Source organism: Squalius cephalus (genome assembly GCF_949319135.1).
Source record: "Squalius cephalus genome assembly, chromosome: 2".
Taxonomy (NCBI): Eukaryota; Metazoa; Chordata; class Actinopteri; order Cypriniformes; family Leuciscidae; genus Squalius; species Squalius cephalus.
In genome coordinates this window covers 57,857,392-57,929,480 of record NC_137123.1, presented here as the reverse complement: position 1 = coordinate 57,929,480, position 72,089 = coordinate 57,857,392, and the positions used below count along the sequence as shown (strand labels likewise).

Below are 72,089 nucleotides of genomic sequence, written 5' to 3'. Positions count from 1 at the left end.
AGTCAAAGTATAGCGGGAAGGCAAAACACAAGCTGTGAAAAGCATTTATTAACTTTCACTCCCTAGACGCTTGGAGCCTGCACTTGTGACAGTGAAATGTTTTGTTAACCCCTTTTTGCAAACGAAACAGTCTGAAACGATTTTTGCGACTTATAATTATATATATTTTACAGATATACACCAGCCATTTTTCTCTGACATGTTGAGAATGTCCCCCATACAAAATATACATTCTGTGTGATTAAATTGGAACCTTCTGGACTATGAAACGGTCCCCTCACGGCAGGCCTGGAAATCCATTTACGTGCACAGCTCACTATGTACAATTGCCACACAAGTGGAAAAAAGGTATTTAAGTGCAAGTGCAATGCACAGGGAGACTTTAGGGAAGTCAAAACTTGAGTCCTGCTCACTGCATACTGCCCTGTGGAGGTACTGTATCCTATACTATTTATTTTTAAACACTATGTGGTATAAATATGTAATGTTAAAGGTTTCAAGCAGAAGTATGCTACATTATTTGCCATATGACCTCATTACTGTTTAATTCAGTGAGTGGCATATAGCGCAGTCAAAAACATATTTTGCATTTTTAATCCAGTTTTATCTAAAATGTCTTGCCTGATTAAAAACGAATTAAAAAAAGATGTTAAAATCACTTCCAGGTCACTCCTGTCACAAGTCAAGTCCAATGCATCACTGTGCGTTACATACAGTTTGCGCTCCATTTTACATTTACACATTTTTTCACAATTTACATATTGCATACTGCAAATAAAGTACAAGTAGTAATGAAGCACATCACATTTTGTACTAAAGTCTATAAAACCTTTATGAGCCAATTATGGGTATATAGGTGTTTTAAAAGGAACATTTCATAAATTCAAAATTTGAACAAAATGTTTTGCTTTCATTTTAACATCTATATGATTTAATAAACTGTCTACATCCGTGTTGGGAAGTAGCTAACTAAGTCGCCCTGCTTCTTTAAAAACAATGTAGATTTTACAGTAACAAGCTATCTTCAACAATAATGCATGCTTTCCCTGTTTTCAACTTAGGTATAAAGATTGGAGTGTTTTGCCACTTTTATTAGTTGTTTAGTGTACATTCAGTGCTAACTCAGCTTACAGGGAATGTTCTCAGGACTTTGGCTAACATTCTGGCAAGGTTCTCTCAAAATTATGAGCATACATACATACATACATATACATACATTTGGTTTGTTTGTTTGCAAGAAAACTTTTTGGAGGATGTGTGATTACTTTTCTTAATTGTAATTTATAGGACTATCTATCTATCTATCTATCTATCTATCTATCTATCTATCTGCAAAGATAATAGTTATATATTAAAAATGAAAATTATAAATTTTACATTAAAAAGAAAATTATACTCTATTGAGCTGTATTTATTTGGTACAAAAAACAAGGATCTCCATTAATGACCCAGCAAAAAAAAAAAAAAAAATCTTAGGAAGTTTTACTAACATTCCCTTTAAGTTAGGAAAAAGTTACGTCCAAAAGGTCCAGTTTTTTAAAACATTTTGCAAACAGTACAGGGACATTACTTTTTAATGTTTTCTGAATGTTCTCAAACAAGTAGTAACCCAGCAAACACAGAACGTTCCCCTAATGTACCCAAATGGTCCCCATTTGGTTATTTTTTGGAAACCAAATAAGAACGTTCTCTGTAAGTTCTCTTTTTTTTTTTTTTTTTACTTAAGAGAACCTTTGAACGTTCCCTGTACAAACGTTCCCCTAACAAACATAAACATGTTTTGGAACAAAACTAGCGTTCACAGAACGTTCTGGGAACCAACAATCGGTAGCTGGGAACGTTTAAAAAACGTTAGATGAACATCCAACTAAAATGTTTCAAAAAGAAAAACTATTTTGTGAACGATAAATACATTTTAATGATAACATGTTGAGAACATTATTAAAGACCAGATAACTCTGAACAAACATTCTATTACTCTTTTTCAAAATGTAAAACTTTAATTGTGAGTAGCTTGTAGCTTGATAAGTTAAAAGTAACTTCTCAACGCTGATGTGCATGTATATAAGTCAGTAATATAGTAAGAGAACCACTGCCGTGGCATGATGTCAGCCTTGGTACAACGACTCTTCCCTTCCCCCGCACTGGAAAAGCCAGTCACAGGAAATTATGTTTTTTTTACACTGAATATTTTCCAGGCTCTTTCTCTTTGTTTCTTTTACTCTCGCTGTCTTTTTCCCTTTCTCATGTTCTCTTTACTTCTCTAATTTCTCTCTTGCTGTCTCACGTTCATTCACAAATGACTTGCCTTCAGCTGTCACTGTGTGTTTGCAGGTATTCACAGGGTGCATGTGTTGCACCTTAAAGTTGCTGCTAGCTATGGACTCATTTAGCACATATATTTTAGCTTTCTGCTGCTGGCTAGCTTGGCCAGATCTGTTGATTTAAAGCCTCTCCAGTACCAGAACTATTGCTGAGTCTCCACACTGTGTGTTTTGCAGCCTTCAGGGAAGCCTAACGGGATCTTGAAGCAGCATGGGCTTCAGAAATGCACCCATGCAAGTACACTGTTGCGTGGACACACCCTGCCAGCAATCAACCTTTGGCCCACTGCCTTCTGGGTAAGTCTAGAAAGACAAAGCTTTGTGAGCACACACACATAGTGGGAGAAAAAAACAACAAATTTTGGGTGATCCAGTAGCACATGTGAAGGCCTCAGTTTGGAGAAGCATATTTGGTGGATTAAAGGAGAACTCCGGTCAATTTTAACATTGAGCTCATTTTTTTGTACATTTGGAGTGCTGTCAATACAGAGAACAACGACAAAAACCGTGTTATCCTCTTTTTAAAATTTGCACCCTGTTGACTTCAATGGGGCAAGTTTTAAACCTGCTTTTAGCCTCTTAACATCCTTGATGTGTCATTACAAGTGCACAGCCAATGTGAGTGATTTCTTCAGAGTGAACACGGTGAATCTGACTGCAGTAGATGTGAAAGAAATGAATAAAAATGATGTTTATTCAGCCAGCGCACATACCTGTATTTACATCCTGTTTTCGGCTGAAGTCCATAGTAATCGATTGTCGAGTTCACGCGCATGATCATAGGTACTAAACCAATGCGCGTGAACTCGTCAATCGATTACTATGGACTTTGACCGAAAACAGGATGTAAATACAGGTATGAGCGCTGGGTAAATAAATATAATTTTTATTCATATCTTTCACATCTACTGCAGTCAGATTGACCCGCGTTCACTCCGAAGGTATCACTCACATGGCTGTGCACTTGTAATGACACATCAAGGATGTTAAGAGGCTAAAAGCAGGTTTAGTACTTGCCCAATTGAAGTCAACAGGGTGCAAATTTTAAAAAGAGGATAACACGGTGTAGGCAACACCGATTTTTGTCGTTGTTCTCTGTACTGACAGCACTCCTAATGTACAAAAAAATGAGCTCAATGTTAAAATTGACCGGAGTTCTCCTTTAAGCAAGAAAAAAGTCCAAAAGAAGCATGCAACATTACTGATGTTAGGCAAGTGACAGCTGAAAAAAAATAAATTAAAATTATATAGATAGATACACTCTCAGAAAAAAGGTACAAAAGCTGTCACTGGGACAGTACCCTTCAAAAGGGTTCTAATATGCACCATTTAGGTACTAATATGTACACGTTTGGTACCAATATGTACCTTTGAGGGACTTAAATGCACTCTTTAGGTACAAAGGTGTACCTTTTGAAAAGGTACTGCCACAGTGACAGCTTTTGTACCTTTTTTTCTGAGAGTGTAGATAGATAGATAGATAGATAGATAGATAGATAGATAGATAGATAGATAGATAGATAGATAGATAGATAGATAGATAGATAGATAGATAGATAGATAGATAGATAGATAGATAGATAGATAGATAGATAGATCAAATCGAAGGTGGAGGGGAAAAACATTTTATATTGATTTATGGATTTGTGCCAGTAAACTTTTGTGTAATGAATATAGCCACCATAATAATTAGTAATTAGATACATGAGTATCTGAGCCTGTATCGCAATAACTGGTGCAGGATGTGCATGTAAAGTGTGCTGTATGTGGCATGGCTGTGGTTTTCTGTGATTCATGGGTTCCTTAGACACAACAGTAGTGGTCTCTTTTTCAAAACAAACACAGAAGTTAAACAAAGTAAAGATGGTGGTTGTGGCCAAGTTGGAAATATACTGTGGCTTTAAATGTTTTCCCAAGCTTGGCCAACAAGGTGACGGATCGAAAGAGGAATATTGACACGGCCAATAACGATTTATTGCTTATTTTAACATTTTTTTAATAATGACTTCGATTAATAATGATCATGAGAGACAAAAACTAAAACTTAAAAAGCTTCAGGGAAAAAAAAAATTTTTTTAAAGCCTTAACAGTCAGTTTGATTTACTGTGGCCAACATATTTGATTTACTTTTTCTACATTAAATCAAATTGACTCTATTTACTTTCTTAGTACACATCACTGGTCTTATTGTGAATGATTAATCAGCAGGAGTTATTCCAGAGAAAAAAATGTTTGTCTTTGCAATCCTTCATCCTCCAACCACCTGTCATATTGAGTCAACTTTTCACCATTTAATCAATCCCCTGGAAGAAAATATCCAAATCCTGCCCTACTTTTTTTTCTTCTTGTTGAATTTACTCTTTCACATAGAAGTATATGTACCATAAAACTGGTCTGCTAATGCCATTTCATGGTGACTTTAATAATTACCTTGATATTTGAATGCGGCCTGATGTAGGAATATAGTTTACAGCACAATTACTTTGTTTACATATAACTGACTTTAAAAGCTTGCAGATCTATATTAGTGTATATTGATCTGAACAGATTAAATTGTTTTTCATTTCACATTTTTAGCAGGTCTAAAATGTTGCACGTTGTCTGGTTGAAATACATGTAGGTGAATTAAATTGACCAAATGTAAAAAGCCTCCAAATTAATTAACATTTTTGTAATCTGTTCATTACATGAGTGATTGACATTTAGGACTAACTGACTTACTAGAACGAATCAGACTTTACAAAGTTACATATGAGATTATAGGATGAACTAATTCACTAAAATGTATCAGACTTGAAAAGCTGTATGAGAAAAATAGGACTGTTTTAAGATGCATCGAAAGAATAGAATGAATCAGACTAAGCAGCGCTACATAAGAGAGAGAGCCGGCAGTGTGGTTGTTTACCTCCGTTCGCAGTAAGGTAATAAAAATTTAACATTAAAAACCACTGTTGCTCTAAACCACAAATTGATGAGTTTTTCTCAAAGCTACTTAAGTTATATGTGGTTGGAGTGCCATAGTGCTGCATGTAGGATGGTAAAAAGAACCCCACATGGTGTTTCTTTTACGGCATGAAACAGATGGTGCGATAGTATTTCCTTCCCTATTGTGACGTATATCCAAGTGAAACAGATTCTTGAAAAAAGAAGAAATGTAGGGTGGGACTTGATTTTGTCCATCTGGAATTGATTGAATGGTTGTTGTTTGCTATTGGTCGGCCTCATGTGAGTGACAGGTTGCCCCACCCTTGCGCCAGTAAACACGTCAGAAGAGAAGAGATACGCTACAAGATGGAGGGAAGTTATTTATTTTGATTAAAGATTATGAGGGCACATGACATAAAAAAATACACAGATGCACAGATAAATCATTTATAATAAATACTACAAAATTCCTTTTTGATTTCATGGTGACTCATTTATTTTTGACCATCTGTTTGTGCAGAAATAGAAGACTGTGTTGTTGTTGTTACTGTGAAAGGAAATTAATCACTCTGAAAGTGAGAACAAAACAACAGAGTTTTGTAACTAGCAAATATTTTTACCTTGAAAAAAATGTGTTTGAAACCACTTCAATCTTGTATTCAAGATTTGCTTTTATATTTACACCACTTGACATTTTAGTCATTAAATCAACATTTGTTTTTCCAAAATGTTTGAAATCAACATGAATTTTAAGGTTACAATTCTAGATTTTTAAAATATTAATTTTTTTGTCTCAGACAATCTTACTTTGATATACAATAGAATATCGTCAAATATCAAAAGATCCTCTCCTGAGATCCTCACACCAGCTTTAACAACCTAAAACAGATTTAGTCTCCTTTTGAATGCCAAATCAGCTTTTATTTATTTATTTATTTTTATTATGACTATAAAGCTAAATATTAAAACTGTAATCCAGACTATCTAAATCCTGCAGCAGTCCAAATCCATCATATTCTGCTGAAACCTTGTAATCCCTCCGTGCAGTCCATCCTCACCTACTCGGGATGGATTTTGTCATTTGTTTAAATTATTCATCGTCGTGTCTTCCCGTGCTGAATCTCTGGAGATGGCAGGAGCTGGAATGATCACTCTGGTGTCAAGCAAATGTGGAACGGATGCTCTGATGTTTCCTGGAAGCCGTGTGTGTACCGTAGCGTTAACACGCTCTCCTCTCTTCTCCAGCCCGCTTCCCAGGGTGCACACAGAGTCTTCGTCAGACTGTAGCGTGTGGCAGATTGGGTGGACTAATTCAGGATTAATTGCATGCTTGTTACAACAGGGCGCCCATATGGCCTCAAACTCACTGAAGTGGCACTTTTGTGTCAAATCACACGTTTGCTTGAGGAAAGGGAGGTTGCTGTTGGACTGAGTCGTGTTTCACGATTCTGTCGAATCGGCAGAAACATCCAAAATCCTGCTGGCATGTTACATGGATCTTCCTGAATTTCCAGCGGCAGTTCCGCAAGATTGAAAAGGACGTGATTGAACATTATTCTCAGGCAAAGAATTGCTCACAATGGAGAGTGATAGGTTATATTGTGTATTCAATCAGAAATCGAAGACGTTCGAGATGAGGGAATTCATGAGTATGTGAAAGGCACGGGGGAAGGCATTTAAGCCTGTTTAGAGTCAATGTCATACAGATGTTCAGGATGGGATCCGTTCCTCAGCAGTAGAAAGCTATTAGAATCAAAAGCTCCCTGAATGCTTGTTAACTCCACAGTACTAAATCCATGATCCGATTCAAATTTTCAGAAACAATGCCTTCATGATCTATATTTCACTCAAGAGGCCACTTTTATATCAAAATGCTTCAACGATGATCAGTTTTGGCTTTTAGCAAGAGAAAATTCACCCTAATGATTACTATTCCATTGCAGTTCCTTTTTGCTCAATGCAACTTGTATTCAGCATTTTGTAATTGCCTGCAAATTATTTCAATTGACAATTCTATACTTATTTTGGTCATTGAATATTGGATGTGACATTTAACCTTGTTGGCTAAAGGCACATGCAACGGAGACAATAAAGTCGTTACTTTGCAATGACATTTATTAGAAGAAGTGTGCTCCAGATGCAAACCTTTCCATTCTTTCCCCTTTTACCTGTCACAACAAAGAAACCTCAACTCAGAATGGAAACCGGTAAAATACTCACTTGAAAAAATGGTGATCATTTGCAACAGATGTTTGCATAGCGGATTCCATCTGCTAGTTTTTTCATCAAAACATACAGGGCAACTTTAGCAGGCTCTCTAATTCAATTACAAAGTGGCAAACAAAAGGTTTGCAGTGTTGTAAGAACAAATGCTCAAAGGTGTCATCTTCTTTTGTGGTCCACACACTTCCAATTAGCTGCTTCTATCTGGGTGTGAAATCTACTAGCTAGAGCGATTTACCGAGCAAGTGACAGCAGACAAACCAGTTGGCTGCGAGGACAGAAATGAAGGTGGCAGGCGGACTGTTTGTGGTGTGCCGTAAGGCTCTCACAGCGGGTTTGGCTCTCACCTGTTTCCCTGCGAACATTTCACACTTCTCTGCAAAGCTAGTCTCTCTATTGAGGTTTGATCTAGGGTTTTTTTTTGTTCTTCTGTCTTAGCTGTTTATATTTAATCAAGTTTTTTTTTAATTTTCTGAAGAGTGTATACGTTCTTTCTTGTGCAAAACTCACCTACCACACTGTTGAAGTTGGTCTGACATATTTCCCAGTATATTCTATTCTGTTGTATTCTGAATGGTTTTTAGGGCATTCCGATGGTTTCTAGGGTGTTCTGAGGGAGTCTTGCTATAGTTTACAGCCCAAAGTGGAAAAAAAAAAAAAAAAAAAACCTGCTTTGATTCCTTTTACAGATTTCCTACAGATTTTTCAAACCAGGCTCTTTAGAAAAAAACACAAGAAAGAAATAAAAACCTTCCATTTCTGCAAAATTATATTACATTGCTTCTTGTACATTTCCCAACACGTTTAAAGTGAAATTTCCAGTGAGTGGTGCTAAAAGATGATGTTTTAAATAACATACCACCTACACTAAATCCTACCCTAATCGATAGTGTTAAAGGGTTAGTTCACCCAAAAATGAAAATTCTGTCATTAATTATTTATGTTACCCTCATGTCGTCCAAGACTTTCGTTCATCTTCGGAACACAAATAAAGATATTTTTGATGAAATCTGAGAGCTTTATATCCCTCCATAGATAACTATGCAAAGCTTCAAAAAGTTCATAAAGCAATTGTAAAACTAATTCATATGAATTGAGCGGTTTAGTCAAAATTTTCTGAATAGACACGATCACTTAATATGATGAACAGATTTAATTTAGGCATTTATTCACATACAGTATAAACATTCATGAACTCGCACATCAGTTGTGGTAAACGGAAGCTCAAGCATGTTCGCTTGACATGCGAGAACCAATGAGGTTTGTTCTCGCGCTTTAAGCAGGTTCAGTTGAGCTTCTGTTTATGTTCGCTGATCAATGTTCATATGTGAATAAAAGCTTAAATTCAATCTGTTCATCATATAAAAGCAATAGTCTCTTAAGAAAATTTTTACTAAACCGCTCAATTCATGTGGATTAGTTTTACATCACATTATTACGGAGCCCCTAAAGGGACGTGGTGGTGGAAAAATTTTTAGGATGGGAGAATTTTTTTTTTTCAAATCTTTTGCGTTCCCTCGCAAAACTTTTGCGTTCCCCCGAGAAACTTTGCGTTCCCACGCAAAACTTTTGCGTTCCCTCGCAAAGATATTTGCGTTCCCACGCAAAACCTGTTTTGAGCTCGGACAGACACTTCCTGTTTAATGTCCCGCTGGCAGTGTTTCAGAGCTCCGTACGTTAATGGAGCGTTTCATAGTGTTTGAACTTGGACTCAAATATAAAGATGCGGTCAGTGCTTAACTCAAGGAGTTCAATGAAGCTGGCAATATTCACATAGGCTATTCGAACGTCCCTATTCTTGAGCTAAACGTTGTTAAAGCACAAACGACACCTATTTACAATCACAATAACCTAGACAACGAGCTACAACCCAATTATCATCAAAACAAGCTTTTATAATATAGGCTAAATGGATCTCTATGAGCAGGCGGCAGAGACAAGTTCAAAGGGACCGTCTGCAAAGTGCAATTTAACCCAAAAACGACTACAGCATCAACTCATAGTAAAAAATAGTCATTGACTTCAATGTTCCAAACTGTAGTGCCACCCAATTCAGTTTACATATCAATGATGACCCACTGGTCATGCTACACTGCTTTTGCACATTTTATATTATGAAAAATATTCAATAACTTCACTGTAACACACCAAATTTAGTTCACACATCACTGTTCTAATGTTGGTTATAGGCCTACAACACTTAGTTTGGGAAGTAATTGCACATAAAAAAGTAAGTAGGCCTATTCTTTACACAAATTATATTGGTACTGTACGCAGTTTTGCATTAGGTATATTTGCTTACTGAATTTGATGGCATCACTGTATAACAGTGTGAAGTTATTTATAATATATTTTCTAAAAAGGGTGAAGTTATTGATTTTATTTCATAATAAATAATTATAAAAACTATGCTTTTTTTAATCAAACTATGTAGTATAACTAGCATGAGTGCAGTGATGTGTGAACTGAATTTGGTGACAGTACAGTGTGATCGCAGTGAAGCTATTGAATATGTTCAATAATATAAAATGTGCAGAAGGGTTGTGGGATTTGCACTTTACAGACGCGGCCCCTTATTTGGACTTGTCTCTCATTCGTCTGGTTAGAGACAAATTAATATTATAAAGCTCGTTTTGATGAGAATTGGGTTGTAGCTCGTTGTCTAGGACGGTTACTGTGATTGTAAATGGTGTCCTTTGTGTTTTAACAACGTTTAGCTCAAGAATAGGGAAGTTCGAATAGCCTATGTGAATATTGCCAGCTTCACTGAACTCCTTGAGTTAAGCACTGACCGCATTTCTTTATATTTGAGTCCAAGTTCAAACACTATACGCTCCATTAACGTACGGAGCTCTGAAACACTGCCAGCGGGACATTAAACAGGAAGTGTCTGTCCGAGCTCAAAACAGGTTTTGCATGGAAACGCAAATATCTTTGCGAGGGAACGCAAAAGTTTTGCAAGGGAACGCAAAGTTTCTCAGGGGAACGCAAAAGATAAAAAAAAAAAAAAAAAAAAATCTCCCAACCTAAAAATCTTTCCACCACCACGTCCCTTTAGGGGCTCCGTACATTATGAACTTTTTGAAGCGTCAAATTGATAGTTGCGTATCGGTGTATGGAGGGACAGAAAGCTTCCTTTTTGTGAAAAGGAATAAAGGTTGTTGGGGTTTTACTGCCACTAGAGTTTATTTCAGCTGGAAACTTAAGTGAATTTTGTGTGGGTAAGTTTTGAAGCAAAAATGTGGGTAGATTCAAGTTTTTTACTGAGCCTATGTTGAGGTTTTTAAGCCAAATAAATTACAATTAAGAAAAGTAATCGCACATCCTCCAAAAAGGTGCCAAAGTCGAGATATTCAGGTGAAGCACAAATAATGCATCACAATTTACACAGCAAGTTTTCTGCAGAAAATATATAGTACAAACAAACCAGATAGATAGATAGATAGATAGATAGATAGATAGATAGATAGATAGATAGGAACAAAAGTTTGATTGTTTCCTTGGCGGTCTAATAAAATATTCATCCCCTTCTGTCTCATTCTCCATAATGATCTGTAACAAAATGCAATCAGATGGCTTTCTAAACCCTGTTTTGTGAAAGGCCTGTGCGGGTTACGAGGTCAAGGTTCAGCTACGAGGGGTTGAACTCCACTAATTGTCTCCCTAGAATGAGGTCTAAATCTCTTTCAAACTGCTTACATTGAGTCACGTTTTGAATTCGGTGCTTTGACTAACTTTACAAAAGACTAAATTACAGACACCGTGAATGAAAGCGGCAGATACTTAAAATGTAAAAAAAAAGGCCTCCAGACAGGGATGTCACATCACAGATTGAACAGAAGGGGAACTCCACACCCTTGGGCCAAAGTCTTTCTAGTGCCAAACAAACGACAGACAGCACATCTGGCTGTCAATGTGCGTTCCTTTCAGCTGAATGTTGGTTTGCTTTTACTGGGTGGTGGAACAAATGTAGAAGGATTTGCAATTTTAACACTGGTTGCTGCTTTATTACCTGCATACGCAAGGCTCCTTGAAAGAGAATTTTTTGACCTTCAATTCATTGCCGTGACATGCCGGAAAGGCAACCTGATTTAATCGAGCTATTAACCCCGTGCCCTGAGCATTAAGTGTAGCTGAGGTAGAAAATGGACGTGTTTTTTAAATGTTTTCACACATTTTATTAAAACTCCATGTTGCGAGATGCACCGAGCCGTGGCAGCAATGATACTAGGCACTAGAACGTGAGAAATGAGATGAAGGCACAATCAAAAAGGTGACGCTGGGGCCTCGGTGGGACTGTTAGTCATCTGCTTGGGTGAGGATGGAGGATGGGGGAGGGGGGGGGGGGGGGGGGTGACAGACAGAGGAGGCGTTCCGCCTTTTCTTCTCCATTACTTTAATTGTTTCCAAACCATTTGGCCTTGAACGTGCGCTAGTCTATACTCAGCACACATGCTTCAACCACACTTAACATTCCTCGGTGCACAAGCCCTTAATCTTTCCTCCACTTTCCCTGTCACTTGAACGTAAGGAGGGTGATATATGGCGTTGAGAGACACTGAAATTTCGGGTAACTTTGAAGGCATCATCCGCAGGCAGTTAGTCTGCAGGTCTGAGTGATTGCTTTTTGTCTTTCGTGCTAGCCAGCTTATTGCTTCCAATATAATATTGGAATATTGCATCTTATGTGGCACTTCATAAAGAGTCTGGATATTTTTCAGTGTGTGTCATGCAGAATTTTTTTTATATATGGCCATGAATTAAGAATTTGTTTCCATGACTAAATTCGTGGCCATGTTTTATTCATTTGTTCCCTCGTTTTAGGTCAATTGTGGCCACTTTGAACAAATTCGTCCCTTGGTTTGGTCACGACTGAACTAATTAAAAATGAGGAAACTAAGTAGTACAATGTGGCCATGATTTAGCTAAAACAAATTAATAAGTTGTGGGAAGAAATTCTTAATTCATGGTCATGATATCTTATTGTTTTTTTGTCCCTGAATGTCCTGTGCAGGGCTCGATATCGTCGCTGGCGGATGCGTAGCCTTTCTCCAAAAAAGCTACCAACGCTACAGGAAATGGAAAAGTATTTTTTCACTTATTAAACACCACGTTGTCAAAGTTGATAATGGGGCTTTATATGTGGTCAGATAGTTGTATGTGCAATTATATTACTAACATTTTACCAAAATCAACTTAAAATGGAGTTAAAATTTTTGGGGGAATTTAGGAATTCGGACATAGGCTACGTTTGGTCCATCATTAGAAAGGCCGCATCTGAGGCAGTGAGTGCATTGCAGTTTTTCATCAACTTACATGTTATGAAGTTTACTGTAGCTCATCTTTTTTCTGTCATTTGGCCAAAATCTTGTGTCGAAGACGAAGACGAAGCTGGACGATGACATCACTGACAAAATGCTTGCGGCACTTTCATTCATGATAGAGGCGGGTGGAGTTATGAGGTTCGTTGACTGACAGTTTGAGGATCCAATGGAGTCACAAGGTTTAATCACAAGCTGTTTTTAATACTTTTCATCGGTTAAATATTTGCAAAACCCACGGGCAGACATAAAAGGTGACCAACAGTAAAGATTTATGAAAGAAAAGAAAAATGAGATTGGCCTACAAGGTTTTGATTGAGATTGAGGGACGATTTTTTCTGTTAGAGCATTGCATTTATTTTTCCAATTGGCCCAACAAAACGGTTACCTTGAGCACGTTGAAAGTTAAAAGTTCACACAAATTTTTTTTACTCACATTTACTCACAGTCATGTTGTTCTAAACCTTTGGTAAAATGTCAGTCTTCTTTTGTGTTCATCAGAAAAAGAGAATGTCATACAGGTTTGGAACTATCACATAAAAAAGATAGAATACTTTATTTAATGACTAGTGATATGTCCTGATAATAGAAATACTATACAAATATGTTTTCGTAGCCCAATGATATATAACAGAAACCTGCTAGACATTTTGTGGAGTCTAAGTGAGCACCTCGATTTAGTCTAATACAGGTTAAGCGACCTCATGTCGTTTAAGGAATTCAAACTTGTGTACAGTAGTGTTTTCACACAGAGCCTTTGTGACAGGTCTCAAATGATCTATGGCTCTCCTCCAGAGTAAAAACATACTTGAGGCCTTTCCTCCCTTTTCTTTTCTCACCCTGCATGACAGATGTGTCTCCCTTCCCCCACTAACTCCCCCTCCAGCACCCTTATTTTTCCTCACTGGTCCTTTATTTCATCCTACACGCTTTGGTGGGGAGGAAATGTGCCTGCCACATGATGATATCTTGATTTTCCCCAAAAGTTTCCCATTTCCTGTGAATTCTGACTCACAGACATTAACAAAAAGGCGCACAATCAACCACGTCTCCAAAAGTTATTCAATATGGCATAAGGCATTGTGGTCTCTGAGTAATTGTTCCTGATTTTTAACCAGCTGTAAATGTTTGGGGCAACTAGAAAAGGTCTTTTGTCATTTCTAGTCCAGATGTGTGCTTTCTTCCGGATATGCGACTTCAGCTGTTCTCTCTGATTTAATGAAGCATTGTGTGTCGCGGAATCGGATGATGTATTTCAGTCATTGTTAGTTTTTAGGTATAGTTTGGAATAAAACCTCTCAAGTTATCCATACTTGCCAGAATATTGGTCCATTGCAAACTGCTATAGGTTTAATTTCATTGTAAGTTCTTCAGAATAAAATCAAGAAACTTTGCTACAAATTATTGCTTGATTGATATGACAATTCTGTCATCATTTACTCACCCTCATGTTGTTCCAAAACCATAAGACTTTCATTCAACACTGAAAGCCTAAGAAAGCCTCAGAAGACTGTTCACTTTTTTAAGTGCCAAATTTTTGGGTGAATGGCCTTACAATGGAGGAACAGAATTCTCTCAGGTTTCATTAACAATATGAAACAAACAACAAATGATAGCAACATTAACAAATAATACAATTCAGTGATGGCAAATTATATGTATACTGAACTTGTTTTACGCAATATTTGAAATTGGAAAACATTTTGAAAATGACACATGGGGAAACTAACAAACTGAGCTGCATCAGATGATGCCGATTCTCTCAAATTGAACTAATATAAGCTTATTAAACAGCTTGGCTGATATATTGGCCAATCAGTACAACAAACCTTATCTAAGAGACCTCCAGACCTTGTCAGCATTTCATAATCCTGAACATAAGAAATTGAAGTTCGCGTTTCAATGATTGTGGAGATGAGAAAAGTATATTTGCAAAACAACATCATAAATGTGTACATTCCAGGATGCAGGTTTTTATAAAATGACAGAAGTGTTTCTTTTGGCCGTCTGTGACAGGCAGCTGGCTTGACTTTTAGATTTACCACCCCATTGTTCTGTGCCTCCATAACAAAAACACACTGTTTCCTGCTCTGTTCTAACCATGCTTAGTATTCAGGGTGGAATATTGTTTGTAACGTACGAGGGTAGAGGAAGGGCCACAGATAATGTGCTGTGCAAGGTTAGAGGTCCTTATCTGAGTCTGTAAGAAAAAGCGCAAACGCAGTGTGAGAACATCATGTGTGTAGCTGGGATTGTGTGAGGCGGTAAAGTGTGTCTGAGGTCATGAGGTGTGAGTGCTTCTTTTGAAATGCATCACACTACACTCCCCACCGTGGGAGAGCTCTGAGTGTCCTGTGACCCAATGCGTCATTTGGAAATCAAGCCAAATGGTTTGTGCTTCCTATGTAGTCATCAGGGACAATGATCGGACAGTCTTGTTTCTGATTTAGGTAACACTTCTGATGGGACTTCTGATTTAGGTAATAAGCAACTAGTTAATATTGAGAATTGGACCCTAAACTCTAGTTTAGGGTCCAATTCTCAATATTAACTAGTTGCTTATTAGCATGCATATTACTAGGATATTGGCTGTTTATTAGTACTTATAAAGCACACATTAATGCCTTATTCTGTATGACCATATTCTACATCCTTTAATCCACCCAATACCTAAACTTTACCTTACTAACTATTAATAAGCAGTAATTAGGAGTTTGTTGAGGCAAAACTCATAGTTAACTGTGAGAATTGGACCCAATCTAAAGTGTGACCCTGATTTGTATTTTGCTTCGAAATTGGTTGAAAATCAGCAAACTTGGTATTGATGATGCATATGAGGGCACATTTAAACAATTTTCAAACTAAAATCCTCTAAGCTAATGATTAATGATTTACTAACAGTGATGCTTTCAGATATTGAGTCAAATTTTGACAAGAGGCCACTTATTTTATTCAAACTTTTCATTCTTTCAAACAGAGAGAGAGAGAGAGAGAGAGCAGCTCAAGTGACTATGGCAAATCATTTCATTCAACTTTATCAGCCATCTGGAATGTGAAATTTCCTCAACACACTATTGGTTAGAACCAACAAAAAAGTTTAACAAATGCAAGATAAAAAAAAAAAAAAGCCATTATATCCAACATGTTGCTTCACGTTTGCTTAAGTAAAACCCTGAAGTATTTTAACAAAATCGACTGAACATTCAATGATGAAACGTAACGGACGAGCAATATTCAGATTCATAGAAAACATAACTTAGAGCATAATTTCAATGCTTGGCTATTGTATTTACATTACCAAGTCAACAAAGGATCTTTCTTTATTTTGATCTTTAGATTTGTTTGTTTGCTGTTTGAATAAATGTTTGAAAAGTTATAAGCAAATGGGGATAAAAGAACCACATGCGTTTTGGACCACACCGGCTTGCACATCAACAGCATAAGGGCTACAAATGTCTGAACTGATGTGTAATATGCATCCATCAGGCCAGCTTTGGGATGCAGGCAGCCAAAATTACACCGGATGGACTCAAATGCATTGATGAACTGCAAAGGACAGGAATCAAGGCCTCTTCTCGTGCATTAAAGTTCGATATTCAAGATCTGGGAGTTGAGAAACATAAAAACAACCAAAAAACAATAAAAAAAAAAAAAAAATTCCTGTATTTTCCTAACAAAACCATTTTTTTTGTTAGAGTATTCTCAGATTCTTCACATGAGATGTTTATTCAGCATGAGTTTGCAGCACTTCTTCACTGCTTGTTCATTTGTTCTATGCTTTGAAAGTCATCCAGATTTCCATGTTAAGGTATAAACTGAGGGCAAATTCCCATGTGCACCAGCATCTAATCCAGAAACCAGGCCTCATGACCAACAAAGAATGAGTTCTTCTGAACTAGACAACACTTCGGCCCTTGTAGCATCCAGCCAACAGGGCTAAATCAACTGCAACAAGCAACTGATCTGAGCGGCATCAAAAGACTGATGTCCATCATTAAAAACAACACCATTTCAGTGTCAGTAGCTTGTCCATGCTCTGTCAAACTTTGTAGTAGATGTTTGCAGGATTTTGTGGTGGCATTTCTTGGACGATGTAAACAGGGTGTCCGTAGTCACCACTGACCTTCTCGTAGTGCGGACAATACATGCTTCCTGAGGTCCGCAGTGGAAAGATGATGTCACTCGGCTCAGAGCCGTTATTGTTGCTCCCGCCACTGGCGGCGCTTCCGCGTTTGGGCAGGGTGTTTAACGGCAACTGGGCAGAGCATTGCGCGGAGTGTTTCTGATGACGCCGATGAAGGAGTGCTACAAGAGCAATGATGATGAGGATGAAGATGACGGCACCGGATGCAACACCAGCAAACAGGGCTACTTCAGATCCAGCGGATCCTACAGACTCTCCGCTCTTCCCTCCGGACTCACCATTCTGTATAGAGTCTGGGGAACGAGAAAGAGTTTATGATCAGATGTAGTTTATGCTTTGTTGGGTAAAAACTAGGGCTGTCAAAGTTAGCGCGTTAATAACGCGTTAACGCAAAATCATATTAACGGCACTAATTTTTTTAACGCGCGATTAACGCAGCGCGTATTTTCTGTTTGACCCGTGGCCCAACCCCAGTTGGAGAAATGGAGATACAGTGTTGCCAACTTAGCGACATTGCAGACCCCTTTAGCGATTTTTTCCCTTCAACAAAGCGTTATTTAGAACGCTTATTTAGTTTAGTTTCTGAGTAAAAAACTAAAACTTATTTAGTTTCTGAGAATCGCCGGTAGGCTGCTCTTCCAGCACGTGCCCGCACCTCTCGCTCTCTCTCGCTCGCTCGCTCTCTCTCTCTCTCTCTCTCTCTCTCTGCGTCTCGCGCAGAGGAGCAGCGCTTTATTCAGTTAAGCACAGATATTATGTTGCTTCTCTAATTTTACAAGTATAGCCGAAATCAGAGCACAGATATAGTCTTTATCTTATGTGAATTTGATTTCACCAGACGACGGCTCGATTATCAGAATTTTTGTGCAGAATAACTTAACATTTTGGAAGGGAGAGCTGGTTATGTTTATTGGGTCGCGTTTCAGTCACCATTTCAAATTCATTCCGTTGTTTGACAACAGAAACAGTAAAATATGCCAATGAAAACAGTTTTATTGAGAATTAGCTTCATCAAAATTGGCACAGAGAGAGACAAACTATGTAATAGGCTAATAAATAACAAATGTACATTTAGCATTTTCAGAAGAGCTGCCCTGTCATGCAAAAATCTAAACATGTTTGTGTTAGTAAATTGCTCAGTGCAAAGAAAGAGAAGTAATGGTAACCTGGCATTTTTTTTGTTCTTTCTACGTGTCTAATAGACATGAACGAGTTCTTTGAAAAACATCTATGACCTTTGAAACATGTCTTGTCTTTATGCTCTATATTGACTATGTTTTCAATAATAAACATAGGCTACATTTGCATAAAGCATCTATATGTATCCATGCCCACGTTGATTTTATTACAAACTTGAAAAGTATTAATTTAAGGTACATTTAGAACAAATAAAAAAATGTGCGATTAAATGCGATTAATCGCGAGTTAACTCATGACAATATGCGATTAATCGCGATTAAAAAAATTTAATCGATTGACAGCCCTAGTAAAAACACAATGATAGTCAAAGTGGAAATTATTTAACATCATAAGAACAAGGTAGGATGTGCAAGTCCACACTAAACTGTCAGCACTTCATTTGTTTTATTTTTTACATAAATCTGCATCTGTGATACAGATCCAAAAAATGCAATTATTTTACATCCAAAAGGTTTTACAAAGTCTTTTGTCATTTGTGAATATCTGTCATCCATTGTCATACAAACAAAAGGGCTAAAACTGGTCAGACACCCTCTAAATTGACTCTTTGTAGTTTAAATTTGAGGAAAAGTTTGACATCTGAGATTTATTAACAGCTAGCATACTGTACATCTGGGTCATATTTCAAATCAGAAATATATCATTTTAGGACTAATTGTATTAAGACTTTTTGCATTGTGTCATTAATCCTCATTATTTGTATTTAATGATATTATATATTGTATAAAGTATATATATATATATATATTATTCCCATTATTTAGGCAAAATATTGTTGTTGTTTTTTTGTTTGTTTTTTTGGATGAAATTTGAATTGCATAATTTATGATTTAATGAGATTTACCCTTATATACATGAATACCTACCAATTTTGCTGACAACGTCATTCTCTTTGCTGAAGGTGTTTTGGTCCTTATTGTCCGGGTATTTTGGAGGATGTCTTGTGGGATGATTTTTTGCTGAGATTGAATCTGTTGGACCTAAACACAAAACAGAAAATTAAATATAATACAACAACAAAGATTACTAGTGGAGCTAAAGCAGTACGAAATGTTCATCGAACTGAAAAACTGATCTGAACATAATATCGGACCACCCTTACATCTTTTTGGCTTCTAGGCATTATGCCCCAGGTTTTGAGAGAGAATTTAATGAATTGGCGTAAAGCTGCAAGTATCTCCCCACAAGCCCAAAGAAGGGACAGCTGGCATAGCCATAGGAAACAAGCTCACATGACATTTCAATTACACGCTGAGGCACACTAGCATGGACACCCACTAGAAGACCGGTGACATGAAAGACTGTTATGGAAGCAGTGATCTTCATCATTGCAGGTACGGAGAGAAAGGTTGTGGGTGGTACTCACTCTGTCCAACTCTCAGAACCAGCTTCATGGATTTGGTCTTACAAACACCGCCATCATGGTTGTCCAAACCTTCAATTGTGCTGTTGGATGTGGCTGAAAGTGAAATGAAATTAATTAGCCATTGATATAATTTTGTTAATCACACACACAAAAATCTCACAAAATCTGTCAAGACATGACAAAATCTGACAAGATATGTCTGGATCATATTTTTCCTGATGAAAATAAAGATTTTTTATTTTTTTTTTTTGCATTGTGACATTATTTTCAATACAATTAAACACATTCAAATATCATTATAATGAATCAAAAATAATAATACATTCAGTATTAGAGCTGCGTATTAATTGTTAAAAGATCACAATCTAGATTAAAACACTCATGCAATTATTAAACTTATCATGTATAGGTATGAAACAGCTTCATAAACAGTATTTTCAACCACACAGTCTCCTTATTTCTGGGTTACAATGATTCAGATTATCACATAAGTACTGGGATAAAAGTTTAAAGTTCGAATATAAACAATGATGTCTAAAGTAGCGATCAAAATAGAGTAAATCACCTTTAGAAATTAACGTGAAGCTTTAAATAAAGATTGTATCAAATACATCATAGTAGGTTGCAACAAGTGAGTGTTAAAAATGTATTTGTCAACGAATCATTCATTCAAGAGAATCGTTCAAAACGCTGATTCATGCAGTAATGAAGCAAGTGAAGTCTTTATGAGTGAGTCATTGAATCATTCATTCAAACCGATTAAAATAAAATTAAATCAAGGTAATTAAACATTTTTAAATAGACTGCAGTAATTAACATTTTGTCAGAACCTATAGTAAATTGCTTGCTATTTTGTTGTCTATTCAGAATCCAGAGAGAATCGTGATCTCTTTGAAACAAAAAAAATTGTTTATAATCATTTTTATTCTTGCTAATTATAATGTGATTGGGAATATACTAAGAATCAACAATGAGATAATAATGAGAATTACAAAACATCTGCATGGATTACAGTAATGACAATATGGGGGGGGGGGGGGGTTGTTTGTTATGAAAAGTCAAAGCAATGTTGAAATAGGAACATTTCTAATGCAATTTATTTGTTTTTTATTGTGAGAGTCACCCATCCAACATTTAGTAGCTTACATTTCTGATGCTGAATATTTATAGCCATCATCCATCTTAAAAACGTTTGCCTGCCACCAAATTATTCTTTCCTCTCGAGGCTCATTTCTCTTACAGTCTTGTGGATGAATTTGGCCATATAAGGTTTAGTAGCACTAAGTGAGCTAGTTTATGACCGGGTCAACTTTCCACAAGTGTACTCACAGGTGCTTTAAAATCTTTAAAGTGTTCCTTGCGGACATACAAGTCACATGTTCATCAGTCACTGTGTATGTGTATGCAGAAGGTGAAGGTTCAACTTGCTCGCACAAAGAGAAAATCACAGTTTTGCAGCACGGCAAAGCTTCTTAAAAGCTTGCGTTTGTTTGCTAGTAAATCCTTACGAAAAGCATTAAGAGGGGCGCGCACGCACTCACGTGCACGCTAATTTAGAAAACTCTCATACTGTGAGTAATAAACCCAGTGTAATCACACAGGTTTGAACTTTACAGAAACTAAGCATAATACCAAAGCCTTTTCACATCATTATCACAGAATATCAAGGATTTGCTTTGACCGTCAATCCACGGCTAGTGGAGTGGCTTGGTGGAACGATTTAAATACCATTGTGCCTGGGCACCCATGCTGTGTCCTCTGATAGCAGAGCTAAAGAATTCCATTGGGCCGTAATCTCTCTTTCCCTGCGAGGATTAAGACCAATCCCACATGAACAAATGGACTTCCCCTCCAAACTGCTTAGGGCACAGAAAGAACTGAGTGACCAGCAAGTGAAAGGGCAAGAGAGTGTGGGGGGGGGGGGGGGGTTGGCAGAGAAAGCAAACGAGAAAGAGAGCTAAGAGGGGAAAACAGAGGGGAGAGAGAGAGAGAGAGAGAGAGAGAGAGAGAGAGAGAGAGAGAGAGAGAGAGAGAGAGAGAGAGAGAGCTTTTACCCAACATGTCCCAGTTCCCTGCAACCATTCCCACATTCATCTGCAGCGGCCACTCTAGATGTGACCCGACTCTTCGGCTTGAATGAAGCCCGCTCATTTCCTAACCACAACAAGCACATTTAGTGCCTCGGGCCGGCGCAACTCAGTAACTCACGAAGTCAGCGACCGAGCAACAAAGTGGAGGTGGAAAATTGAAGTTGCGCGCACACACACAAAAAAAAGTGTATCCAAGCAGATGTTATGGTTTCAGTAGGTTTTTTTTTTTTTTTTTTTTTTTGCTTTTAGTAGACATTAAGAAGTCTAACTATCCTAGAGATCATATTTTAACCACATATACGCAGTGAAACATATCCTGTCCGACTGTCTGTCTAGGAAAAATGCTAATTATTTGTTGTAAGTTGCAGCAGGACATATGGTTGCTTGTAATTTCTAACATATTTATTTGCTGATAAACACTGAGTCATAAACATATAAATGCAATTTAACAGTCTCTCTTTTAAAACTACACTGTAAAATATGTAAGAAATAGAAATTACTTTTTTTTGGTGAAACTTAATATTGTCAGGTTGATTCAGTCAAATAAAATATTATTAACAAATGTCCTTGTGACTTATTTTTCCAATTACTTCCACATGAAGTGAATTTACGTTTCTTAGTTTACTGTACCAAAAGTCAATTAATTAAATGAAATATTCATTGTTACAAAAACCTTAATGTCTCTCTAGAAACTTAAATTGATAAGAAACTAATAGTACAACACACACAAGAAAATAAAAATAAAAACAAATATAAACTACAGCTTGAAAGTTTGGGCTCAGTACCATTATTTAATGTTTTAATTATTTAAGTCTTTACGTTCACCAAAGCAAAAATACATTAAAATAGTACTATTGTGAAATATTATTACAATATAAAACAACTGTTTTCTATTTTCATATATTTTAAAATGTAATTTATTCCTGTGATGGCAAACTTGCATTTTCAGCATCATTTACTCCAGTCTTCAGTGTCACATGATCCACCAGAGATCATTTTAATATGCTGATTTACTGCTCAATATACATTTCTTATTACTATCATCAATGTTGAAAACAGTTGCGCTGCTTAATATTTTCTTTGCTAAGTGTGATAAAAAAAATGTTCAGGATTCTTCTATGAATAGAAAGTTCAAAAGAACAGCAATTATTTGAAACACAAATCTTTTGTAACATTATGAATGTATTTACTGTCATTTTGTATCAATTTAATGCATCCTTGCAGAATAAAAGTATTAATTTGTTTTTTTTTCAATCGCACTGACCCCAAACTTTTGAACGGTAGTGCATGCCAGGACTTTCCAACACGCCTAAAAAAAAGTTTTTAAAAAATTGTTCTCTTCCTCTCATTTTGTCAACTCTCACACACATCACAGTTACATGCACATGTTCTGACATTCACATGCACACACACTCAAACATCGAGGTAAGTCTCTTTAGAATCATTTAGGTCAGATATCCATGTCCCTCGGGCTGCAGGCCGAGCTGCCCTAAACAATCACATCAAACCGATCCGTCTCATACTGGCAAAGGATTGGGGGATTTAGAGCGTGTAAATCTTAAAATCACATAAACAGCCATTAAGGAATGTGCCAACTGAAAAGGGGCTGAGATCAACACACGCTAAATTGAACGATAACCACTTTTCGAAGTGGTTGAATGATACTAATAACATCCATGTAAAGGGCCATCAACAAGACTTGCTTCACAGAGAACATCTCAGACTCTAGACATTTCCCTCCCCACATGAGAAGAGGACAAAAATAGACATGGGAAAAACTACATTTTAAAAAAAACAAAGAACTGATGTGTGCTAGGCAAGCTAAACAATATAATGATTAATGAGCATAAATATCTTTATGTTAATGACAAAGACATCTTGTGTGGTAAACACACTTGCCAACGGATTTAACACATTTCCATTAACTATAAACTTGATTTGTTCATTATTTTTGGAGGGCTACACTAGACAGTCGCCTTCCCAGACGAAAAGACGGAAAAGATATCTTGGGAGACAATGCCGGAGGCTGAAATTCCCATGGGTGGGATCAGTTCTGCATTTGGCTCCTTCTACACAGTGTTCCAGCTGGCAATGGAGGTGAAAAACTATCATGAATCAGCACCTAAAGGGAAAATTCTTGAGTAAGAATGGAAATAAACTTACAGATGATGTGATAGTCCTTTCCTTTGAAGAACTCCAGGCCCCACAGGTTGGGGCTGAACTCTTGAAACTTGAAGGTGAACTTCACGTCCTGGTCCGGCTTGTCACAGCTGAGCAGTAACATGTCGCTTTTAGTAACTCTACAGGTCTCCAATTGTTCTTTGGGAACAAGATAGACCCGGAAGTATTCAATGTTCATCTGCTCAGTGGAGCCTGCCTTGATTCTTGGACACACAATGTCCATTTTGTCTCCAATCTGAGGGTATAGTACTACACCCCTTCCTGGAACAAACCTGTAGGGAACAAGGGATGTTAAATATCTTATAGTGTTACAGAGATGGGAAAAAATTATGAATCAATTAAGCATGAGAACTTTAAAGGTAATGTAAAATATATCATGTTCGGACGTCTAATAAATTAATCTGTATCTGGTGGTTTCTTCAGGTAATTCAATTAACCAAAGAATCATTGGCTTCAATTATGTCTTTTAAGGGTCAGTTCTCCTAGATGGGGATAGTTCACCCAAAGCAGTCCAAAAAAACAACAACATTGGCCCAAAAAGGGGTCCAATTGGGACGAAAATGACATTGGACCCCATTGACTTTCTCTGTATGCTAAAAAAAAAAAGGAACAAAAAAGAGACATTTATCTAAATATCTTTGGTAAAGTTACACAAAGAAGCCAAGGCTGCCCCCTCCATTCATAGTAAAATAAGCAACTGACTGAAATGGATTGAGATAAGCGATTTCCTTTGGCTAATTTTCAGAGTTCTGTCTTGAAGCAGAATGCAACTGCATATAAAGCATTTGGGACCTTGGCTTACTTACACTTTTTTTTTTTTTTTTACTAATGTCTGCAACTTTTCATACTTTTCATACTTCTCTATTCTGTAATGCATTTGCACAATTAACAATCACTCACTCCTGACCGTTTGCTGGCAGTCCTTTATCTGCCCTCACCGTTTGCTGGCAATCCTTTATCTGCCCTCAGTGTTTATTACAACCTCACTATAGCTCTTATTACAATGTTCACTTGTTGTAAAATGATTCTGAAATTGACCTTTCAATTATTTGCAGATTCTCAGATTAAGTTGATTTCTGATTAAACACACAAATTCCATTGCAAACAGATTTGTGTGCATTTGGTCTATCCCTTTATATTTTAAATCTACCATGACAAAGTTAGACATGGTCTCATTCTCGCTAACACCATAAGGCAGAATAAAAGAGTCACTTTCTAAGACTTGCTTCCATCCTCATAAAGTCATTAAGAAAGGGACCCTCAAGGTTCTGCTGGGGGTCCTGAGAAGACAGGAAGCTTCAGTGCCCCTCCTCCGCCCCCCCTGCAGTACCAACTTCTGTGTGGATAAACCGGGATGGGGGTTGAACAGTGCCTTCATCCCAGCGCACCTTTTGTCTCCAAAGCTCTGTGATAAAGATGACCCACTGAGCTACTGGAACTCATGAAAACCGATTACAACCTGCAGCAAAGCTCTGCTGCACAACGGCTTAGCATCTTAAAAGAACGTTATCCTGCATCTAAACAAAACTGATCTATTTGAATACAGGTTCACCACTGTGAAGAAACAGCCACGATGCTACCAAGGCAACCAGTTTCACTCTTGAGCGATCAGATGGTGGAATAAAACACATAAAGACTTTAACAAAAATTGAAATCTAAGTGCATGTTTGGTGAAATGTTTGCCCAAATGTCCAAACATGTTTCAGGTAAGTTTACCAATTGACAAGACCTCCCAATGGCAGGAAGAGAGTATATGGCAGCTGAGAAAACACCAGGCTTGGGTGTCTCAATCTCAGAAAGTAGTACTTAAATGCATTTCCCTTTCTTTTAACAGTGTACTGAGACTATTTGTCCTGACGCAGGAAGGTGTGCTGAGGAACAGATGCATAATTATCACAAGACTTTGGAGACACACTTTACAGTGGAAAAAAAGGAGCTCAGGCAACAGATCTCTCTGTGGCAATCAGCGAGAGGTTGTAATCCACTCTTCAATTTTACATTTCTCAGCTTATAATCAGTCCTAAATTTAGGCTGTGGCTCAGCACTCTTACACGATATTAACCATGATGTAAGGCTTCCAAAAGTTTGATTGCTCTAAGTGCAGATTCATTCTGCAGCTTTTCCTCAGCAAATACCAGGGTGCATGGAGTTCGCAAGCCATGTTACAAATCTCGCCATATAATTTAAACCATTGCATTTACCTGCACTTTTTGACAGGGCGCGCACAGGCTAATTACTTAAATTACAAAAATGCATATAAATTAACATTTACAAATAGTGGTAACGTCTATGAGGTGGAAGTTCGTAAAGGATAGCCCAACTGATCTGTTTTTAAAGTTTACGCGGTGCTCTCCTTTTAGCCTGATTCTGCAAATGAATGCACTTGCATCTCAATGTTACTGCCAATAAAGCATCATTGTAACTAATACCCTGCAGTCTGGAAAGGTGGGTGGTCCTCCAACAAAATGCCATGGATTACGAATATGTTTAGTGGGCTGTCTTGTGTTTAAATGACTATGATATGGTAATAAAAATCAATGGAGAAATCAGCTGATTAAAACTGCAAATGAAAGTGTGATTACAGATACACTTTTAAAATGAAAGGTTCTTCAATGGTTCTTTGCTACACCTTCAGAACCCTCAACTACCCTTTTTAGCTGTATATTTTGTATGAACTAAGTAAAAGAAAAAAGATTTAAAAAAAATTATGTTACATTATAGGTTCTGTCCTACCAGTCAGCATATATTGATTATTTAAAGTTCCAGTACATATTTTTGCCTTTGAATTATATGGGCATCTGTGGTTCAGTTCAACTTTCAACTGGTAACTATTCATTGAGTAGCCTACTAGAATGTATTTCTCGTTATATTCTTGATGTACTTGTTTATTAGACATTAGCATGTATTCCATTTTTAGTTGTAAAAAAGAGGACTATAATTGTTGCTGTAAGCACTTGATCATACATAAAATAGGGGAACATAAAATATACAGTAAAGGGACTAGACACTTCAGTCAGAAATGGTAAAGTACAGTTGGGAAAATCACTAGTAGGCTATACTCTGAAGGCATATCATTTGCAATTTGTTAGGCAAATCATTTTGGTTAGGCTCCAGTTCCAAATGAAATAGATATGTGTCACTATTGGTACAGTAAAGATATAAGTACTAGCCAATCAAATGGAGAATTTGCCTACAACTGACCGATTTAATAGATACTATCAAGTTGCAATACTCGTTATAGAATTATAATTTATAAACCATTCACAATTAGGTTACGTACAAATACTAAAAAATATATATAATCACAAGTAACAAAATATATTGTAGTTTGTGTAGTAGAAGAATAAATGTTAAAGCTGCTTGCCATACAACGCTTTTTTGGGTTCTATTTGGAGCCTTTATTTAAGTGTAGGCTACTTACTTGGTGTTCGAAGTATTCCAGTATATTGATTCTAAAACTGTTGATCGAGTCAGTTTTACTCGACAAGCAACCACGAAAAAACAACATATATAAGTCCACATAGATGTATCCATTGCGATGCAAAAAGAGTTCAGCAGTCCAAATCTGATTATAACAAGTGAGAGATCCACAGGCACTAGCGAGGAGAATCCGATGTTGTTGGGCGCTCTCTCTCTCTTCTGCTGAAAACGCGTTTTATTTCAAAACGAAAAAAGAACACAATTCGCTAAGACTCCTTCGCAACTGGCACTCTATAGAAAAAATGTAACAAAATAGCCGGACAGCGGGAGATAATCCATGTAATCGGGTTTTTAGACATTAAATGTCTTAATATGCATCCTTTGATGACCAGTGATGGACATTCTTATGAATGTAGAGAAAACAGTAAAATAGTGCAGGTTACGTGGGATATCAGCACAGCTCTAAAATTCTGATGTTACTGAGCTCAACTCTAAAGGCGGCATCAGTGCTTCTCCTGTTCTTCGTCTTTGCATTCAACTCTGCCAGTCTTGGAGTGCCCTCAAGACGTGCTCGGAGACTTCTTAGGACAACCCAGTGTTGCGGTTAGACCCCGCCCACATCACACTCGATTGGATGACGCTAAATGAGTGACACCTAGCCGAATTGAAGGAGACTACACAGACGTCTGGCAACTCTGTACTGCTATATTAATCATTTGGCTACTACCAGAGCACAAAGTTTACCTGAGGTGCAATGCGGTATCAAAATGATCAAAATGCTATTGTTTTCAACCGTGAGGAGGCCGTGACCCACTAGGGGGCCTCAGTGAACATAAAAAAAAAAAAAAGCCATGTTAAATTAAAAATAATTCAGCAATTCGTCCTATCAACGACTGTATTCTATAAGTGAGCAGACTGAGACACATTCCTATGCTTGGAGATATTCAAGCATGCTACCAATTGTCTTTACAAAGCCATAAGGCAACTGAGTTTTAAGGGAAGTTTTAAGGAAAATGATAATATTGAATCGACATGCAGAGATTAAAAAAAAAAAAAAAAAAAAAATCAATAAAGAACTGCTGGTATAGGCTACGTATTTTCATTTCTGAATACGTGTGTGTGTGTGTGTGGCCTGGTAAACCTTACATTATGGGTCCAACAAAAATGTCCCCACAAATATGGCGATATCCCAAATGGTTCTTGTGGGGACATTTTTGGTCCCCATGAAGAAAACAGCTTAAATCATATACTTGGTGATGTTTTTGAAAATGTAAAAATAACAAAAGTTTTCTGTGATGATGGGTAGCCTATAGTGTAGGCTACTGTAGGGGGATAGAATCTAGTTTGTAGGCCTACAGTATAAAAAACATTATGTCTATAGAAAGATGCAGAATGCACATAAATAGGCTACACTGGAAATAATAGTGTAGTCTAAACGCACGAATTTGGCGTCGCGTTCGAAATGGAATGATTAATCTTTTTATTTTAATTTAAACGGCTATGTGAGCTTGTAACTAAAGGAATTTCCCACGAACCTAACCCGCTTAGTCATGTAAACCTCAAAAAGTCTTACAAATCTGTATCAGGCCTACTCACAGTGTGAGCAATTTCGTCATCCGTTTAATGTTTAGAAAAAAATCAGCCTTCCCTAAATTACGCACATTGTATCTGAAATATTAAATGCCTGAGATACATCAAAACATTTGTTCGATGGTTCGGGCAACTTTTGTTTATTGTCCTTTGCGAGTTTGGATAATAATCAAAAGGAAAAAACTAACAGGTAAGAGATAATTGGATGTCGAGCGTTGTTAAGGTGTGATGCGTTTGCACTTCCATCGTCTGGTCTGCGTTCGAGCGTGAATCAATTGTGTATTTGCGCATTGGGCTTGTGCCGAAATAACAGAGGTGTCAAACAAACTATTAATTAGGCTGCGGATTTGATAGCATTTGGTGATGTGTTGACATCCTGACGTCAAAATGTTAACCCACTTAGTCTTGTTGATCCCAGGTCTTCCAGATTCTTTGATATCTCGAATGCTTTTTTTTCTCTCTCGATGGTAGGCATTAAACAATTAAGGGAATATTAAAGGGATAGTTCAACCAAAAATGAAAATTGTGTCATGATTTACTCAATCTATGAATTAATTTGTTTCTTCTGCTGAACACAAAAGAGATTTAGAAGAATATGGGTAACCACACAGTTGAATGATTTTCATATATCAATGGGGCAGAACAAATGTTTGGTTACCCATATTCAAAATATCCTTTTGTGTGTGTGTGTGTGTGTGTGCTCAGCAGAAGAAAGAAACTTCCAAGTGTAAATGACAGAATTGAATTGGGTGGGCTAACTATCCCTTTAATCCTATTTGATTTTAGATACTTGCTATTTTTTACTACACAAGTTAATACAAATATGCAAATAGATATCAGAAACACGACACATTAATGGATTTATTGGAGATTCTTGACATATCCTTGATAACTGGGTCAAATATTTAACCAGACCACAAACACAAATTCTGGCCAATCAGCAACCTTTCACTCAATCACCTCTAAAAGCATCTCATCACTAACATATAAGAAGCTCAATGACATGCAACGACCAGGTACCCTTTATTACAGCATCACCTTACCTCTCGAATGTACAATTATGAATGTGTAAGTAAAAATGATAAAAGGAGGTTACTCTTGTTTTATGATGCTTCTTGGTTGGACTGGTTACCATTTAAATCATAGTGGTCTGTGCCATTCAAAATAGAGGGATGGACTTCCAGTTCAAGCAATTTCCCAGCCAATCTTTCATTCTAATTACTTTATACTATGAATAAACTATTAAAAAAAATAAAAATACTTCAATCTAATCAGCCAGGAAAATCTGTTGAGGTCTTGAATTAGTGACACCGGAAACCATAACGTGCATTAGGGATAAGAGAGCAGGTCAGGCCGGTCCTTTTTACCCTACCCGTGCAATGCACCAAATGTGTTTGCAGATACTACATGGAGTTTTATCTATACAAGGAGTCAGTAATACAAAACAGACAGGTAAAACAGGGATGGGGGGTGGGAAACCGTAAGGAAATTTGACAAACTGATTGTTCCCGTTGTTCTGAGAATTTGAAACACACCACACAAGACCTATGAAGAGGAACTTGTGCTGCAGCACAAATGCCTCACACGGAGAGGTGGTCTGGAGAAAGTCTGGAGGAATCCTGGCCACATTGTTTTCATCACTCAGTGGCCTTGAAAGAGAAAGACAGTTTAGGCCTCGACTTCCCTTTCCCCAAAATGATCTTCTGTTCTTCTTTCTGCTGTTTCTGTCGCTCTTGTTCCAACTTCATACGCTCCTCATGTATTTTTCTCTGCTCTTCAACTATTCGTAGTTGTTCCTCTGCCTGCAGGACAGAAAAAGGTGTTTATTAGGAGATAAATATTAACAAGCGCAATATACTGGTATTGACGATCATCGTGATTTTTTTTTTTAATTAAATATTGATAGTGTTAATTAGTGATGATGCAATATACAAGTATTGGCGATAACCATAATATTTCAAATAAACAGTACACATATGATATGATACTAATAATCCAGCGGCAGTATCTGTTTGACATCCCAACGTACAGTAGGTGGCAGTATTGCACCTTAACACTGGGAGCCAACTGTCATAAAACACAAGTAGACACAGTGTGCTACTTCCATGCAAAAGCATGTCGTCAGATATGACAGACACTCCACCCGCACTCCAAAATGACTCAATCACCCCAGTCTGCAGGACTTGCCGATCAACACTGAGCGCAAAGGTGGGCAATACAACCAACCAGTTCACCCACCTCCGCCTCTGTTATCTTGCAGATTTGGCCACTGTACAGACAATAAGTTAGTCCTAAATAGTCCTGAAATGGGAAATGTTACATTAACCTGTTAACTGCTGACACCTTTCTGTTTTATTAAATTTACATCCCTTGGGGCTTTTAGTCCAAAAGTATGCCTATTCAGATAAAAACATCTAGAATATCTTTAGACGGCAGTATTTTTCTCTATTTTTACCCTTTTTTTTTACCCATTACCCATTTTTAAGGACGATGTGAGCATGGTGGTGCACTAAACTCTTCACACCTAATTTATGTTTCATTCATCCTCGACACCAGACAGAAAGTCCACAAGTGAGACTCATACGAGTAATAAAGCCGTAATATGGACAAAGACATTCAGATATCACAAGTTATAGCTGAATAAAACACAGATAGAGACATTAAGAGAGTTAACACCACTGCGACAGCCTATGGTTTATCTGTGTTCTTCAAGCGATCTCGGGTATTTTCATCAGGATCATGTACATTTATAATGCAATGCCAATTGACATAGCCTTTAGCACTGTATAGAATACTATAAAATGATATAATTTCTGCCTCGTTCTGTGATAAGAAGCAACATCAGTTCGCAGAAGGAAGTTATTTCAGTGTAATTGTTCTTTTTGTATACAATGGTTTAAAAAAAATGCAAAAATAAACTAAGATGATTTTAACTGATAGCATTTTTTCCCCCCAAGATTTCTATAACTATCGCAATATATCGTTATCGTGACTTCTTTTGGCCATGATAATCGTGTAGTGAAAAATCAGATATCCTGACAGCGCTAATGCGAATTTAATATTGGCTGATCCCTAACCGTCAACAGCATCGCCATATCTTGGAATGGTGACCATCTCGGTTTATGGTTCATGCAATAGGCTATACTTTTTTGCAGTTACATTTGTTAAAAAATAAAGATATAAAATACTAAAAACATCCAAGACTAGACTATTCATGCATATTGCATTGATAATCACTAGTCCCACACTTTAATTAAAAGCTTCAAGCAATCGTTCTGTGCTCTGTGACGTTCGATATAATGTACAAAAGAGCTTTACCAATAGTCGGTTTAATTTTGAGTCTTATATCATTTGCAATATGTAGTCGTTTATGACAAACTGAATTTTGTGATAACTGTTTGAAAGGGACAGTTGCAAGACCGCATCTGTTAGTTCACTTTTACATGTTGACAGGTGTATCTTGACCTTTATGGCTTGAAACTGAGAGGATCCCTTATATAAGTTCTGTTTTGTAACTAAACTCATCAGGACTAAAACTGAACTGTGATCTCCTTTTTTCTAAAAGACTGCTCTGTTGAGAAGGAGAACTCCACAAAACAAAACATGTCTAGTTGCTTATGCAATATTAATGTCCCACATGGCCACAGAAGAGGGTACATTCGAGAAGACAGCAAGGCCAATAGAGTGCTAGTTAGAAAGAATTCAAGGTGCTCGACACAAAGAACAGATTTTAAGGCTTTATCTGAAAATTCAAAGTTTGTGCAGCAAGCATAACATAAAGGTTTGATTGTTAATATCTAACTAAATGGCTCCTCTGCCCTTAATTTCGATCACATACACTACTTCTCAAAAGTTTGTTTTTAAATGAAGTCTCTTATTCTCACCATTCAAAACTGCAGTAAAAACAGTAATACTGTGGGATATTATAACAATTTAAAATAACTGTTTTCATATAGTTTAAAATATAATTTATTTCTGTGATGGAAAAGCTGAATTTTCAGCATCATTACTCCTGTCTTCAGTGTCACATGATCCCTCAGAAATCATTCTAATATGCTGATTTGGTGTGAAACATTTCTAATTATTATCAATGTTGAAAACAGTTGTGCTGCTCCACAATATTTCCGTGGAATCTGTGATATTTTTCTCCCAGATTACTTGATGAACAGAAGTTTAAAAGAGCAGCATTTATTTGAATTATATATATTTTTTGCAATATTGCAGTTTTTACTATCACTTTTAATCAATTGAATGCATCCATGCTGGATAAAACTTAATTTCTTTAAAAAAAAAACTAAACTTTTCAATGAATTGTTCCATTGTTTCAACTTTTATATGAAATGAAACATGACAAAACCACACGTACCAGTTTAGCTTGAGCATCTGCTATCTTGCGATTGTTCTCCACCAGAATTTTTTCCAGTTCTTCACGCTTTGACTTCTCTTCCTCCTGCAAAGTCAAACCGCTTTAATGTGAGTTGTAGTGGCAGAAATCATAAATATTCACAAAAATAAGTGGCACAACTTGAGCAAACACATAAATGAGTAGATAATAAAGATACATTCAGCTCACCAGACATGGATAAACCTACAGTAAACTTGTCCTTCACTCACGAATAAAGTTCCTAGAGGAGTCAGGGTCATATTGGGAATACGTTTTTTGTTTTTTTTTAAAGTACAATGTACCACCAATCAGCAAGGGAGGTTCTTTCAAACCACTGACCTGTGTTCTTGGTACTTCTCTACTTACATATCACTCTCAGAAAAAAGGCCACACAGTGAAGTGCCGTCTGAGGAGCAGTCAGCTTAAATGATGTATAGGACCAACAGAAGCGTGAATAACTTTCATCACTTCTATTCATAAACAACTGAGAGGGATAGTGAAGTTCAGGCGAATAGCAACCAAAGCTCATGGAACTCGCAGGAGTTGTGCATGAGCTGTTTTGTTCAAGAAAACTGTGAAACATGAAATTAAAGATAATAGAATGGTAGTACTGTGTATGACACAACTGTCATACTCAGTGCTACTATGATGTGCGTAAGATTAGATTAAAATAAAATAAATTTTCACTTAATTTTGAGAGGAATTAGGCTAAAGACCCTGACATACTTCAAGCGACATCGAAGAACAAACTGAGCGTAATTTCTAACAAAATCAGGCCAAAATGTAGTTCGTTTGGAGTTTTGAACAGCTCGCTAAGGCGAACTTTCACTCCAGCTGGTAAACGCCTTCAAACTACAATTGGTCCGTGGCAATTATGTAATAGGTAGGTGTAATCTGAGGCTCCGCCTTCTTTGATGTGGAAAATTGAGGTCTGATGTCTGCAAATAAAAACATTAAAACATTGGAGAGCTGCTTTTGAGAAGAAACTGAAGTTGTACTTCTAATTGAAAGCGACACCGACACAGTTTTTTCATGCTTGATACTGTAAAGCTGCTTGCTTTAAAGCAATCTGTTGAATAAAGTGATAGATAGATTAGGGTGACCATACGTCCTGTTTTTCCAGGACATGTCTGGCCAGGATTTCGAGATCGCCCAAAATGTCCGGGATTCGGCTTTTGCTTTCTACAGTCACCATTCATTATGTTTACATTATTACATTATTCGACACTGACACGTACGTGCCAGCTTTGCAGGTCATGCATTCTGCTTCACACGGATCCCGACCGAGACGAAAACACAGGAATTTTCTTAGCAATGCTAAAACGCACATCAACCGATCACTTGTTTAGCGTTCGTGTAAACACTACATTCAGATTCACCAATCGGAAATTAATTCAGTCATATTGAATCAAAAGGTGTGCATGTAAACAAAATAAATGGCGACGATAGAAAGCAAAAGCCAAATCCCGGATATTTTGGGCGATCTCGCAATCCCGGCCGGACATGTCCTTGAAAAAGAGGACGTATGGTCACCCTAAGATAGATAAACGTGACGTGACTTTACTGGAGTCCGAATTGCAGAGCTGGTGCAAACATATCCAGGTCGTTAAGATCACATGCTTTCTTAACTGCAGCTGTTTTCTCACAGCTGTCATTTTTGTTGTGCCTTTATTTTGTTATTGCATGGAAAGTGCGCAGCATATATTTACATATTCATCTAATCGTCGCTCTCAGCAGTGTGGGCGCCGTCGGGATGTTCGCTAACACTGCAACGGTATTTCAAACTTCTTTTTACCCCTAAACGGAGAATGAAAGAGAACTTCGCTGTGAGTATATCAGAGCCTTAAGGCCTGTTTTACACCACACACTCATACAGTGTGCAAAGAAAGCAACATCAGGCTTCACACAGGTCGCTTATCCACAAATAAACTGCAGATCCAAACAGAAAATAACGTGATTTCTAAGTAACTATATCGAATATTTCCTATTGCACAGTTAATATGAATGCCTAAATATTTGTTGCTTTCGTGTGTGTGTGGTGTGAAACAGATCCAATTCCAACAAAACTACAGGAACCTACCCATTTAACCAGCATTCGTAAGCACATACATTCTGTGCTGCCAGTTCACATGCAAGTTACCTCCCGAGCTTTCTGAGCAGCCAGCTCCGCATGTCTCTGTTTCTCCAGCTCCTCCAGCAACTGCTTCTCCATGATGCGTTTAGCCTCCTCCACCCGTCGCAGCACTTCTCTTTCAATCTCATCCTTTCGCTTTTCCAGTTCCTCCTCTACGCGTTTGGCCACAAGTTCCTCTACGCGCCGCGCCGTCTCCTCCTCAATGAGCCGCTCCTCGATCTCCTGCTGTCGACTAGGGAAGAAGAGATTACAGTCAGTAAGTAGTACAAAATGAAAATGTACTTAGTTATGAAATGATTTTTTATGAAATGAAGCAGGACAGGTAAACATAAACAACATGAAATGCAATGCACATGCTAGCTGCCATTGTGCATGGAAAATCAACAACTTAAAAGTGTGAGCTTTTCAGTAGTGGTCCACTTCTATAGGCTTTTTAAAGTCCAAAATGCTGCTTATTTTTGTTTTATGACAGATAATTAAGATTATATTGTTGTCTAACACTTCCCTAGAAGACACAAAATCAAAGTTCAAATTCAGACAATAGGCTATTTATTTATGTATGTATTCAATGACATGACATGCACATTATTGTGTCCAAGGACATTATTTCCTTTTAAAATAATTAGATAAATGCATGACATATCACTTTATTCTATAAAACCTATTTAGTTTGAATTCATTTTTACATTTAAATAATGCATATTATTTTATGTTTTATCATCTTAAACCCCCAAAATGTCAACTGTCTGAACAACTGAACAGACTAAGAAAACAATTTAAAATGGTGTCTTAATAACAAAATCAAAAACTAAATACTATGGCATCATTTTAGTTTTGTAACCTTTCATATAAACAAATTTTATAAATATTTGTAGTTTTAAAGCTGTCCTCTGTGTGTGAGTTTTAGTATCAGTACTACATTAAACATATATATGTTTATAATGCATAATAACACAATGAGTCCTGATAATGCCAAATGTCTGATGTTACCAGTAAAAAGTGGCCTACATTATTTTAAATGTATCTAGTCAGTGACAGTGCAAGCCTGTTCATCTGAAATAATTCTGTATTTTCAGCTTCAGAATCATGAATATTTTTATTCTGGTGTCACCATCGTCCTGTGCATTGGGTTATCAGTAACAAGTCCAAGCCTATTCATTTCAACACCCACAAAGTAATATAAAATTTAACCTTTTATCATATGTCTTGGAGTATCGCAATAATATCGTATTGTGCGTTCAGAATCGTGATATGTATCGAATCTTGACATGAGGGTATCGTTACACCCCTAGTAAATATGATTATATGCAACATCCAGAAGACCCCGACTGATCCTTGTGGCAGAGTGAAAAGTTTGTAGGACTCTCTCAAATACTGGTAAAAAAATGCTAATTTCAAGTACGGGTAGGTTGGTACACTTTCCATGTCTGGACTGTACAACTATTTGGTTGTACCGCCTGAAATAAAAAGTCAAAAAATGAATTTAAACACTTTGAAATGTTATCTAACAACTGAACACAATGTTTAAACACATTGCTCGTGACTCAAACATATGCATTACCATCAGTTTTGAAAAGATATTTAAAAATGACCCATTATGTAGCCAAAGTTTCTGTCAGATTCATTTAAATAACCAGCCTGGCTGATTGATGGGTGTATACTTACACATTAGAGCAAAAATTACGATTTTGAGAATTCAATCACTCCACAACCCCAAAATACAATGTTTTACGGTTTTATTTTGAACATGGTTCAATGGTAGTGTGTCATTGTTTTGGCATGCACCTCAGTTTTAACATGGTATGTTTAGCAAAAGCTCGGTGTACTAAAGTAAATATAATTCAGATAATGTACTATGTGATGTGTGGCAGTATCTTGATAGTGGTAACTTAGTATCTGATGGCACTTTTAAATGTGGCCTGAAAACCCACATGAAAATACTACCACGTAAACACTATTGTACTGAAATTGGTGTATTTGCATAGTACTCCCAGAATACGATGATACATGTACAACAAAAACACGGTAGCTTTCTTCACTTTATGGTTCCTCCAAAGTACTTTTGTATCTTCGTGTAGCTCACATTATTCAGGAGATGTCTACTCTACAGCCTGGCTGTCATGACGCGTTTCGTTTTGGAAAGTGTGGGTAACGTTACTCACATTCTCCTCTGTCTTTCCATTTCGACTCTCTTCTCTTCTTCCTCTTTCTTCTGCTTTTCGTCTACAGCACTCCTCTTACTTATCGCCCTGCCGAAAATATCGATTCTCTCCGGCGGCGTGGCGGCTCTCTCCCTTTCCCGGCGAGCCGCGGCCGTGTTTGATTTGGAACGAGAGCGCGACTCTCTCTTCCGACTCCTTTTGGACTCTCGGGACTTTGAGCGCCTCTTTCTCTCTTTGTCCCGGGACCTTGAACGAGAGCGGCTTCGCTTTTTACTGTGCTTACTATTTTTTGAGTGCTTGGACCGGGAAGAGCTGCGGCTCCGCGAACGACCCATTTCAAACGCCGTTAGAGTTCAGTAGCAGTAACCAGAACACTGAACACCTCTAAAGCATCGGATAGAGGAGTGCACGCACCTGGTCGTCTTTCAAACAAGCCCCAAATTACACACTTAAGGAATCAGTCCCGACTGCATGACAATAATCTTGAAGACGAAACTCTTATTTGGAAATAAATTGTTTAATAAGAACGTGATTGCTTAACTGCACGGTACCATTTATCTTGTATGGTTAAAAAGCAAGATGGAGGATGGCTGTTCTCAGATCCCAGAATGCAATTTCTTATTTTTTTTTCCCCCTACGTTGTGAGGATCGACACTTGGTTACATCGATTACTGCCATCAACTGGCGTGGAGCGTAAACGAGAAGCCCGTTTCATTTCAGAGAATCATTTGGACGGTTCGTTCAATGAACTGATTCACCACTGAGTCATCACTCCCGACTATTTGTTTTGTAAAGTAGATAGATAGATAGATAGATAGATAGATAGATAGATAGATAGATAGATAGATAGATAGATAGATAGATAGATAGATAGATAGATAGATAGATAGATAGATAGATAGATAGATAGATAGATAGATAGATAGATAGATAGATAGATAGATAGATAGATAGATAGATAGATCTTAAATTTGAACATGTAACATTATAACTAAAAAAATATGGATTCATACTGGCTGTGTTTAGGTGGAGTAGTGACTAGTGTATAGTAGGTTTATTCCTATATCAACCATATCAGGTTGATTATAAGCCACCACAATTATATTATAGCATAGGCTATGTGTTCTAAAATGTTTTTTTTTTAAACAGCCATTATAATAATATTAGGATAAGACTAGGCTTTGTTTTTATTGATAAGAAACCATAGCCTGCACAATCTTGATGCAATCTGATATATATATCATAAATTATTAATAAAAGCAGCAGAATATTTAATTAATCTCAAATGCCAAAATTAAAAGGCTGAAGGCTAACAGCATGCAGATGGAGAATTGTAAGATATCCTTTAATCATACACATTAAGAAAATAATAGAAGGCATTATTATTATTATTATACTACCAATACCTGGGCTTAGTTGTTCGCTTCGATCAGTGCTTTGCTTGCTTTTCAAGATATAACATTTTTAGTTGGAGTAAAAAGACAGATTTTCATGTAATTAGGTTCTCTATGCACGAATATTGATATTAATTGCATTTGGGAAGTTTACATGAATGAGGTGCTAACTCCAACTAAATCCATGTCAAAAAGAATTTTCCAAATTGTAGCCCTATATGCAGGCTTTTTGAGATCAAATTAATAAATAAAACAAAAAGCATACCAATATTTCTTCTCAAAGTGTGTACCCGGCTTTAGAGAATTCTAAAATGAACTATTGAAGGGAATTGTGTTAAAACTTTAATCATCAATTTAATTATTAATTTATTTCCCTTCTTACAAGCACTTTTCCTTATGCTGCCTGTACATTAATTGTATAACGTAGACAAAGCTTGATGTTTGTAAAAGACTCTTGGACTTACACATGAACTATCTTCATATCACCTTTATGAAGATCAGTCAGTATAAACCGTTTTAATTGATTTTCAGATGATGTCGTCCCTAACATGAGCCTGGTCTTTGTCAAAGACATAGCCTACTAAAACAACACTACCCTGACACCTGCTGGTCAAATAAAGCCACTGCAAGATGAGACTTAACTCCTCCCAAACGCTACGTCAGTAATCAAGTAGCCTATGAGATACATGGATGGAGCAAAACCAAATGTTGTGTAAATACTCCAAGGTGGTAGGCTATATGTTCATTTAAGAGATTATGTCGTAAGGAAACTGTTTTATATTTATATAAAAATGTGTTTTACATAGTTTGTCAACGTAGGCCTATATTTTATTTAGCATGATGTTGAGTAAAGTAGGCTACACACGCATAGCCAGGCTATATTAATTAATATGTATTTCCTTTAGTTGCTTTTTCTTGATGTTGGTATGGAGTGTGTTTACAAGAAGTATATATTTACTTCATTTTATAACACTTATAGGCTAATGTCAGCAACAGCAAGGACTGGCAACACTCTTCATGTGGACTTTACTCCTTTGACCACAAGATGGCAGCCAAGTTTCGCCAAATGCCAATGTTGAAGGACGATATATCACGCTTCTCGGACATTAAGGTTCGGAAATTGAGAACTTCTGTTTGTTTTGCTTTTTGTGTCCCAGTCAACCATCTTCTCTCAGTCCGATACATTTGTCGCAGTGGACCGTTTATAGCTAGGCTAATCCTCGTAAACCGTTTTTCGACCGAAACCTCTCGACTTAAATAGGTTAACTCTTTAATTAATGCTATAACATAGGCTATGGGCTAGGCTATGTTATTAAAAATAGATAAATACATTACTTAAAAAGCAATTCCAAAGAACTTGCTGTTGGTTTATTCGTTTATCTGCTACTTATTGACTAAGTCTTCAAATGCATATCCTCGTGCCTTGATCATGTCTAATTTTTTTTCTTCAACAGATCCCCCCACCTGTTTATCCCTAAATAAATAGGCTATTAGATGGAGTCCAGATACATTTTTTTGTTGCTATGAACTAAGTTGACAAGAGTGATGTAGAAGTAATGTATTCGCTGTGAAGCTTAGGCTACTGGCGACGCCTATCTGAGAAAAAGGTTTTCACGTTAAGTGATCTAATTTTTAGCAGTAAGAAAAAAAGGTGTTTTAAAGTTGTAGTTTTTGTTGTCATCATCATCACAGTTATGCATGATATGATAATAGTAAGGCCTGTCGTCAGGGAGTAGGCCTACATGTTATTTAAGAAAAATATAATTGTATTTTGAGAATGACAATTCATAGACAACATCTAGTCTGTGGGGTAAAACGCCCCCAGGGGGCATCGCTTCCCACTATCATAATTACTGTAGTTACCATGTTCTGAACAACACATCCTTTGTTTTTCCATCAAATGTAATCTAACTAGGTGGTTGAATAAAATAAAAAAATATTTGGAATTGTATTAAAAAATTACCTCAAGTTAGCATTAGCTAGCTAGTTAGCTAGCCAATTAGAATCAGCTAACAATATTTTTCAAATAGGCTGAATTTCAACATGGTTACTTTAATAATTAATCATATTTATCTAATTTGCTGTTATTTTGGCTTGTCTTTTTCATTTTAAGCTAAAGCTGCGTGTACTCTGATTTTGCTGTAAATGTATAGGCCTAATCAAATTGCTTTGTCAGAGTGGGGGCCTTTTACCCCACCTTGGTACAATTTTTTATTTTTATTTTAAATCTAATAACATGAAAACTGGACATTTTTCATACTTGGTTTATGTCATTGTCACTGAAAACTAGGATAACTATTCTAGACACATTTGACTTTTGTTTCACAGAAAAAATTACAGTCCTTAAGGACTGTACCCACTCTACCCTACACAGAACATCCATTGGGAGGCGTTCACGTAATTGCAAAATATAAACCAGCTTGATGGGAAAAAAACGACACCTTTCGGCTCACATGCAGCTGGCCCGTTGTTCAATGAATTACCTCTGTTTTTATAGGGCTACACAGTAAACTATAGGCCTAGATTAAAATGAAATTATTAGCATGTGAAATTGCAACAAAATAATAATAATAATAAATAAAAAAAAAAAATGGAATAAAATGAAATAAAAATAAGGAATGGAATCATAAGGACAACAACCATCATTTAACTCTGGCTTATTAGGCTTCGTCACTTTTATGCAGATCGCTTGTGATTAAATCATGCCAATCTAATATTTAAATTAGTCTAGAATAATTAAAGTAATAAAGGTATTTTAACCTACACCATATGGCAACGTCATGTAAACCCCGTATGCAACATTAATAATAGCGGCTGATTTGCTGACGTGAGCTAAAAATAATGCCGCTTAAATGTAATTCGTTTTAGCTACATCTATTGCGAACCGGTGCCTAAACTGCACTTCTTGAAACTTTGCCTTTTATTTTTATGACAAAGTAAAGTTCAAGCAACCTGTTTTGCAAAACAGAAGTTAAACAATGAAAATAACTGAATGTCCGATACAGTAAAATCTTTGCAAATGTTAGACTATGTAGCTAATGCACTGAAGCAGAACGAATAACAAAAGAAGTTGAAGCACCATCTTTCTTCAAGAAACTCTCACCTTGTATTTGAACGTCGTATCGTGATCAAACATCCAACAGGAAGATTTAGAATTTTTTTAGAAATAGTAATAACCTATAATCAACATCTGAAAAGACAAGTTTAGACATTTGGCCCCCAGCCTTTTTATGGGAGGAAATTAACAAAAAGTTGTTTGATCTTTTTTATCATTATTAATAAATAAATATATATTTTTTGTCTTTTTCTTTGATTTGAAGTGAAAAGCCGAGAGCTTCTGCTCACATTTTCTTTGCGGGAAAACATGTCCTAAGTAAAACATCCCTTTTAGTGAAAGTGTTCACTTGAAACAGTGAATGCGACTGGCAGCGTTTCACATTGATTTATTTTGCTCGACAAGGTGTAGTTATTCTTGTAGGCAGAGGTGGATTTTTCATAGTTTAATCAAGGCAATTATGCTGTTAGCTAATTGGCTGAAACAATTCTGAAAAGCACAACTAAAACAATCCATAAAACACACCTGGGATGAAAATGGATGCGTGTGGATAAGTTTTATATATGGAATATATATTTTTTTTTTAACCCAATATCCTATTGTGGTGTTGTCAGGTTCTCGCTATGAGCGCCTATTTCATGTAATTAAAGATCCCGTGAGCTATCATTGCAACAGAGCTATTCAAGACCGGACAATATTTCAACCTGTCCATAATGAAATTAAAATAGTTACAACTTCGATTTTTACATGATTTTCGAGACATTTAGAGAAGGGCGTGTGTATTATATTCAATAATACGAGGTGCGGCCCGTTGCCACATTCATCATCCCATTACTGTACCCAATCCAGGTCCGATTCGTGAAGGGTAAAATGAATTACCGACGTTAAGTCGTCAATAAAGTCATTTCAGTAAATGGTGTCTCAGATGACTCCGGCATTATTCAACGGGCTTTATCAGCACTGGGGAAATTACGTCGCCTCTACACCTCATGTAATACGGCCCTGCTTACCTTGATAAAGCGCCCTGCCAGCGGCTAGTGACAGTGCTTTTGACCGGCTTTTATTCACTCGCTAGTGATGAACGCCAAGCTGATCAGGCGGAATGGGCGCTAATTAAAACCTATAAATTATCTTTTGCAGCCCCTCTCAAGACGTCGCATGCAGCCGAGATAAGAGCTGGAGTGCTAATTTACCGCCTGAAAAGGAGCGTGCCTCACAATGGCTACTTGGCTCAAATAGCATATTGATAGTGTCCTAATTAGAAATTTATTAAGTACCCACTCGAGCTTTTCGAATAAAGATTTCAACCCAACCAGTTTTATATGAATAAATGCTGCATGTAGGCTACTAAAATTCTAAATGTTTTGTGTGCGTGCGTTCCTGCTTCCCCTTTTGGCGTATTATTTTGCGTAGCCTAATTGGTGAAACTTTAAACCATTTAGCCTACTTGTTATTAACACGTCCTGCTTTTATGTTGTGAGTTATTCTTTTTTTCGTTTTAACTAAACACGGTTGCTGCCACATTTTCTTGATGTGGCCATCCATTTGTGAATCAATTTAAAGATCATGCCAGTAAACAGTAAACTGTCCATTGTTTTATAAATGTAACCCGAATGCGATTCATTTATCTAATTAACACGCTTTCATTCAAATCAAAATATTATTTAATATGGCTGCATTAATATGACTAGACATTAGGATAGGTTACACCAGCAAAAGTGTGTTGAATTATGGGTTAGGTCAGGTAGAAATCCTTAAGGTAGGCTAGCAATTGCAATTTAATTACCACTTTTGACAGTGTCTAGTCAAAACGTTTCGACTGAAAAATAAGTAAATAAGTAGCCTATAGCGCTATAAATACGGTCTGTTGCTTTGTTATTACGATAATTAGGTGAATTATATAGGCCGACCTTATATGCTATCAGACTATAATATTTTGAGATATAATTGCAAACTTTAATATTAATATTATTTATCAATCTATCTAATTTTATGGCAATTCTGATTCTTAACCATTATTTATTTTATTGTCTCAAAGAATAATAATCTTGGTCAAATTATGAAGGCTCACTCCTGTTTTCTTTCACTAGCTCCGTCTATCGCCTACCTACACTAAGAATCCCAGAAAATAGCTATTCGCGATGTTATTAGTGTCTAGTTTTGACAAAAAATACAACGAGCAACTAAAATAATGAATTATCAGGCAGCTGTGTCAGATCTTTTCTGTCAAAAGCCAATGCCGATCCAAAAACATCCAGTCCTCATTAGAGTGGATTTCCCGTTCGCCAGCGTATTTGGTCTTGGAAATCCATCCATTTGCATAAGATTGTAAAATTCTATTGGATATTCTCTTCTTGTGACACCAAGGATGTTGGTACCCCATTGGTCTATTGCACGTGTGTCTCGCTCACGTGCTTCCGGTTAAGGAAAAAAGTATGTGAGGGGCACAGTGATTTTAGAAAGAGTTTGTTAAGCGCGAGCTGTCACACGGGGCAGCGAGTCGGGGACTGCGGAGCATCGCGCGATGCATTATCTGACATGAATAACGGGTGCGTTTTGACACTTGAAACGCCTTGATCGCGGAAAGCATTCCGATGCTATGACAGTCGCTCCTCTTAAGGTATTTCGTATACCTTTATTTTAACAGTATAGACTGTATTCTTGTTTGTTGCTATCCGGATACTGCTCTTTGCAACAAGTGGAATTTTTGGAGTGCAGACCACGATCCAGCTTGTCATGGAGGAGCAAAAGGATCAAAATAGTCGTGATTCGACTGAATCCGATAGCGTCTCGCTCTCACCCAATATACCATCTCCTCCGATTTTACCTCACCAGGCTGCGCAGCAAGCCCACAGAACCACGAACTTTTTCATCGACAATATTCTACGGCCAGATTTCGGCTGCAAGAAAGATCTTGGGAGTAGGGACCGCGCGCAAACCTCGGGTAGGGAGAATGTTAACCCTATGGTAATAAGGCCGTCGCATAATAGCAGCCTTTGCCAGGATTCAAACTGCAGTAGTGACAGCACTTCTTCGTCCTCGTCGTCTTCACCATCCTCAAAGCAGACCTCGGCAAAGCTTGTCGAGGGAAATGGAACTACCACAGCAAGGTACGGGGAGAATACGACGTCGATAGTGGTGGTGAACGCTAACGGGGGAACTCCGCCGGCTAAAGAGTCGCAGCCTTTACTATGGCCTGCGTGGGTGTACTGCACCAGGTACTCGGACAGACCTTCATCTGGTAAGGCGCTAGTTTCTTAATTGCATTGCATAATTCACAAACAGCGATTGACGCTGCACGCGAAAAACTTTTTTTTTTTTTTTTTTTTGGAGGTCGCATAGTGAGCTATTTTTTTTATGATTGGCTACAGCGCGTTTTAATCAAACTCGTTTTACGCAGCGTCTGAAGCTGTCATGTTCAGCAGTCTTGGGTTGTTTTGAGGCATGAGCGAACAATAGTCACTTAGGCCGCAAACCATTTTGTTCACTTTCTGGAGAAAAACAAAATATGCAAAGTGCGTTTATTGTGTAGTTCAAAACATTATATAGTTCTGATCACCCTTTGAATTTCTAGCCTTTTTCTGGTGAAACTTTACCCTAAGGATTCAATTGTTAACATTAGTTAATGTATTAACTAAAATGAACTAACCATGAGCAATAGGCCTACATTTGTTACTGTATGTGTTAACGTTAATAAAAACACAGCTGTACAACGTTCATGTTAGTTCACAGTGCATTAACTAATGTTAATAAATACAACTTTGGATTTTAATAATGTTTTATAAATGTTGAAGTTAACATTAACAAAGATGAATAAATGCTGTAGAAGTGCAGTTCATTATTAGTTCATGTTAACTAATTGTGTTAACTAATGAAACCTTACTGCAAAGTATTAACCTTTTTCAATACAAAATAATTGTAGCCTACTATGAAACCATCTTACAATCATTGACAATAAAGGGAATGGTGGATACGTTAATGTCAAGTAGCCTATAGATAATGTGTAATAAATAACACGTAGGCTATATATTTAGATAATAGTAATCCGTTTTAAATTAGTCTGTCTAACCACAGTTTCCCAGCAGCATAATGATATTCATAACAACAACAATAACGAGCATATCTTTTCTCAGTATAGCGCTTAATTGATCTTAGTCTGTGATCATGGGTATGCGTTAATCTGAAAGCAGTTTATGTTTATAATTTCAGTAGGCCTACAAACAGCTTTATCTTAATAAAGGAAAGATAAGAAGAGGAAAGTGCCGAGATTTAATCAACCAAGTTTTGTGGCGTTCGTTAAATCCACCATGACTTTATGCTGCTGGCTATATTTGTAATTAATTTATGATTGCAGGATATTATTCGATATTCAATAGATATTTGCATAAATAGCGTATTTGAATTGCTATTTTGTTATAGGGCTAAAACTCGAATTGATTGATATTTGTTGTCTGTTATTATTAATCTCCTCACGCTGTAAATGTGTTCAGGTCTTACCTTTAGGCGGTTTTTATACCTGTCTTAAACCCAGTGTATTCCCATGGTTTCAGTATTTTTATTTATTTTTTAAATATTGTTTGACTTCAACAAAAGCCAGTTCGTTTAGATGTTACCACACGAAGTACATTTTTAGGTTGACTGCAAAATATTTTTACACTGCATACCTGCCATAAAGTCAGCTGGCTTGTTGGAAAAGATGCTTTGATTGACTTCACTGATTGACTTACTGATTGAGCGATCAGGCACTGGACTTTCACAGACGGCAAGCAGAATTTCGATCATCTGAGTGCAGTTTCCTGAAGGAAAAGCTTTTGGTCCTGATCTGTTGTTGATAATGCAGAAAATTGTTTTCTTGACGAGCGTGTAATGCCACATGCGTGGTGATATTTGCTTTGCATAATATGCTGTAAACAGGTCTTTAGCTTTTCTTATTTTATTTTTTTTAAATTGCACACTGTGCATGAATGGGTTTGGATATGAGCTGCATTATTCATGGATACATTAAAGGTAAAAACTATTTCTAGAACAATAACAAGACAGTTGTTGCAACGGAGCAAAACATACAAATGTAAAATTAAAAATATAATGTCGCTAAAGTTATCTTTAGCAATCAACACAGCTCGTCTGCAAAGGTTACCTTATAGTGTAGCTAATAGTTTTTTATGTGCATTACGTCTTTCAAGTTTAGCTTGCATTTTGAAATGTTTTATTAAAATATAGTTTTTTTTTTTATAATACCCAATCGCTTGACTGTTTTATAGAGAGAAAAACAAAAACGTATTAATCTATCGATTTTATTTTTCTGTGTGACTGACAATAACAAGGAGATTTGGAACTTAACTACTGCTATTGTTGTCGAAAACAGGGCGAATATAGGCCTACTTAGCCTATGTGTTGACATGTTGTCATTTTGTCTGCTGGTAGTAATAATATATTATACTATATTATACTCTGTGCATTTAATACAACCTAAAAAAATATATATATAACTTTTGTAAGAATAAGCTGACTCACACAAAGACTCATTCGGCTTTCCCGCCATGTTAGCTGGGCGTAAGCTCAAGTGACAGTCGAGGACTGAGGCCTACATGCAAGCTTTCATTGCAGGTCTACGATTTGCTTAACTATCTTATCAATTTAACAGTGCATTTCATGGTTACAGCTATTATATTTTGTGGCTTAGAAATAAAACAAACTAAACTATTTTTTCAGCGGCATTTTGTTTCATTGCCTGTTTGGCAAATGGCAATTACATGTCTACTTGTCAGCTGATGTAATAGGCCTATAGTCCACCCCAACACTCATTATGTTTCATTGCAAACACTCATTGTTTATTCAGTAACGAACGAGAAAGGGCCGCGTAATGAACTGCAGTATGAATCTTTGTCGACATTTCTAAAAGAACGCAGCCGAAATAGCTTGTCCAATACGGAAGTGTCAGGTAGGCCCTCGTGTTAACACCGCATCAATCGTTGCATTCTCTGTCAGGTGTGGGTAACCTATGTAGTGTTTATACTGCTTTATGATATTTATGTCTTCGTTTTATTGTTGTTTCTACACTAGGCCCAAGGACACGAAAATTGAAAAAGAAGAAAAGCGAGAAAGAAGACAAGCGACCGAGAACCGCTTTCACGGCTGAACAGCTGCAGAGACTTAAAGCCGAGTTTCAAGCCAATCGGTACATTACGGAGCAGCGGAGACAGTCGCTGGCCCAGGAACTCAACCTCAATGAGTCACAAATAAAAATCTGGTTCCAGAATAAGAGGGCCAAAATCAAAAAGGCCACTGGCTATAAGAACGGCCTCGCTCTTCAGCTCATGGCTCAAGGACTCTACAACCATTCCACAACCACAGTTCAAGATGAAAAAGAAGATAGCGAATAAAATGGCCCGGGTCCTCTTCTTGAAAAGGCCATGGACGCTGACCCCAACAAAAGTGATTTTTTCATATTTTTATGAATCAAATGAAAAGGAGATGTCTTCGAATTCTGCGAAACGAAGATACGATATTTAAACAAATTTCTGTTTATCATACAGTATATGGACATGCATCTAAATACGAACACTATGAAAATTTATATATAGCCAAAACTGTAAGATGTATATATTTAATTCCAGGTAAGGGGATGTCTATATTACTCCTTACTTGCTGTATATTTCTAACGTTTCTTCTCCTTTCCCAATGTGGTTGCTCACCGTTTCAGTAGGCCTAAGTGTCAGGCTTGTTAGAGTTTTTGTGATAGCCCTGTCTCTTAAATCCCTTATCTCACAGTTCTTCAAATGCGTGACTGAACCAACGCTTCAAGCCAAAGATTTTAATATGTTCAGATGATGTTGTCTGAAATAAAAAAGGTAGAATGTGCCATTGCTTTTTTTCCTAGTCTACAAACCCTTAACATAATTACACGATCTGTAGCTATTTAAACGCTACAATGACTTGTCGTTCTCCCAAACCCTTGAGAGATTTTTGTTTAATAAATGTATCACAAAACGATGCTTTTCTACGCTACTCTAATTTGTTTGAATGAGGCAGTGTGGTTGCACTGCAAGTGAAAGGTGTTTTACGGATAATGTATTGCAATTTTTATGATGGGAGATATTATAATATTGGGAGATTTAAAAAAAAAAAAAAAAAAAAGTCAAGTCTGTTTTAAGAAATAACATAAGGTCTACATTTATAAATTTGTTCTAAAACTCATTATTATTTATGATTATTCAATTTATATAGGACTAAATGTAGGCCTAACTATATGTGCCATTTTGATACATAAATATAAAACATGGAATACAAAATGTAAGGGCATTTTTGAGGGCAGCTAATATAAATGATAGATAGCCTATACAATTTGAGCCTTGCTGATAGTATTGCGTAGTTCTCTTCCACAAAATATATGTACAATAGCCTATAGCATATATAAATATAAATGTGTACACACACACACACACATTATATGTATATATATATATATATATATTAGGCTACTAAAAAACCTATAGGCTACTATTATTCCAAATGAAAGTATAGGCCTATCTTGGAACGCATTTTGTATTATTTTAATTTAGGCGAGATAATTGGACAGCATTCATTCTTTACGCCAACAATCCAACTATTGACTTGAACCAAAATTCTGAGCATGTCAATGGTAGACTATTGTACATATGTCAAAATAATTGTGCTCTGCGAATCTGCCAGACTTAATTAAAAGTAAGACGAGGCTATGTCTGATTAATCTTCCACCCTATATGGAACGGAATCTTCTACATGGACTTTTTTTTATTTTATTTTTATTTTATTTTCACGTGAAGGCCTACGATTGCATGCATTAATCGCTGTAGGCTATTTGGTGGTTTCGCTTATAGCAGGCTATCATAATTTGCATCAACGTCACACATCTGACTTCTTGCGATGACAACAGCAGTGCAGAAAGCGCTCGGATAGCGGAGTGTCTTTGCGAGGCAGTGTGCAGGAGCCTGTGTCTAGGGATCAAAGAACAAATTCAGAAAACTCTCCCACCGAGGTTAAAAGGTCAAGCTGAGCAGTCAAAACAAAATCATGGATGTTTAAAAACACCACATTCTCTCTGAACAGTCCGCGTATTGTCTCAAGACAAAGCGCACTGAACATTGCGTTTCAAAATAGGGCAATAAAGAATCTTGTTATGAAATTTTAGTTTAATAAAAGTATGCTGGCGGCCCGTATTTGGGTGAATAATACATTTGTTTTTATGTGAAACGTATCTTAGGCCTATATTGATCATTAAATGTGCAGAAAATTTAAGCAATTTGTTTACAATAATATAATCATTTTAACTTAGGGGTCGAACGGTGCAAATAACAAAATATATTCGCCAATAACCTCTCTTAGTGTAGATAATGCATTGCATTCAATGTATGCACGTGCATATTTTTACATGCGAGTCATGATGACTAAAACAATACAAGACGGGACAAGAAATCAGTCTTAATGTATTAAACAATGAGTCTTGATGTAAAATGCGCTGTCAGGTATTGTTGGGACGAGACTTATGGGCACATTTAATTAGCCTGTGGTTCATTCCCACAGTTACTTCTGAAGGCTTACTCAATACTAAAATATATTATAAACAAGACTTAACAACAACAACAACAATCAACTGTCTAAATTTACAGGCTATAGGCGCTCTTTGTAGCACAAACAAAACATTTATCTCTTTGCTCCAGCAGGCCTCGCCTTAGAATGTTTGGACTTGGAGGCATGTCTATAAACAGAGCGAGTTGACATCAGAAGTGTAGCTATCATCATTTATTAGTTAAAATAAATTGTTTTGGAATATTATATTCCAAATATTGTCGGTGATTCGTAAGAAAATAATTTACAGCAATTTTGTCTCAATGTTAAGATACTATCTAAGTTTACGGGACTGGTGTTGTGCTGGTTGCAATTTTTTTTTTTTTTTTTTTTTTTGACGATTGTTACAAAAGTATACTGCCACAAATCGTTTAGTTGAATTCCCGATTTATACAATTTCTTGACAATTGTGTTTGCACGACTATAAGTTTACCAAATTTTAACCTTCAGTTCTTGAAGCATTTATTGTGGGACATGATATTGAAGCTAAGAGTTTACTTATTGTCATACATGTGTTTTTATAGCAACGGTGACAATATCGGAATGGGCAGGCAGAGGTATAAGCCTAATGTTACAGGATTTCTCGCTTTATTGTTATTAATTATAGTTCTGCATTTTTTACGCAATTGTTACAAATTACAGAAAAACAGGGAATGTATTTACTCATTTAAATATACTTTCTTTCACTCTTCTAATATAGACTAGAATAATTCCTTTCTTTAACTTAAAAAAAGGTAGAATTAATAAATATTTTGCCTTTCCATGTGGAATAGCCTACGAGGGTTTTGCCATCACATGAAGCCCGCAGGCGGCTTTTATTTGTAATTATTCTGCTGCTAATATAACTGCTGCGCATAATATTCAGTGAATTTAATTAACAAACTCACATATAGCAAAGAGAACCATTTCAAAAACACCTGTACATTAAATATTAATAGCCATAAACCGATTGACATTATTTAAACAGGCTTGAACGATTATTAATTTGCTTTCGTGGACAAGCCAATCCCTCGTGCTTTTCTGCTCATTTAATAAAATGTTATATGAAGGGCCTTATTATTCATTTTAAGTTGTACAATAAAGAGCGAATGAAGCCTATGTCTTTTTAGGTACCTTGCTAATAAAATAACCTAATAACAGCGAGATATTGAATGTGAAATTTGCATTCTATTTAGGCTACCGACCATCCAAATAAAAATCCTTGCAAGGCCCAGCTATAGACGGGCAAATATTAAGTAGGCTCCCCCATTAATTTGTGTTTAATGCGTTTACCTACAATCTGGTGTTTTTAACAAATCCTATTTGCACAATTGTTTGGGGGAAAGCCTTCGGAATGCGCAGCTAGCTGTTCACATCAAAATATCACACATTAAAATAATATTGTTCAAATATCCTTCAGTCGTTCAAACAATACGATTATACCTATAGGTTTTTGTGTCAACCTTTTGAGCCTAAAAATGGGTAAAGTGCATGAATGTATCAACCTTAATATAATGAAGGTTGGGGAACTGGGCTATAGGCTACTATAGCCTATGTATTATTTTTATCCATAGATAACCGTATATGCTGTGGGCCAAATAAAGGTTCAATCCAATCTACTGCAAGGACCATAATTACTGACATTACCTTGTTAAAATATATAGAACTCATTCAAAAACGGCACAAAACCGCCTTGCTTCGTTCAGCAGGTGCTTCGCTAAAACAAAAGGCATCTGAGATCGGCGCATCCTCACTATATTCTGCCCTACAGCTACCATTCAACATGTATTTAATATATATGCAAATGAAAGCAATAAAAAACGAAACTATGGAGATTATTTAACAGGGTATAGCTGCAAACGAAACACTAGAAACTTAGCAACTTCAGACAAAGCAAAGGTAAGAGAACGCCAGTCTATTTTCAATGAAAAATAGGAGGGAGGAGAGGAGGACATGATGTTTTGCAAAATGGCAAGTGGTGGACTTAAGAGAAAGCACGAGAAAAGGCGAAGGCCATGGCACTGGGGTTGAGGACAGGAAAAGCTTGCACAAATTTCACAGCCTCGCTTGGTTGTCTCGGTTTGTGCCCTCGTTTACCAGAGGCGAACGCGCACCATTGATCAAAGAACAGCGGAAGAGGCCAGTGACCCTGAATAGGACTAAAGGATGCAAATATATGAGCTAAGTGATTGGTAATCCTATTAGAAAACACTGTGGGTGGGGGCCAGCGGTTCAGGGGCTATTCGCGTCTCAACACTACCAGCCCTTGATGCTTACACACGGCAGTACTCTTGTACTACACACACAGCTGACATGTGTTTCTGTTGTGCGCACGCGCGCACGCATGCAGAGGCATCATCGCCAGTGCGGCCCCACTGCTTAACTCAAATATAATCCCCCAAGGAATTACTGAGCAGAAAGTGTGATAAAAGCATCAAATCAGTGGGACTTGCATTGGAAAGAGGATGCCTTTCTGTCGCAAACTTCAAAAAAAAAAAAAAAAAAAAAAACATTAGACGCGAAGTTAATTCATACATGCTCTGGCAAATCTACTTGATTTTTTTTAAAATACATTATAACAAAACTATTTAACCTTTAGTGTAAAAGGTGCTCTAAGGTCAAACGTCTGTTAATTCTCTCATGTTTTCAGAATAGCCTATGCCTTCGAAAAAATGCACTGTCCTATTCTAAACATGCCCCCTCCCTCCTTTAAGTTCCACATCACTTCAGTTTTTGCTGTTGAAATGTGTGACAAATGCATACAGAGGCAATACTGGTGGGGTGATTCAACAAAGGATGGCATTGAATGTTAACCTCCCAATGCGCCAGTGTAGGCATTAGGACTACTGGGAGAGCAGCCACAAATGTGGGAGCAGATAAATGAACATTACATGGTGGATACAACCAAGTACCTTCATTCCCCTCCACCCACCCCTAACTGGTCAGCAGCTCAGGGCCAGACACAAACTGCTGCAAAGGCTTTGTAAAATAAGAGTATATGGTGAGATATGCATATCAATACAAATTTATAATAATAATAATACTCTGCATAACATTGTATCTGTTGCTGGCTGACTTTCTAAACACTTTCCGTTATTATTTAAGTTATTAGCCTACTGTTTTTTTATTTATTTTTATTTCACACATTATTTACATACAAGTAAGAGAAAATAATACCACATTTACTGCAAACACAGAGACAATAGGCCTATTTGTGAAATTATTTAAATATATTCACTTATTATTGAGGCAATTAAACCCCTCAGAGTCAGAAAAATTTACTTTGTTTACTTTTTATTTATTGTAAGTAAATTTCTAAGTTTGTCCATTCATTAGCATGCAAATGCATAAACCTCATATAGCCTATGCATTATTAAAAAAAAAGTATTTATTTTAAATTTTTTCAAATGTAGGCTATCTTTTTTTCAAGTAGCAATTTGTCTTACCACAGTTAGTTTGGTCATCCGGTTTAGATGCATGATGTTGATAAAACATATAGGCTTTTCAGCTTTATATAGGCTATATGGCAATATTTAGGATGTGTTAAATAAACTACTAGTTTTTCAGTGATCCACGACAGCCTATTCAACCCCATCCCATTGCCTGAAAGGTCCTGCAGTAATGCCGTAAAAACACTTTTCTCAAACAAAATTTTCGTTTCGTCGCAACCGTAATGTGGGTTAATGACAAATATGAATGTCTGAGAAGATACAAACGTGCAAGCTTTGTTAAAAAAATCTAGTTTAAATTTTTTTTTTTTTTGTAGGGGGTTATCCATTTTCATAAAATGTCAAAATGTGATTAAAAAAAAAAAAAACCTTAATGACCTTGACACAATCTTGAGTGTCTTATGGGGTCCTGTCACATGACAAAAAAACAAAAAAACAAAAAAAAAACCGTCGGCCTGTTTTTAAATTGCTAGGCCTAATATTTAAAATCACTATTGCTTTTAATTAAGACATTTTTCGTATGAATTGCATTTTAAATTTATTTTTAAATAACTTAATAGTTTCGGACAAAAATAAGTGTCACGTCTTTGACCCATATAAAAGGAAGAAGAGTTGACAAGAATTCTAATTACAAACAGAAGGGGTCCTATCGTGGGACAGCGGTGGGTGTTCACCCCGTTCACAATGGCATCTGCTGTGCAGATTTTTCAGAGCCCATCCTGTCAAGGCGCTTTTTTATATAATGAAGGTACACGCACAAAGAGAACAAAGCGCGGGACACCTGGTATCATAATATGCGATGGGTGGTCAAGAGGCTCTTCACTCCGCGTGCCTCTCACATGTGGTATTACTTTCCCGGCTCCGGCTCCGGCAGACGCAGACAGACAGACAGGGCCTTCCACGATGCGCGCTAGCATTAGCGGCTATGTTTTCACCGTCGGCCTTGCACTTCAAAAGGCGAGTGATTCGCGAAGTCTCCTTCTCGGTCTCTCATCGCTGGCTGTGTGCAGTCCCGAGGTGGAGAGAGGTGAGCCGGAGAACACTTCGTCATATTCAATTAGCACACGGCTGTCACAGGCCGTGATGTCATTCCCCGCGAGAGAATATGAACGATTGTCCCACCTTTGAGAAGACATGATCTGAGAAACAAGCACTACTACCACAGAGCATCAGTAGGGTATATTAAAAAAATTGGATATTAAAACAATGAGCTTATGAATGGGCGATTCTTAAATTAGGGGAACTATTCTGTCTTCTGGAATGATTTTAACACAAAACACAAAGCACTTTTTAATTAGCCTTTGAAAAACGTTTAATTCATTTTCATTTTAATACTAGGCCTATTTGGGGCTTGTCCTAACCCAACATTTAACATCCCCTCTATATAAAACTAGGGTTTTCCAAACTATTTTTTTTTTTCTCCAAAAAGAGCCACATGTCATCACTGAAAGTTGACATGTGAAAGGCCTACACGTTTTAACACAGATGAAACATTTTAAACTCTGATTTGAAGTAGTCAAAAGTAAGTTTAATTGAAGAATCACCCAAATGGCTATTGTCAAATGACTTGCATGGTTTAAGCAGCACATGCATTTTAATAACTACCTCTTTATGCTATTTTGTATAACACAAAAATGCATCAACCTACATCTGGTCCAACCTTTAAATTGATTTTTATTTTTACCCAGCCCTAATGTAGCAATTCAGGTTTGTTCAGTCATAATAAATAACATTTTTGATTTGAATAAAGCCAGTTTATTTAGATTTTAAGGCGTCCTTGTTACAGTGTAATTATACATTTAAGCACTGAGTAATATTAACCACATGTACTATATTGTTAGGATTAGGATTGGTTTAGGATTAGTTGCATGTAATTATTATAGTAATTACTACAGAAAATGTAACGTGTAACAAGGACAATGTAAAATAAAGTGTTACCGCACATTTTTACGTTGCTTGACAATTTTTTTTCTCAATTTCTATCTCGAATTATCTGAGCAATAAGAGCAAAACTCCACAATCCCCCCCCCCTTCATATATGATATACCCTATATAAAGATGCCTACAATTTTTAAAAGCCATTTAATTCCAACCAAGTCTAAATCTCTCTTATACAACTTAGCCACTTTAATATCCTAACTGTGTATTTAATTCCTATTCAAATATGACAAGTGTCATCTCTCCATCTTTTAAATTTTCAACAAAGAGGCATGTTTTTAAAGTTGCTTGTGACTTTTGTGTCTGTGTCCGTTTTTTATCCATTACTGCATTTTGTTAAATTCTCAAAACTGATTTAAAGTGGTAGGCCTGTTAATGCATGTTGTGTAGGTGTCAGTGGTGAAACACGCCTGTCAACGCATCTGCATATGCCTGTATCATTACCCAAATAAGGTCCTGTTCAGGGACTACTTTTACCTCACCTAAAATCCATATGACGATCTGTTATGACACCAGCCCGCTCCACAACTCCATGATTTACGGTTTTGCGTCAGCCCTTAGCCCTCCTGCACAGCGAAGTTAAATGACCCGAAAATAACATTAATATGTACCAGGGTCTGATGGAGTACCGTACAGGAGGGGTGGTCTGCGGCGTCGGCTTTCACCCGCAGGAATATAAACTCCAGGGTCGGGATGGGTCAAGGGGTGGCATCAACGATACAGCTGAAGTGCAAAGCCGACAGAAGAGAAGAGAAGTGGAAAGCCATCTTCAGGCTAAAGATGATTTCATTTGAAGTGAACCAAAGATTAATGTTGAATGAAATATCTGATGATAGTAAAATAACTGTGTGATAAACACGTAGGAATGCAATTTCTGTTCATAACTACCTTGTGGGTGCTTTCACATTATTAACAGAGAGAGGCTTCATTTCTTGGCAAGATGATTCGTGTAAATTTTTGTTAAATTATAGAACATGATAATAGGCATATGCTTGTTTTCCTTTCTGAAAGTATCACTTCAGGATGGGAGTTCAATAGTTTTGGATGAGAGTCACAGATATAAACTAACAGTATAGAGACAGTTGTTTACCTTCATGAATGAAGTGAATGTGAGACAAAGATAAAAATAAAAGGAAAAAAAAAAATTAGAAAAATAATGAATGAGAAATAAATCAACTAAATAAAAAAATAATACTTTTATTCAACAAGGATGCATTAAATGAATTAAAAGTGATAGTAAAGACAAAAATATTCAAATTTCAAATAAATTGCATAACTTTGTTCATCAAAGTAACTGTTTTCCACATTGATAATAAGCAGCTGAAAATTCAGCTTTGCCATCACATAAATAAATAACATTTTAAAGTATATAACATCATGAAAAGTTATTTGAATTACGTTGTAATAATGTTTAATAATATTACTGTTTTTATTGTATTCATCAAATAATTACAGCCTTGGCGAACAAAAGAGACTTTTTCCAAAAACATTTAAAAAAAATTGTATACCCACCCTAAACTTTTGAATGGTAGAGTATATTTATATAGCAAGTATAAGTATATAAGTGTTTATATCTATTTATACAAGTATAAGCAGTCATTTATGTTTTTATCTTTCTTGTTCACATGTTCACCTGCAGTAACCTGGATCTTGCTTAAAGGCAAATTTAGATTTTCTCAAACCAGTTACGAGCCCTGAGCTTTAACCAGTACACACATCAACCCCACTTGACTCATTCACTCATTCGCTCACTCAACTAACTTACTAACTCACTCGCCCTTTCAGATGACAGAACCAGCTCAAGAGAACGAGTGATTTCTGGGGCAGCCGCACAGCATTGAGCATGAAGAGGTCCTTTTACACAGCCTGCGAGATGTGTGGTCCGAAGGGTGCTATTCCAATCCTCTCTCTTTGTCTTGTGTGTGTGTGAGCTCACTGTGTGTCTGCCCAGACAAGAAGGGGAAAAAAAACAGACACACACATTACAGCAACAACTGTTCCATGCGAGTAAATCATTTTATGGATGTTCAGGAAGTTTGTGTTGGGATCAGGGTGTGATGGCTGGGCTGTAGCGTAAAGAGGGTAATACGCTGGAATGCATCAGGGTTTATCAGAATTGCAGGCTGATCTGTCCCATGACAACAGGTGCCGGTGTCCAAGACACCTGTAGTCCTGACACAAATTTTTACTCAGAAAAAAAGGTACAAAAGCTGTCACTGCCGGTACACCTTTAAAAAAGAAGAAGAAGAAAAAAAAAAAAGTATGTACCATTTAGGTACTAATATGTATACTAATATGCACTCTTAAATAAGGTACAGTACAAAGGTGTACTTTTTGAAAGCTTTTGTACCTTTTTTTCTGAGAGTGTGGAAGTGTAAAAATTTAGCAATTTTGGCCAGATCACTAATACTGCTTACAATCAATTTTCAGTCATAAAGCAATTTAAAATAATAAAAGTCTACCCAAATATTCATCTTTTGTCCTGTCTTTCTGCACTTTTGTATTCGTTAAATTTTTATCCCAAATACAAAGTTTAGTGATGCACTTGTGGTGAAGAATCAAGCCGAATCTACGCCGGCGTGTTTAAGAAGCCGAGACGACTGGTTAAAAACACGTTTCCATCGAGCAGTCGCAGATGTCTATGAAAAAAAGAGATCCTGACACACACAGCTGCTGCCCAAATCTGCCTTGAATCAACGAACGAACTGTGTCACATACTTCTCACATTCCTTTCAAAGTCACTTTTATGGATGCAAACACTGTTTGATCTGAACAAAATTACCATCAAGTACATAATTGATTAAAAAATACATAAATATATTTTATTTATGTTTTATGCAGTGTTGTACAACACGAGCATGGAAATACTTACGGAGGAGGCCCGGATGTCAGTTCCCCCTCATGCCCTCTACAGAATGGACCTCCAAGCAGCGTGACATTACTCCATCAATCTGTGTTTAAAGAGCAGTGTGTGTCCACAGTGCAGCATGTTAACAGGCATCTCTCTCTTTCTCTTCATGTTCATGTTCAGGCACACACAAAATCCCACATATATGCTTGCATGCTCATCTATTTATGTTTCCATCACCCTTATAAACAAACACACACACACACACACACTTGTTTTTATATCTTTACATAGACTTTCCATAGACATAATGGTGCTTAATAATGTACAAACAGTATATTCTATCCCCTAACCCATACCCATCAGAAATCTTTTTGCATTTTTACATTTTCAAAAAAACTGTTTTCCTCGTCAACATTTTCACATTTTATCTTTGTGGGGACACTTGTCCTCACAATGTATAGGTTAAAGAGTAACACACACACATGTGTGTTTTCATGTTTAATGGGGACTTTCCATAGACATAATTCAGTAACCCTACCCCCTAAACCATCACAGAAAACTTTCTGCATTTCATTTTTCAGTTGGGATTCCTTAAACAGACCTAGGCCTATTATGCAAAATTCCCATGGTGTTTGAACATAAATGTGTGCTGGCAGCGTTATAGGCCTTTCGCATTGTCTGTCATTTTGACGTAAGGGTCATAAAAAATCCGTCATAATCTATTAGCCTATACCCGTCATTTTAATTTTCATATTTCAATGGTATAAGATTAGACATGTAATAGCTAATTTTTATTTTCGCACTTACAGGACAAGAATATGCATTTATTTATTTATGAATAGAAAGTTAAACAGAGACTCACCATCCCTTTTCAGTTTTCATCATGAATTTTTGTCCAATAAATTGTAATATAGCTCTGTGTTTTGTTACTTTATGAAACAACGTCTCAGCGTTCAAATTCTGTCCTCTTTATTACGAAATTCAAACAATAAATACCGTTTTGGCGCTCTTTAAAGTGGCCAAAGTGCGGCAGCGCTAACGAAGCCCAGATGAACCGATCATCTCTTAAACTTTACGCGTAGATTTACACAAAATATAGCATAAACATATCGGGATATGTTGAAAAATACAGTACAACTAACTGAAATCCATATCATGTCTCATGTAGGCTGCATATAAAAATAGCCACACTGGAGCGCACTCGCCACTAACTAGACAAGGGCAAGTTACAAGTTGATAGATCACCTTAAGTGTAATCTGTCAAAATGACGGTCGGCCTTAAGGGGTCATCGGATGCGAATTTTCCACAAGTTGGTATGATTCTTTAGGGTCTTCATGTAAAGTTTGTAACATACTTTGGTTAAAATTTCTCAATGGCTGTGTAAAACAACACCCTTTTTACCTCCTCAAAAACAGCACTGTTCACAGTGACCCGGTGCATGTCTCTTTAAATGATAATGAGCAACTGCTCACCCCACCCCTCTCTTCCGTGGGGCGTGTCGACACAAGACACTAAAGTGCTGCTTTGAGGGTGGAAATATGCTAATACAGAACAGTCCGTCAGTGGTCATGGGCGGAGCATCAGCAATATATATAGCTCAGAAAATCCAAACTCTTGAGAGTGTTTAGGCTTTTTGAGGATTAAAAAAAAAGGAGTGAATGGATTTGTTTCATTGTATGGTGGTTATGTCCACACACTGCAAAGACACATTTATATGCAAACATCATATAAAAGTGAATTTTGCTTCTGATGACCCCTTTAAGATTTTTCCTTCTCTGCTAAAAAAAATTGTTAATGATGGAAAATTCTCGGATAACGTGACCTCCGGTCGGCAGTGTGTACACAACCACCATATAATGGTAAAAATTCTCATAAATCATAAAGTGTCTTGGAACAAGACATTTGCAGATTGTAGCTTTTGTGATGTCACAAATGTGTAGGCCCCGCCCACAACCGCAGGCGGACTCTGACCAATACAGTACACAGTCCACCATGTTTACCTCCAAGAGCATTTAACTAGCCTGGCAAGCCAGACCTACATCAAGATGTTAGGTCTGGCAACCATGGCTCAATCCAAGGGGCGGGATAAACGGCTGTCTTTCAAATTCCCTCTGCACGCAATAGGACAGCGCTTCAACCAACCAGAGCGTTTTCCCAACAGCGGAGCTTACGTTAGTTGATAGATTCAACTTTTGCCATATCTGGCCGGCAAAACTACGAACACATCTTCCTTTTTTAAGAATGACTTAAGTGCCGTTCTTTGTTCTTTTCTCAAAGAAAAGCTTAACTCCAAGTCCTCCAGAGTCGTGGCCAAAGCCGATTCAAAAGACCGCTGTTCGTCATCAGCCATTCTTTGTTTTCAAGTAGCAGGGAATTCACACGGAACCGTCACAACTCTGTCGTCATTACGTTAAGCCCGCCCACCGACTCTATACACGATGTGATTGGCCTGACCAGAGTTTGGTTTTTCCAGCTCGAAAGTCAACGGAGAGTTGCTAGACTACCCTGGAAGCAAAATAAATTTTGCTGCCGCTAGGGTGCATCAAGATTTCTAGGCTAGCATTCAACAGCAGCATTCAAGAAATTGATTCTTATTAAAGCTACTGAAGTTATTCAGTCAAGAGTAGTGAGTGGTTTTCTGTTTACCTTTTGTTATTTGAATCATATTAACAGGATATAAGGCAGTAGGTACTGTAGCTATATTACGCTGATTTCACTTTTTCACATAATTTCATACACATGATTTCTTTATTTGTTCTTTACGTTCAGAGACATAAACGACTGTGTTTATGTGAACTTTTTGTGTTTTTGACATAACCTTGTGTATTTGATCATTTAAGCGCAATAATTCACCAGTTCACACTTACATATAATTAGATGGAGTAAAGAGCAGCGCCATGACAGGTTAAAAAAGGTATAGAAAGCTGTATAAAGCTCCTGGATCACTAATTCTATTTCATGCATTCTGACTTATTTACACTTTGGCCAGGTTTAGCATGAAAATCCAACAGTTTCAAAAAAATGAGTTGGACCTTTGACAAATACACCTTCAGGATTAGTAAAAGTTTCGGAACGTTTTTTTTTCTTTTCTCGAGTACTGCCCGGTATGACGTCATAAAGGGCGGAATACCTTGTATGGGCACTTCTCCCGGTAGAGGGCGCACACATCAACCAGGGGTGCATTTCCCAGGGGGTCAATCCAGCGCTCGAAAACCGTACCACCCCGGGGGCTGCCATTGGCTAACAAGCCATCACCTGCTGTTAGCATTCCATTGACTCCCATTCATTTTGTCGTCACTTTGACAGCGAATAACTTTACATCTGAGGCGTTTAAAGACTCTATTGTCCATTGTTTATTTCTAAAGAAACACAACAATGTATAAAAGGCTCCATTACCTTGTATCTTACGTTATGGCCCCGTAGAAACAGTTTTTGTAAAAGTAGGCTAACGATTGCATCATAACCACGCGACTCTCTAGAAATTACCGTATAGACAGGAGGAGAAGCTCGCAGGCAATCGGGGGGACGTGGAGGCATAAAGTCCGATAAAGTCAAAGGAGAAGCCCATAGAGAATCATAAAGTTGCTCCTGCTCCTAGCTCATGGACAGCTCCTACTCACGCTCTCCGTTTCTGCAAGATTCGGAAGGGAATGATTCAGATTTCGTTTGGCACAGCTACTAGAAGACTTACAACTGTCAGACAGGCTGCTCACGTCACATCCACGTCGTCAAGCTCAGTTTGAGTCTGCGCAGTACGCTCAGCCATCAGGAAGTGAGTGCTTCTAATTTGCTTCACTTTTCTCCGTTGAAATCTATGGGGTCACTGTGTCCAGTTTATATACTGTCTATGGCATTTCCCGAAAGCATCATTAGCCAACTATGGTCGCAAGTTCCATCGTTATCAGCATAGTTCAACGAGTCGGTGTTTCCCGAAACAATCATCGAGTTGTGTGGTTGGAACGACAGATCTCGAGCTGTGGTTAGAAACATAGTTGCTAGATTGCATGACATGTGGACTTAATAAATCCGTAGGCTATCTTGAGCAAATTAAGCAAGATGACATTCAGTACAACCTGTGTCTTTTATTTAGAATACATACAAATGTCATTTATGTCTTTGAGTTTGTCAGGAGATTTAAAGCACCGTTTTTGAAGACTGCGCATGTGCGAACAGGCTCGTTCTTAGAGCACATGATTGAATCTGGAAATAAAGCGAAATAACTGAGAAAAATGAGAAATAGTCCTCACAAACCATGTCTGTAATTTATAGCAAAACATCTAGCATTAATTCGATCTCAAACAGATTAATTAAAATAAGTTATTACTCCACCACGTACGTGACGTCATGAACCAACGTGGTTGAACTAGCCTACCACTTTGCAACAATACAAAATAAATAAATAAATAAAACCTTTGCAACAATACGGTTTCGGGGAAACATTCGTGACTAGCTAGTTGATTTCTTCACCGATGCACCGTACTATGGTAGTTAAGCAGCGAGTAACGTCGTTGTTCGGGAAACGCCCCAGAGCAAGAGCAGGCATCCATCAACGTGCAAGTTCGTGTTATGAAGGCCGTCGGCAGCGCTGTCATTTTGTTTTTAGACCACGAAATCAACAATGTCACCATGAAGTGTGTTTTTGGTTGTGAGGGAAAGATAACCTTGTTCAGCTTTCCAAAGAACCCAGCATTAGGGAACAGTGGATGCAGTTAGTTTTTCCGGGGCAGCAACGGATTTGTGCAATTGTGTCTGTTTGTTCCCGGCATTTCGCTGACAAATGTTTTAAACAAGGCCCAGTTCGACGTTGGATTTGCAGATCGTATGAAACTGAAAGATGGAACGGCAGCTACCATCGATAAAATATCCCGGTCATGAGTCGGAACTGCAGGCGGTAAGTAGGCCTAACACACGTCTGTGTTTTGTTGGCAATCGGCGCGTAAGTGCATATAATGTAAACAACACGAACGTAGCCGAATAAGTTATCCAGGGATAATGCGATAATGTGAGACTGACTCTTTAGCTCCGCCCAAGGCACGCCTCCTGGAGCTCGGCTGTTTTCGGAAAGAATCGGTGCAGTCACAGTGTATCTATCTTTTATAAATCTGATAAAATATATGAAGGATGTAATACTACTCTAGTTAGCCTACTCAAGATTAACATGAGATTGGCAGAAACTGCGTTTTATGTGCCCTTTAAGCAGCACAACAGCCAAGAATGATTTATAAAGGTTCATGTAACACTGAAAACTGTTTCTTGGGTGAACTATCCACGATACATATTGTTGCATTTTTGTTTTGCAGTATATTGTGACACAATATATTGTTACACCCCTAATATATATAGGCCTAGGCTATACGTATATCATATATGTATAAATATATATAGAGCCAAAACATTTTTATGCACATTCCTCACAAAGTCAATATTTCTAAAAAGGTCATTTAACAGTGTATTCCCTATTCCTCTGGTAGCTGATGATGTTAGGCTACTCTTATTTATAAGCTCTAAATGCTTTAATGGGGTTGGCTGACCGACTGGTTTTCCATTAGTGTAAAAATTAGGCAACAGGTCGATCCTCCACTCATTAGCCATTACCCTCAAGTCATTAACTCCAACAGTCGATCACAATGGTGCAGAGTTCAAGTAAACACAGACCATCTCGTACTGAAGAATCTTAATTAGTGAACACTTACAACACACTAACAAGACAGTTACAGGATCACTGTTGTATATTGTTTGACTTGCAATATAGCCTATTGTATACCTATATCATTTTACTACAGAGCACAAAACCTTAGATTCAGTTCTCAAACACTATCTAAGTGTTGTTATAATTTAGAGATGTTTTAATACACCTTTTACAAAGTGAGAGTGTGCACACTTATTCTCAGATCAGAGGCAGGGAAATAATGATGAAATGCCTGTCTAGTGTATTTTTCATGTAACAGTTATTTTGCCATTTATACCCTGTAGCGTACTGTGCTAACATGTGAAATGCCTGAACGCTTCAGCACATATTACAATACAAAAAACAAACACATAAATAGATTAAACAGAATCTGCCATACTCCAGGGATCATCCTGAGAGATGCTGGAAAGCTGCAAACCTGTTTGAGAATATTTGCAAAGGTAAACCCAGAGGAATAAGAGAGCCAACATGGGAGACACTAGAAAAAAAAGCAATGTGAAGCAAAAAACAATGTGGGGTCTGGAAACACAGATGTTCAGAGACACTTATACAGACTCGGGGGGGTGTGCAGTAACTCCCTGCCAGATGTGGATGCACACCACGTAATTTCACAAAAACTAACTCTACCCAGTCAACGTGAACCGACGAGTAGCCGTTCACTCAAGTGCTTCAAACTACATAATATTCCCAAACAGTGAAGATAAATTCAGGGCTAATGTCAGCACTTACAGTATTGTCAGAAGTTAACGACAGCACTGAAGAAAAAAAATGGCATCATCAGAGAGCTCGTATAGTTCTTGTCAAAACTGCTTTCGTTCATGGCTTCTCTAAACTGTTTTGAAAACTTCCAGCAAAGAATCTTTTACAAGCAAATGGTCAAGTGTGTAATGTAATGTAATGGTATACACATAATGCTTCAAATTCAATTACCATAAACTGATAAAGTTCAACCAGAAATACAAATTCAGTCATCATTCACTCACCCTCATGTCTTTCTGACTTACCTTCTTCTGTGGAACGCAAAGGAGATTTTTTTTTAGGAATGTTTTTGTCCAGACAATGAAAGTCAATGGGGTCCAAAACAACACTGGACATGAGACATTTTTCAAAAAGTCATACACGTCTAGAGCAACATGAGGATGAGTGAAAAACAGAATGTTTATTTTTGGGTGAACTGTCACTTTAAAAGGGATATGTAAGTATTTTCATGTATTAATCGCTTTTTATTGCCAATATGTGAACAGCTTGTAACAAAACTTAAAAAACAAGGCCTTCCCAGACTTCCTTGTCTATGGAAGAATGTAGACTGATTTTTTTATGTAAAGGAATAGGGAATTTTTTATCCGGGAAAATCAAAAGGAATGAAATGAAACCATGCAAATGAAACCAATGCTTATAATAATGTTTAAAATAATAGCATTTCTGTACTGTAATGTCAATGTATCATGATGCAAAAGATTAATTCATAGTCTATATAATCTCAAATATAGGCCTACTTTATAATCATAACAGTGTAATTTCAGTTACCTCGTCTTTCGACATGATGCCGGTGAATTGCAAAGCTTGTGCTCTGCAAACATATCAACATGCTTTCTCACCACTGTCATTTTTGTTGTGCTTAATATTTTGTTATTGAGAGGAAAGCACAGCATATATTTACATATTGATCTAAACGTCGATGTCAGCAGTATATGCCTATTGCTGCAAAGGTATTTTCAACTTCTTTTTACTTCTAAGCAAAGAATGAAAAAATGTGAGTAGCATATATCAGAGTCGGACCTGAAATTGCATACGCTACTTGTACGTTACGTGAGGACGAGCAATAATGTTGCTGGCTGCAGTTCACTTAATGGCCACCGCTAATAACAAGGATTTCTGAATTCAACAAACAGCCCCTTCAAGTGACAGACTAAATATCAATAACATTTTAAAATGGAAAAATGGCTTTCCATAGGTCTGGGTCCTCCATTGATGACAATGTAAAATAAACATTTTCTTTGATCTTGATGAGATTATTGAGCGCCCAAAAAAACAGGGAGCGTAATTATTTATTTGATGTGAACACACATTTGTCTGATGCACAGCAATTGAGTGCTGTTTTCATATTTAAGCTTGACTAAGTAAATATCACTTGATTGGATTGCAAAGGATTTGAATGGGATGGCAAATCAGTATTGATTTTGTTCTAAAACAATCAGTGATGAGGTTCGATGAAAAATAGTCTAATTCAAAAATTATAAATAAAACGTTTTAACATTTAGGGAGGAAGTTTGTTGAATCTGACTGAAATAGAACGATGCGTCTGTTGTGTGGTGCTTCACATGTGATGTCTGGGACATGTCTGAAGTCAGGGAGAAAGTGTGTGAATATCAGTTTGCTGCACAATGAGTGTGTGTCTGTGTGGCATTAAGATACATCTGCATCAGTTTAACCCATTGGGAGCGTTTCTCGGCAAGTAGCTGTGCTTTCAGCCCTGGGTCGGCACAAATCATCTGGACAGCCCAGAGCGTGAAATCTCTCCAGGCCTCTTTTCCAACACTCTCTGCCCTCTGCAGGCCTAGATAAACGTCTCTCCTCGAGAGACTGCTGCCTGTTCTCCGCAGTATCCAGTCTTAGATGGCCGGCCGCTCATTATTGATGTTGTTGTAATGGCCTCTCTCGCAAGCATATCTGATCAGAAAGATGTTCCTGTCATCTGGCCTAAAAGCTCCATGAGGATTCAGCACCTGATGCTGGTCTAAGTTCTCATATTCATCAAGGTGATCGTTCTGTAATGCATGTGTTTTAAAAACATTAAAATGGGTTCCACAACCTGCCTTCAAAAATACATATAAATCCGTATCCACCAAAATATCGTATTGCTGATTAAATATATGTAAAGAAAAAATTTTTTTTTAAACTTTTTATTTTAAATGAATCATTTTAATAAATAAATAAATACAAACAAGTAATTTTAAAGATAATTAATATGTAATGTTATATGTTTTAATAAATAATTTTAATGATTTAAAAAAGAAACAAGCAAGAAAACTAAAATAAAATAAAATATAAACAAGTAATCTAGAAGATAATGAATTTTGAAAATATTTATTTAAAATAATACATTTAATGATTTACATAAACAGATATATAGAACACGTAATCTATACTATACATATATTTTATTTATTAAAATTTCATTAAAATCACTAATGTTTTGAAATCCGAAACCAAACAAATAAATGTATACATTTCTATTATATGATTTTAAATATTTTTTATATGAATTATAATAAATTATTTTAATGGTTAAAAAAAAAATATATATAAACAATTAATCTAGAAGATATATGTATTTTATTTATTGAATATGTTTAAAATAAATGATTTTAGTAATTTACATTAACAAACAAATAAAAAAAACATAGCTAAAATATAATATTTATATATTATAATATCTAGAAGCTAAATATTTTATTTATTAAAAACTTTTTCATTTAAAAAAAACAAACAAAATATAAACAAGTAGGCCTAGTTAAGAAGATAATAAAACTATTATTTTACTAAAAACGTTTATTAAGAAAATCATTAACAAAAATAAACATAAAAAAATAAAACCAACCAAATAAATAAATTCATGTTTCTACTTGAATATGATTTTATATGAAATCAATCAATCAATCAAGAAGATAATCTACACTTGTGCCCTACTCCCAAAAGACAGGCTTCCATAGTCCTATCAAACTCTGACACCTTGAGTTACAACGCGCAGTGAGCAAAAGCAGTCAATTACATCCAAGCATTTAATCCTCTCATAATCCATGGTGTTAGTGTGGTATTAGTTCCCACAGTGGTGACTAGACATCCCTGCTCCCCAGAGTCTCTTTCTATTGACAGCATCTACTTCAGCTTCCCTGAAAACCTCACTGGAGGCCACTGCAAGACCCGTCTTTGGGTCAGTGGGTCAGAGGTTAAGCAGAAGGACATGCGTAAACCGTATTCGGAAACCGTATCGTCTCAGTACTGTGAAACCAATGGAAAGGGACTTTAAAGGATTTTCGTTATAGACCCAAAATGGTATTTCTGATCATTTTCCTTTTCAGCTCATGAATACAGAATATGTAGCAAATCAAAGCCTCTGAGAAGAATCAAGCCACTTCAGCTGTGAGTCAGGAGGCTGAAGGCTAAAATATGGTGACAATATGGTGCTGCTCCTGAAGCAGAGAAATACACAGTATGGTATTTTTCTTGACGGATTGTCTGCAACATGACCCTCATTCCTTCAACCAGAACTTCATGTTTACTCACAGGGAAGCTCTGCAGCTACCAGTGTTCCCACTGATTGAGATAGTGCTATCTTTGGCTATTGGGATGGATGGCTTGATGTCCTAATAGAACACAGGTGTGTGTTTGTGTTCGCGTTCGGGCCCCACTGAGAAGAGAAGGGTGAAAAGTTGAACCACATGGACTGAGCTGATAATGAGGAGACTGTATAGGGTTTGGCTCTTAGAAGAGCAGAAACGTACAACTACTTTGTCATTTTGTCATTATAATTTGTGTGTAGAGACAGTAAAAATGAAGAGCATGCCATTTTTATGTCATTTTAAATTTGTAATGAGCTCTCAGGAATGGTGATGTGCATGCATGCTAAACTGATGTCACATATTCATGATCATTCAAATGTTAGCACTTAAATCAGCTGGATGTACTGTGTATATCATTTATTCCTTGTTTAGTTATTATTTTCTAGATTGCATGCACAATGTTAGACAGATTATGTTTAGTAACCAGACTTTAAACAGTGCTCCTTTGTCAGGGAAAGGTCATAAAGTTTAAGCAACACCTGATCTGATCACCCCAGTTTTGATTGCAAACTAGAATTATTCAGTTTGCATGTCTTTTGTTTACATGTTTAAGTCATGTAAAAAAAAATTCATATTTCAGTTTCATAGGTTATCATCATAGTTTTCATAGTTACTGTACATGTAAGCACACTCAACATTTTGTCCATATTTATTAAAGTGAATTGTAAAACTCTCTATATTGAATATTGTCATTAGTTTTTTAAAGTTGTACCAAAGTATCCATAAATAATTATTTACATTATTATATTTATTGAAAATAAACAATTTTATTTAAAATTTAAAATAATAAAAATAATAATAATAATAAATAATAATTTATTTAAAATACATCATTTTAATGATTTAAATAAATAAACAAAAACAAAATATAAACAAGTAATCTAGAAGATAATAAATATACTTTTATTTAAAATATTACACTTACATTTTTATGATAAATATTTTGTTCTGTCGCCGTGTTTTTAAAATAAGCTGTTTTTTTTTTCATAGTTCAGTTTCAATTTATCATCAGCTATGAAACAAGTTCTCATAGTTATTGTACATGTAAGCACACTAAATGTCTTGTCTATTTTTTAAAAGAGAATAAAACAACAAACCATAAATAAATAAAGTTGAGAGATTGACATCACATGTTCATTATGAAATATGAATATAAATATATTTGTGCCTGTGATCTTGGTTGATGTTTTAGCACATTTTCACATTTGTCAGAACATCATCTGTTAACAAACAGTGCCGAGCATCTCTTGATGTGGAACGAAGCTCTTGGCCAAATTCAAAATCAACCCAGTGACATTCCTGGCTTGTTAACCAATCTGTCTCAAATCGGTTAAAATAGCAGAACAGACATCACCATTTTACAGAGGCTTATTCTATGAAATTTGGACAGATTGATGATGATGTCATAACCATTTGCTAACACATGCATGCACATATTATGCACATGCGCAAACACATAATGACACATACATTAGATGCACAGCCTACATGCACAGCAATCATCAATGATCTTAAAAAAAAAATTTGATTTCAGGGTAATTGCAATTTGCTGCATTTTCTTTCTCAGTTTGTGGGTCATTAATTTTTGTCTGCAGGGCTTGACACTTTATTTTGTTTTAGTTTAATGATTTTGTAAACAATTATTATAAATAGGCCTAAATTAATAAATAAATTATCCGGTATCCAAAAAAAGAGTCCACTGGTTGTTGTTCTCTCAAATGTTTGTCTCTCTAAGTATCTCTCTCAGGCGGGAAGCCCTAAGACAGAGGAACTGTGAAGGGCATTACCACACTGCATTCATCAGGCCAACTTACCAGTCCACACACACACACACACACACTACTAATGAACTGGTGAGCGATGTTTATGAGGAATCACTTACCAGCCAGGCAGATCAGTAACAGATGCCTGCTGGCATACGAGCCATGCAGTGGTGGAGCCACACTGGCCACTGCTCTGATTCCTGCATATGAAAGACTGGAATGTCAAAGTGTTTCCTGATCTCTTAGCCAGACAATCCACATCTATATACTACACCTTACAAATGTGTCTTAAAGGGACAGTTCACCCAAAATAGACACACATGAAAGTGTACCCTTATTTCTGTAAATGCTTTCTATATCTTGGTACAAGATAAATTTGTAACTTTAATTTTAAATTAATGTAACAATTATAAATTCTGTAACTTAAATTCAGATTAAAACAGATAAGCAAATAAATGGCAGATTGGGAAAGTGTTCAGGAAACCTGTTTGGAAGCAGTGATACATTTTGCAATTTTGTTTAGTGATGCAGAAATGAAGTGCTGACAAAGTGTTGACTAAAAAGAAAACTAAGAAAAAGGCTGTTGTTTTAAAGGGATAGTTCACCCAAAAAAAATTAAAAATCTTTCATTAATTACTCACCCTCATGTCGTTGCAAAGATTTTCGTTCATCTTCGGAACACAAATAAAGATATTTTTGATGAAATCTGATAGATTTCTGTCCCTCCAGACAGCTACACAACTACCACTTTAACGCTTCAAAAAGTTAATAAAGAGTTTGTAAAACTAATCCATATGAATTCAATGGTTTAAAACTAATTTTCTGAAGAGACATGATCGCTTTATATGATGAACAGATTTAATTTAGGCTTTTAATCACATGAACATTCCTTAACTCACACATCAGTTGTGGTAGACAGAAGCTCAAGCATGTTCTCTTGACGTGCGAGACAAATAAAGTTCATTCTCGTGTTACGCAGCAATCTGAGCTTCCTCAAGAACCATTGAGGTTTGTTCTCGCATGTCAAGCAGGTTCAGTTGAGCTTCTGTTTATGATTGCTGATCAATGTTTATATGTGAATAAAAGCCTAAACTTAATCTGTTCATCATATAAAGTGATCGTGTCTCTTCAGAAAATTTGGACTAAACCGCTCAATTCATATGGATTAGTTTTACAGTCTCATAAGGTTTTGAAGCGTCAAAGTGGTAGTCACACAGACTGTCAATGGAGTGACAGAAATCGCTCAGATTTCATAAACAAATCTCATTTTCCACTAGATATTTTCCTCTACATCTCATCAGCAATTTCGATTTTGGCACTTTACATTTTTATACACATTTATAGCAAAACAATACATTTATAATTTGTAAAATACACAATGGTGTCTATGGAAGCAGCAATAACAGTCCTTTCAAATATATTTGCCGACGTGTTTTATTCATCAGATACACAGTGTAAGTAACTATAAAGTTTACTCTATTCTTCTCCCAGTTCACCGGCCACTTACTTTCATGTGAGTTCACGTGCTTAAATAAATCCAATACAGGAATCTCAAA

The 72,089-nt window shown here is 36.8% G+C and overlaps 3 protein-coding genes across 3 annotated transcripts; 1 reads left to right on the top strand and 2 right to left on the bottom strand.

The window, feature by feature from the left end:
• Positions 1–13,136: 13,136 nt before the first annotated feature.
• efnb2b (ephrin-B2b) lies at positions 13,137–27,830 on the bottom strand. Its single transcript, XM_079856357.1, has 6 exons — positions 27,196–27,830; positions 23,757–24,046; positions 19,504–19,596; positions 19,004–19,117; positions 15,315–17,230; positions 13,137–15,252 (listed from the first exon to the last, which is right to left on the bottom strand). The coding sequence occupies exons 1-5, from the start codon at positions 27,306–27,308 to the stop codon at positions 16,833–16,835; spliced, it is 1,008 nt and encodes a 335-aa protein (XP_079712483.1). The 5' UTR covers positions 27,309–27,830; the 3' UTR covers positions 13,137–15,252; positions 15,315–16,832.
• Positions 27,831–29,620: 1,790 nt separating this feature from the next.
• Positions 29,621–38,093, bottom strand: arglu1b (arginine and glutamate rich 1b). Its single transcript, XM_079856416.1, has 4 exons — positions 37,465–38,093; positions 35,309–35,534; positions 33,151–33,234; positions 29,621–30,586 (listed from the first exon to the last, which is right to left on the bottom strand). The coding sequence occupies exons 1-4, from the start codon at positions 37,797–37,799 to the stop codon at positions 30,422–30,424; spliced, it is 810 nt and encodes a 269-aa protein (XP_079712542.1). The 5' UTR covers positions 37,800–38,093; the 3' UTR covers positions 29,621–30,421.
• A 6,268-nt stretch (positions 38,094–44,361) lies between these two features.
• en1b (engrailed homeobox 1b) lies at positions 44,362–48,922 on the top strand. Its single transcript, XM_079856401.1, has 2 exons — positions 44,362–45,154; positions 47,977–48,922. Exons 1-2 carry the CDS (start codon positions 44,650–44,652, stop codon positions 48,294–48,296), a joined length of 825 nt encoding a protein of 274 aa, XP_079712527.1. The 5' UTR covers positions 44,362–44,649; the 3' UTR covers positions 48,297–48,922.
• The last annotated feature ends 23,167 nt before the right edge of the window (positions 48,923–72,089 follow it).

Excerpts from the sequence above, each read along its gene's own strand:
- efnb2b (XM_079856357.1), bottom strand. The coding sequence starts at position 27,308 with ATGGATACATCTATGTGGACTTATATATGTTGTTTTTTCGTGGTTGCT. Across the intron at positions 19,118-19,503 it reads GGTTCTGAGAGTTGGACAGA|GTCCAACAGATTCAATCTCA; the intron begins GTGAGTACCACC and ends TTTTGTGTTTAG. Across the intron at positions 17,231-19,003 it reads TGACGTTGTCAGCAAAATTG|ACTCTATACAGAATGGTGAG; the intron begins GTAGGTATTCAT and ends CTCGTTCCCCAG.
- arglu1b (XM_079856416.1), bottom strand. The coding sequence starts at position 37,799 with ATGGGTCGTTCGCGGAGCCGCAGCTCTTCCCGGTCCAAGCACTCAAAA. Across the intron at positions 35,535-37,464 it reads ATGGAAAGACAGAGGAGAAT|TCGACAGCAGGAGATCGAGG; the intron begins GTGAGTAACGTT and ends CTTCTTCCCTAG. Across the intron at positions 33,235-35,308 it reads CTGCTCAGAAAGCTCGGGAG|GAGGAAGAGAAGTCAAAGCG; the intron begins GTAACTTGCATG and ends TTGACTTTGCAG.
- en1b (XM_079856401.1), top strand. The coding sequence starts at position 44,650 with ATGGAGGAGCAAAAGGATCAAAATAGTCGTGATTCGACTGAATCCGAT. Across the intron at positions 45,155-47,976 it reads CTCGGACAGACCTTCATCTG|GCCCAAGGACACGAAAATTG; the intron begins GTAAGGCGCTAG and ends TTTCTACACTAG.